The following is a 70,810-nucleotide window of genomic DNA, read 5'->3' as shown; positions in this document are numbered from 1 at the left end:
ATTGAAACCTACTACGACTTAGAATAACACCAAATATAAGGCATGAATCGGCCCTTGCCGAAAAGCCGCTTTCAAGTTATTACCGCAAAGGAAATTTTTTTCCCGCCATATTTTTCCTGCCCATTTTGTACGTTTTTTTTATTTTCCTTGTTTTGCCTTTTTCTTTTATTTTCTGTACTCTTTCACGAAAATGAAGGCCTGCACTGTTTGTGCTAACGCTCAGGCATCTATTTTTTACGGTCTTCTGGCCATTCAGTCACAGAAATTGCTAAACCATTGAACAAGTCTGAACGATAGAAGTGAACAAGTGGTCAAAATTAAAGACTTTAGAAGAGAAACCAAGAAGTGGATGGCCGTTTTTTTGTTTAAACGTGTAAGAAATGTTATCAAAAAAGCTGTAAGTATATGCGTAATAATTCTACAAGACAGAAAGGTAAAAAACAATTCAACTTCACACTCTCAAACTTTCGAGCACAACGGTATGAAGATATATGACCAACTAAAAAAACCTGAAAAGCCCTGAAGAGAAAAAGGCGGCGCACATGCAGACATGGTGCCAGAAGGATTTGGAAACTTTAAAGCAAAACAAAACCGGCCGGCAAACTCAAGTGATGTGACCCCCCTAGAAACCATCTGGATTATCTTTGACGAGACAACATACAAAGATCCAGCCCCCAAAACACTGGACGAGCTAAGACAGTGCCTTAAACGCTTCGCCTGGAAAAATGTGCCTTCAGACACGTTTTGGGAGCTCATACATTCTATACCTCACCACTTATAAAATGTCAGATAACATAAAGGAAGACATTCCGGCTACTTATATTTTAGTTCATTCAATGTTAAAATATAATTAATAACATACTTGGTTTTACAAAAGGTATATTTAATAATCAGTGAAATATAAGCGAAGAAACAATCGGAACGAACTTTTGAAACACCCTGTAGATCTTATGCAAAAGAAACATATCTCTTGCTGGAATCATACCCTTCAACATTCACAGAAACTTAACTTTTATTACAAAATCAAAACGAATTATAGCCCTCCTGCCTACCTAGATCGTACAAGAAAGAACCCTTCTAGGAAAACATTATAGTGAAACTGAGAATAAGCAGTAACAAACTTGAGATTGAGACAGGTAGATACGACAATATGCCACGTGATTAAAGGTAATGCGGTCTCTGCAATTGTAACAGAATTGAAGATGAAACTCACCTTTTATTAGATTTTATTTGATTTTCCAAGTTTTTCTTCGATAAGAGAGATGTTCTTCTTTAAACTAGAACCTAAAATACCGTTTCTACGACTTCAATCACATGAGACTTATTAAGTTAATTATTATCACATCTCCCTTCTATTTTATTAACATTCAATTAATTTCATTTATATCATCTTGCTATGAATTGAGAGACAAACTTGTCTCCGGAATAATTAATCCTACTGATGGTTGAAAATAAGCAGTGATTAACATATTTAAAATTATTTTAAATATTTAATTAAAAAGGAATCAATAATCAAATTCAAGTAGCTTTTGCAATACTGTAATACTTTAGCTATACTTTGTTATAGTCATGCAAATAAAGTTTATTGTTGTTGTTGTAGCATTTAGTTTTTTAAAGTAGCAAAACTATGAAGCAAGAAAAATCCTACTTTTTTAATATCGAAAGAACAGTTGCTTGGTGTCCTTAGAAGATATGTTCAAGAAGAGTCTCACAACAATATTTATATTGAGCAAGATTCGCAAAGGCTGCCCAAAATGAGAACATAGCTGGGAAACCATCGACAGACCTAACGCGAAGAGTCTTTTCTCTGCATTTTGACAATTGCCGTAAGATTCCCATTTAGGAAATACTGTTCTGAGTATGCCTAAAGATTCAGCCCAAAGTGTTACCTCAGTGAACACTCCAGAAGATTCCACACTAAAGCGTCAACTGCCAGATTCTACTTCTGACACACCGGACTCGAGCCCTAAAAGAACCAAAGAAGACTAGTAAGTTATTACTTTGTGTAAAGATAATCAGTCCAAAGTTTTTACTGAAGCTGTCTCACAGTGGAAGCTTGAATCTGATGTCAAGAAAAAGAGACAAGATGATAATTATTTAAAACTGTGGAAGACAATACCGCCAGACTAGAATGCAGTGCAGTGGAACCTGTCAATGCAATCAACCATGAAAATGAAAATTTGGCAAAAAAATTTGGTCATATTTGATGTGCTGGTTGTATTGACATGTTAGCACGATTATTCAGATACGTAAATGAGTGAATGTTTTCCATTTTTTTGCAAAAAAAATGTGATCAAAGTGAGATGGATCCACTGTACTACAGTCGACTATCTCTTAATGGACACCTCTATAAGACAGACACCTCTGTAAAAGGGACACCAAGAGTTGATTCCTGCCTTTCTTTGCTCCCTCTATTTGACTTTCTACAAGATGGACATCTCTCTAAGACGGACAGCTAGTGCCAGTCTCAAAGGTGTCCATCTTAGAGAGAGTCAACTGTACATGTATCACTGTACTACATACCTATCAGAGTATAATCTAGGCATTAGAAATAAACCTTCATGTACATGTATTATCGTTATGTTGACAATAGAGGAACATGTCTACTAGCAGGATTATTGTCTTATTACCCATATGTTAAAAATCAAGAGATCCATATCCTGGGTCCTTGGAAGATACTACAGGGATAAATTATTTAAAGGGATAATTTTTGTTCAATTTTATGGCAGATTTTAAGAAAGGCAGTTTCCTCTCTGACAACAGGGTTCCAAAATGAAGCCGAGCCATCGTGTAATTCTGTTCATAGCAGGACTGTCATTAACAGGCAGGGGCCGGGGATTTCCCCCGGCTACTGTGAATGTGGCCCTCAGCTACTTTCAGAGGAAAACAGAAGAAAAGTAGCACTTAAAGAGAATCCCGCCTACTTGTTGTATTTCCCCTGCAACTTGAAATCTTAGTGACATCCCTGTCATAGTCAAACTTGAAGAACAGGGTGACAGGAGGGTGTACTTACATGTAGTTTGAATTCAAAGTTAACATCTGAGTACAGCTTTACAATGTAGTTATTATTCAAGGCGATTGCTTATTTGAGGGTAGAATCCAGGTGTAGCATAAATGTTATGTTCCAGTGATAATTATCACATGCAATTTAGTGTCCAGGATCTTTTGCTACAACATGTACATAATGACCATAACAAGCAGTTCAGGTTCCTGTCTTTTAAAGTCTCTTTTTATTAATTATTATTATTATCTACTTTTAACAGCTCCCAAAATTTATTAATGTATGATGAGTACAGTACATCATAGCAGCTTGTTGAAAGGAAGTCTCGTGTTAATTGAACATTTTGGCCGTAAAAGTTTTACGTTCCGGGGTCCTTAAACTGTCACACACAAAGTTGCCACAACATATTTTGTTCTCTCTGAGGAGTATGAAAACCCAAGCAAAGTGAATTTAGGTGCACAAGAATGTGAATGGTGTGTCCATCAATCATATTCCCGCCTTTTTTCTCTCCTTCCTTTTGAAAGCTAGTCACATATGCAATGAAAAAAGTGACAAAGCCTTTTAACTTTTTACAGCAGAACAAATGTAACCCTCATGAGAAAGCAAAGTCATTTCATCCCAGGACAGGCGTGCTTCAGATAAACTCTCAAGCCAATGTTTTAGCATCATACAGTTGTGTAGTTTAACGTTAGTTTAGCCATATATAATATTATTTTCTTGCCTACTGTTTTCCGTTGTTGCCTCACTAGCATAGCTTTTCAAAAATATAGACACCGAGTGTCAAGTAAATACGAAAATTTGAGCTTAGTTCAATGGATTCATTTGATAATTTGGTGTTTTAATAGTTCGAAATTCCATAAATGACCGATCTTATTAAGTTTCTACAACTTCTGAACTTAAAAAGTGTACATGTATCTTCCATGATACTTGCTATACAAAAAGAAAAACGTCAAAGTGGTGACCCATTGTTAATGTGAGCAAATAATGGTAACAAAGATTCACCTGACAGTGACACCATGTTGGAATACTCAATTTAATGACAGTGAAGCTTGGTGGTGTGGTTATAGGGTTGCCTATTCCCTGTACGGCGTTTTCCCAGTCCCTCTCGGCCAATTCCACGTATCCGAGGCGAACGGGCGGGAAACATCTTCGCTTGGAGTACGTGACCCGAAACGCTTTGGCCGCGCGGAATAATGAGACCTAGGGACTAGGCAAGGTAGAGAGGACATCACTGTTTACAAACATTGTTTTTGTCATTTAAATTTGTAACGAGTGAAACAAAAGAATGTTTTCTTTTCAAGAACCAATGTCTTTCTGGTTGGCACATTAAATGATTATGTCAATAAAATAATTAACAATTATTTCTCGAACCCGAATGGGCTCTGAGTCGGCCGAATGGGCTACTTGGTAAAAAATATCGAGACAAAACAACTTTAGCTAGTTAAAGCTAGACTTTAATCCTTTTTTGCCGCCAAAAAGCCGGCGCTTATCGCTACTAGTGGGCTATAACATATAGCCTAGTAGTAGCTCAACCAATCAGAACGCAGCATTGATAATAGAACACAAGTTGGATGTTACTAATAATGATGATAGACCTTCCTCACATTACCCCAAGTCTTTTTTTCAGAGCAATTACCTGGTGCCTGTTGTTTCAAATGAAAATACGTTTACATTCACACACTAATTAAACTCATTTAATATCTTGTGAACGGTTGTGCACCAGGCCTGGCATGGATAAAGAGGCTCGGAGCCACTCGGAATAGTATTATTGTGATTGTTCTGGTGAAGATTATGACAAAATGGTAGTGTTCGTGTATTTTAGTGTTGCTGGGGCTTGTTGTTATGATGGCAGTGACTGTAAAAATGTGTTGGAAGTAATTGGGAGCTTAATCAACGACCAAGGCGTCTGCAACAAGAAAAGCAGAAAAGCAACAGGTTTGAATTTGCGAAACGACACTTGCACGTGAATCACGCATTTTTGATGTCGTAATAATGCACGACTACAACGTAAAACTTCCTAAATTCACGATTTATGGAGGACTTGAACACAAGAAAAGTTTGAAACAACGCGAATTTACTTTTCAAGTGACGCCTTTTCGACCGCTCTTTCCGTCTTTGTTGCTTGAGCTCCCGTATTGTATACTGTAGTCCGATCTTGGTGTCTTCAGTTCTGTAGGTCTGCGGTTCTAGTATATAGCGCGAACAGGCCTGGGTACGAGGCTGGGTTTTCACAAGAGAGGTGGTTTTTAATAGAGTTTTCGAGGTTTTCACGGACAAACTGAATTCCTCCGGACCCTGTGGAACAGGCTAAACGTTTTTACTTTCTCAATGATTTATTGATTAAGGTTTAGTTGACACACCGGGTAGCTTTTCGTGTCGACACTCTCTTCTCCGTAGAGGCACCCCTTGGTCTTGCAATAAAAAGTAAAAGTAAGCGCGCGGTGGACGATGGGAACAGGGAAAGATCTCTCTCTCTCTCTCTCTCTTTCCTGATTTCCATCATACACAGCGCTCTTTCTTATCTCCCTTCCCTCCCGACGACACCAAAAAAGGCATCTGCGGAGCAGAGCTAAAGGTGCAGTCACGAAAAGCAATCTGGTATAGTAGGCAGTGACTCTCCACTTTGAAGATCATTGCTCCGTTACAGAAATGGCGCGGCAATCACCGTTCTTATGTGTCAAGAGAGACCCTATCTGGTATGGTTTTCGTGCCAACGTAAACACTTTACAGCGTATGGCATGGTGGTGTGAACATAACCTAAAGCTAATTCCGAGAAATACCGAAACTGTTTTGATTGGTTGATAACAAAAGAGAACCACATGTCAGTGTTCAGAATTCACTAACTCAAGACATTTGCATAATATTGGCGTGCCTTTGATTTATCAAGTCTGAATTACGCGTTAAAGATGCCGCTACTGAATTCCTTCGTGATTTGGAACAACAAAGGAGGGGTTGGTAAAACCACGCTAACATTTCACATGTCTACAGAATACGCAATACGCCATCCCAAGTAACAAATTTTGGTTATAGATCTTTGCCCGCAAGCGAACGTGTCAATGGCGTTGTTGGCATTATTTGGAACAAAGGAGCTTACAAGAGTCCCTGCAGAAAAATCTATCAGCTCTTACCTACACCAGGTAACAAATTTGAAACCTCTGTCAGTTACAAATCCTGAAGATTTCCTGATAAGAGTTAGTGATTTCAACCGCAGTATACCGTCAAATGTTTTTCTGCTCGGAGGCGACGCTGTAAATCTTGAATTGATGGCTCCTTCTCTAGAGCAGAAAAGACAGAAGGAGATCTCAAAAGAGTCGATTTTCTGCTACAGTCCCTGGGAATACATCACGTCTTGTGTACGTTATTTCATCGAGGGTTTTGAAAATATGAAAGGGGTAGCGACAGATCCTCACAGTGATTGGGTTGTGTTTATCGACACTAACCCTTCGTTCTCCATTTTCACTGAAATGGCCATTGTCGCAGCGCAGCGGTTAATAATTCCAACCAACGCAGATGACTTTTCACGAGAAGCTATCAAAGCTACCCTCTCCCTACTCTACGGATACACCTCAGATGAAAAACCGGGGAAGTTTTTTGATGAAACAGTAACCTTCAGTTATAAAGCTGAAATGTTCAATGTCCGCCTACCAAAGATCTGTTTGATCATTCAGAATCGACTCACACGGTATAATGGATGCCCAGCCAAAGCATATTCCTTAATGGCCGAAAGTTAAGTATTTCAGAAGTTGTTTTTTCTGTTTACAAAAGTCATAAACAGTTTTTTGAGCAGAAAGGTCTCCCTGAAGGTGAAGACAAAGAATACTGTGCCGTCATTTACGATTTCCACACGGTTGGAGTAGTGGCTCTTCACGAGGGCCGTCCACTTGAAGATTTTGGCGGCATGGAAATAACAGTCTTCGACCAACCAGTTTCATTAAAACGGAGCCAAATAGACAAATACAAAGAGTGCTTACGAAATCTTGTTACTAGACTGTGTCCTCAGACATGTGATTGTAAACCAGCACCAGTTTTAGTCAACTGTGTTAAACAGGGGTCTCTTCCAATGCGCACATATCCAACACTTGTCCTCCAGGCCCCTCCACTTCCTCAGTATCAAGCTAATAGTGGGATGGCCATGGGAGTTCTGCCTCCTCCTCCTTCATCATGGGGACCTTCACCAGCTCCTAATCTCGTCCCAGTCGTTCACACAATTTCATTTCAACCAACTTATAATAACGGCATGGGCGGATTTTATTAGCTGTAACTCTTTACAGTAATACTGTCATTAAGGTGGTTTTAACTATTGAGTCTCTGAACGAAATCCTCAAGTGTGACCTTGAAAATGAAAGGGATTGAGCATAATGTAATGAAATTAAATAATTTATTTTAATTTAATTTAATAATGTAAATTAAGAAAAAAATTAAGATTTTAGTTACTAACAATAAAAATACATATCATCATCAATATCAAACTGAAGGATAAGGAATTTAATTGAAAAAGAACAAATATGTATATATATACAGTGTATATAATGTACAATCTAAATCCTTAGTCCCTGATGACGATGACGACATTTGACTACACCTACCAGAATTAATTTCGTTTTTGCTTACTTATTTAAATTGTCGATCCTGCTGAGGTTTAAACGGCAATAGCAAACTGAAGGATTCTGGTAGTTGTAGTAAATTGACGTCATCGTGCAATTGTCCTTTCTTTTGTGTGTTACGCACCGTGACAGTTTTGTATGTTAAAATGTTCCAAACTTTCGGGCATCTGATCGGAAAGACTTCAATCTATAGTTTGTGGTAGACGCTGGACATTTAGTTTTATTCCCCTAAAGTTTCTTCATGTTGATTGTTTTATTCTTAAATTCTTTACCGCTTTGTAAACAATCTATTTTTACCCTTATAAATTGCTTTTCATAAGCGGAAACTAGTTAAAGGATTTTTCGGCAAAGTGCTCTGGTGACCCAGTTCCTTAATGATGTTTTGCAGATCTTAGTAAGCTGAAAATTTGGAAAGCAAAAGATTCATTCGAATTACATTCAGTGGTGTAAATTTTATCCCTGATTGCTTGTATGCGTAAGTGATCTTTTTACACCTTAGTGGGCTGAGGACAATTCAGTCAACCAGAATGTCGGCAACTTGTGTGTTATTTTTAAGAGCTATCGATGTTTTATAACATTTTTTTTTTTGCATCATGGGTCGTTGATGAGTGCGTAAAACTGGCCGGAGGTAGCCAAATCTCACTCACGCACTTTCTTTCTTTCTCATAAGTACTATGATGAGTCGTTGTTAAGTAATTATTCCAATCGCGGTTAAATTTTGCTCCAAAAAAAGTTGACTGTGTTAAATGTTCCAGCAGTTTCATTTCTGAATAGCGTTTTATATCGCAGAGTCTTAAATGGCACTTCCAGGGATGTTTTACTCGTTTTGAAACAAGTGTGTCGTTAATGACATATTAAATAAGTTAAGCCTGCTCAAGTCCAATAAACGTCTATTGGACAGCAGTCTATTGGCTCCTGATTCGGACCACTGAAAACATAAACCACTTGAAAAGGGATTTGTTCATGCCCTATAATAGTTCGATTTATGGCAGCTGGCATCTAAGGATGACTAGCCTAGCCGCAGTATTACAGCATGGTTTAATCGATGGCCTATAAATTAAATGTGCTGGCTCAATGTCTCCAGCTTCTGGAAATGAACTCTGTTTTCTTGTAAAGATTACGCAGATTAATATTGAAATAGTAGTTGACATTCTGGTTGGCTGGTTTAGAGACCACAGATCTAGAAAGAACAGAATTATGTTCACTGAAAGTAAGTGCAGAGATCTGTGCATACTTTAATTGTATCTCCGGAATTAGTTTCCACGCGCTCTTATTTGTTCACACTTGTAATATCTGACCTTCTATATTTTATATTTAAATTTATCCGTTTTGTGATTTTAATCTTACTGATGAAGAAAGATGATGATGATGATGATGATGATTAAATTTCAACCTCAAGAAACATAGTGGTAGTAACTCAGAGCTCTGACTATAGGGTCTGTTTCAAACGCCGTGCTCCTGCTGTGTGTAGGTGCGGCCAGACTGTGGTACAACTCTAGCATGACTACGTATATACAGGTATTATTTAATTCAGTTGAACAGATAGATAGCTAGATAGATACCAGTTTCCAAAACATGAAAAATCAGTTTTGCTAAGTGATTAAAATAATGTACTTTAAGTTATTAATCATGTTCACACTTTAATAGCACGACTTGGTTTCAAATGTCTTTCTATATAGCCTTGCCGAACTCAATTCATAAATTATAAATTTTATAATTTATGATTTACTCCGGCACGGCAATAGCAAGACGTTTGAAACCGAGTCGTGCTATTGAAGTGTGAGCACTCTGCCCTCCTACACGGAAGCTTAAAGTAAGAAAAGGTCACATTAAGTATAAAAAATTGACTTGAAATGAGACAGTTCAGTTTACTTAAGGATCTAGTTTTTTCTAGGAATATCAGCTCAAAGGTCAATTGCCCCATTTTCTGAGAAAAAGCGGAAGGGCCCGCTAGGTAAGATCAGAGTAGTCTCCCTCGCACGTCTTCTATTAGTTTGGATCCACGAAGAGGGCAATGCCTATTATCTTTTGTAGTTGGGCTGTAATTGTATCTACCCATTTCTATCATTAGTTCGTGATTGCTTACTCGGAGTTTCAAAAAGCCCTTCTCCCAGCTGCTTCTCCCGTTAAAGAAGAGTGTCAGTAGAGTATTTGTATGTCAAAATTCGCAAAGGCTCATGCCCATTATGAGATCATAGCTAGGAATTCATCCACGATTGGCACAAACAATTTTATTTTCACGTGATACAGCATTCCCTTGGTGGGTAAGGGACTGGTAACAAATTTCTTTCCAGTTTTCCAAGAAAGCCGGAAGAAGACTCCTTTAAACAAAAGACAAGTGATTCAGGTCTATTGCTGGTTTGCACGTGACGTCACGGTGGCTTTGTTGGGGGTCAAGAACAAACTAGCATTTCTCCCGTCTGGGAACTTAACTCTATTTTCATGTAGATTCCCCGAGAAAAAAATTTATTGTATTGACCCCTAACAGGGCCGCCTTGTCGCGTGGTTGCAAACCAAGTGTATTTTCATCTTGTCTTCGTCGCAAATTGTGAAGAAAGCATAAGCTATAAATTCTTGGAAAATTCAGCAAATAGGCAAGACTGTAAGTAGCATCATTTTAAGGACCGCTTTAGTTTATAATTTACTGGGCTAAATAACATACACTTCATACTATAACCTTAGTATTGCTCCCATCTTGTTTAGCATATTTAGTTTATTTAGTGGCGTCGCAAGTGCAGGCACACCAAAAGCACAAGCTTAACGCAAGAGACCAGCAGTCCCAACTGATAAGCATGCTGAGGCCAGTTCCACGGCTGTATTGTCGATCATAAGCGTCAGGACAATAGAAATCGTCGAGAATTGGGTCGATATTCGAAAATTTTGCTCCCGAAAAGTTTCCCACTTTTAGCTTTAAAATATTTGTATGTCCAATCCCCGAAAACAGAAAACCGTGTTCAGTATATCTTCAATTTTTATCAGTTTGCCAGGTCCATTTCTCGACATTTCCGCCCTGGTATTGTAATTGTTATCGGTATGCAACGGTTATTCTGGGCGCGATCCATTCAACCAAAATTTCCGGAAAGTTCGGTCCAAAACTCAATGGATCGGTTCGGTCCAACCGCAAATTTTTCGAAAAACCTGGTCCATCTTTTGAGGCGGACTTTTCCCGGTCGGACCGGTCTGAATTTTGGTTGAATGGATTGCGCCCAGACGTGTCGACAAATTAAGGTATTAGAACTGCTATAACGTCAAAAATGATCATGCTTATAAAATCGCTTATTTGAAATGTACGCTTAACCTGAACTCAAATTAGAAGAATGAAGCATTTTCGTTAAATAGAATCCGATAAAATGAAGGCCAATGTGAAAATATTAAACTAAGGGGTATCTTCTTGGAGAGCCTATACTCTATAAACAGTAATTTTACGAATATGTCTTGCAAGGCACTATTTTAATATATCATGTCTATGTGCAATGTAAACATCATAAATCTTAGTGTCTCTTATATTGAAAATATCCTAAATTGTTATAAAGCCGAACTCTAATTTAGCCTTCTTCTGAATACTAGTAGCGTCGAAGCCACGGGTCCACGTAATATAATTTTCTATGTTAATGTTTAATATATTGTCGTTGTTCCTTTCTCCCTTACTTAACTTTTATCTTATTTTATTTTATTTGTTGTTTTGATCATTATTTTGGTAGTGAAATCTTCATGTCGAAGATAAAGTCAACAAAGTTGTAATGATCACATGGCTGAAAATTGACACGATACTTCCCGTTTTTGAGAGAAAAAAGTTGCAATTTTCACAACCCGACACACGATAAAGCGTTATGAGTTCCAAGTAAGCTAGGGCAAATTAGAGCAAAATTTGCTTACATTCTGCTTCCGCAATTTTGATATTTCTAAATCATTTCTATGGCAACTAGACGGCTGTACACAGGCTACAAAATATTAAATAACCTTGTTGTCGCAGACCATTGCGTGAAATAGAATCCTAGACCTAAACTGTAGACAACCACCTGCAGCTTGTGGACACGAAAACCCATTGTGCTACACGATAAAAATATTTACACGTTTCAAGATTCATTCCTTTTAATTTGTTATCTTCCTTCATCCTATTACCAAAAAGGGAATTAGTTCGTTTGCAGTTTGCAACCTCGAAAAGTTTAAGGATTTCTAGGATCATGTGTATCTATTGACGGACCCTGACAGGTTTTTTTCCATCGAGTACTTACTTACTTAGATAAAAAAGTCGATAACATTAATGTTATCGACTTTCTTTTTTTAATTGAGTCAGGGTCAAAGTGCTGATGACACGAACTCAAATTGTTTTTTAACTGGGCTGCCTGTAAGGCAGATTGATCCAGATCCAGATCATAAAATGTGTAGTTCTCCGTCAAAAATAACACTATCCCATTATTTTAGTATCCCAGAGGGCGTTGCGTGATCCATAAAATCATAGTAGAGGAGGCTGGTTAGGAAAGCCGGCAAACATCAAAGTTGAAAATAGCTGTAGGTTATGTTGGAAGCTCCCTGACCGTGCAAGATCCTTTGTTTTTTGTTCGCAAATTGTGACTGAATAAACTAATGCGACTGTTTCTATTGATCAGTAAGTTCAAAATCAGATAGGAACGCTATTGAACGTTCTGCACGGTCAGGTCCAAAAAAGCTAACAAAAACATATAACAAAGGGTTTCCCAATCATTCCACTTTTAATAATAACTATGATAAAACTGACTGATTTCTTTAGACATGCCATTTTGGAGGTCTAAATTTCGGATTAGAATAAAGAAGACTCGTCCGACGAAAACAGGAACTTTGAGAATTTCGCACGCAATATCCACATTGGCGAGAGGGCAAATTAGCAGCTATAAGCGGCGAAGCTTCGAGAACGCAAAACTTCATCGGGACTTGAAAGTGCTTGTTGAATTGGCGGAGACGCATAAATTATATTAGGAGAAGCATAACACTCGATCAGGTATAAATTTAATGATACAGATACGAACAAAAGCAAAAACTCTGGGCCACATTGAGAACAACTGTAAGCTAGAATGCTAACTCACCAAGCCTTGTACTATAGTTAGTAACTTGTCTTAGTACTCTATTTCTGTCAAGTTTGTATTTGAAGCTCTGGGTGAAGCTTTAATTGCGTTCTCGAAGCTTCGCCGCTTATTTGAATCGATGATCAAAGACAATAGGAGGTCTTTCATTGCACTCTTATTTTATGCACTCATGTGAACTGGATCTGGATCGATCTGTCTCCTCCAATTCAACAAGCACTTTCAAGTTGGTATTTAAAGCTCCCGGTGAAGCTTTGCGTTCTCGAAGCTTCGCCGCTTATTTGCCCTCTCGCCAATGTGAACTTCTCAAAGTTTGTGAACTTCTCACTTGCGTGTGAACTTCTCAAAGTTCCTGTTTTCGTCGGACGAGTCTTCTTTATTCTAATCCGAAATTTAGACCTCCAGAATGGCATGTGTTGCATTAAACAGAAAGAAATCAATCTTGTCATGGCTTCGCCGCGACTGAAATCCTCGCTAAAGGATATCAAAATTGTTTTTCTCTTTCTGCAAACAGTTCATCTTTACCAGTAAAAAATACCATTAGACTTTTGTCTGCACAAAGTTTGCTTTCCCAAACTGAACAGCCATGATATCCTTCCAGGCTACCGAGGCCAGGGTATAGTAACTCCGCGTGAACAATACGGATACAAGCTCCGGATGTGGGCCAGCTCTATCGCTATTTAGCCCATGCAAACAGATGTTAATTAACGACACGTTTCTCTTTTCCTGCAAACGGTTCATCCTAACGAGTAATGAAAACGTTCATAACTTTCTTTCATATCTGAATCTAGGGAAAGCCAGAAATATGAAACTCTTGATTTATTTGAGCCTGCGATACAAATTAGAATTCACAACTTAGGCCCGGTTCAGACGCCGCTCCACTCATGTGCCGAACCTAACTGATGAATTAAGTACGGCAAAAGAGCGGCGTCTGAATCAATTTGGTACGGCAGTTTTAGTTTGGTGCGACAAAAGCGTTAAGTTCGACAGAGTTTGTCGAACTTAACTTAGGTTCGACAGACGGTACGCCGTCTGAATCAGATGTCGCGCCAGTGTCGCTCCAAAGTCGAACTTATTCAGTTAGTCGGCACATGAAAAGTACGGCGTCTGAACCAGGCCTTAGGTGTGAAAATTAGCACCTCGGATATCAATTTTCAATTTCTGAAAGCTCAGCTCTCGCTTAATAGACCTGTGTAATATTTATTTTGCATATTCTTCTTAAAGGTTAAAAGTTATCTCCAAACCGGATTTATTTTCCACAGCGAGATCTTTTGATATGTCAGGTGTAGCTGAGTCCCCCGTATCCAAGTATGGCAGAAGCAGCGAGTTCGGGATCGTGTTGGATTTCATTCAGTCAATGATAAGCAACGACACTCTTCGACAAAACTTTGACATTCCGCATTTAGTCATTGTTGGTCGACAAAATATGGCAAAAACAACGCTTATCAATCGTCTGATCGGGCGATATCTTCTGCCCATGCGAAGAAACGAAACAGCAAACACCCTTCAGGCGCGAACTACATACCCCATCATACTAAATCTGCGCAATGGACCGAAGACAATCGTTGAAGTAAAGTGTGATGCATACCCTGATATTAAAGGGGAGGTAGAAAACCCCACGGATGATGTGGTGGAGAATTTTCTTAAACAAGTTGCTGGTCATCTTCCCAAGGAGGAGGGAACTCCTATATCCAAGACTCCAGTTAATGTGACCCTTCAAGGTATGATACATGGTCAATAGCTCGTTATGTTGACATTCATTAAAGTGGACATAAGGGGGTGATTTAGTGACCTGTACACTTCACCATATGTCTCAAGGTTCAGTATTTCATTGCTTGGGTGCGTTTCTACTTTGAGGAGGAGGAAGGGCGGGAATGCGAAACCGGAGTCGTGATCTCTGATCATGTGGATTCCTCATCACCAAAAACCGTAAGATCCGAAAAGTATCACTTGCAATGACAATTTTATGTCCTCTAGCTTCTCGTAATAGGAAAACATACAGCGCCACCAGATGGTGACCATGTATGGGAAGTAGAAGTGCGTGTACAGTTACTGTTTCATAGTCATAGAAATGTGATGGTGAAATGGTGAATTTAAAGCTTGGTGAATACTTGAGGAAGATTATTTTTCAGTCAATGACACAAAGGGTTTGGCAGAAACAATCCGAGTACCCCCAATAGGAGTCCGATCAACCTATACGGCACTTACACATTTCCCGTAATGTAAATTATTTGCCCCCCAAAATTTTACATAACCTTTGTTTTTCATTTCTCCTGGGTATTACTGCCGTCCCAAGAGAAATTGAAAATAATGATTATGGAAAATTCGGGGGGGGGGCAAATAAGGTGCATTATGGCAGATGTGCAAGTGGCCTACGGCCTTTTGGTTACTAGTCCAGATGCGCTACAAACCTCGTTCCCAGGATTGTCTCCTACCGGTCCTTACAGAGCGAGAGAGACGGGTAGGAGAGATTCCTGGGAACGAGGTTGATGCGCTATCACTAAGCAACAGGAGACTCGAGAAAGCTTCGGCCATTCACGTCCATTTGCGTTTAAGTTGTGTGTGCAGGAATCGCTCAGTTATGATACAAACGCTTTCAATCTGACTTCCTCAGGTCCCGACCTCACCACTCTGACGTTAGTTGATCTTCCCGGTGCTCACTTCGCGAATGATGACCCACGGATGAACCAGGCAACCCAAACCCTGGTGTTAGACTACATTCAGAAGAACACCAAGAGTATCATCGTCATAGTGTCCGAAGTAGGGGACCCCACGGGAGACAGTGCTATTAACCTAGTCATGCAAAAGGCCGCTGACTTTAGGAGCCGTACTATCTGTGTACTGACCAAACCGGACAGGCTGAGAGATTCCGATGACATGGGTCTTAAGGTCGCCCTAAATAAGTCAAGTTTCACCCTGGAGGATGGTCGCTTTATTTTGTTAAGAGGTACGCACAACATTTTTACGAGGAGCCATAATCGTCGGTGGTAGGACACCGTAACTGGATACCTTTTTCCAGTGACAGGGTTGGTTCCATTGAAAAAGCCAAATGTACTATTTTAGGCAAAAATTATGCCATCTCGTATGACACGTCACTTTTAATTATTTATTTATTGTTTTTTGTCACCAGGAGAGGAGAGGAGTGTTTGACTGGAGTGTCTTACAATTTAAAGAGGCAGTTGATTTTATAATTTGAACATTAAATTTTTAAAGCTTCGATTAAACCCCCAATTATTATACATGTAGATGTCAACTAAATTCTTTTGTTAGGCACAAATGCATGTTTGGTAAAGGGTTTTACCTATGACAGGGGAATGTGTTTAAACTTTCTCCACAAATTGTGAACCAACAGGAAAGGATGGGACAGATGAAAGAGAGAAGGACTGGGACGCTGAAATGACCCGTTTGAAAGAGAGGGAGTGGTTCGATCATCATCCTCAATACAAAAGTATCCCTCAACTGTGTGGAATTGACCGACTTATGGACACCATGATCTCACTTCTAGCCGAAAAAATGATCAGAGAGATTCCAATTCTAATACGCCAAATGAGAGAACGAAAGACGCAGGTAAACGATGAAGGGCTTTTAAAGACCTTCCCTTTTAACTTTTGCATGACATGTGACCAACACTGCTTGTTTTCAATTTTTCATTTTCCTTTTTTCAAATTCATCACCAACCTTTAAAAGAAACTGAAAAAAAAAATAAACGAGGCAATGACTTGAACTCGTTAGGTTGAAAATGCTGCATCAGCTTAAAACCGGACTCGAAAAACAAGGGGTTTGATACCCGTTAGGAAATCAGATTTCTTCCTTTTCTTTCATGCTTCTGTCACCGTAAGAAAGCAACTTTGTATATATGTCACTGAAACATAGGAACAGAACAAAACATGTAACCATTCCGAGGTGGAATCACTAAGTTTATTCAGGGTTTAATACAACCTGCACTTTTGTTGGCTCGTGATGTAAACTTGTTCTCAATGAGGTGGTTGATGTGTAAATGTCGGGTGTATTAGGTCCAGTTCAAATGTCGAACTTTTCATGTGCCGAACCTAATCCCTTCAATTAAGTACATGAAGAGATCGACGTTTAAATCAATTTTAAGTCCGTCATGTCCAATTTGGGTCGACCCACGAATTAAGATCGAGTGGCCCGCGCCACATGGGAATTTCGACTGTGGAGCGACAAACGTCAAACTTCTCGTGTGCCGAACCCAATGCATAAATTACTAAAATTTATTTTCTAGACCATTGAACATCGTGAAAATTAGTTGAGTCCGACTAATAAAGTTCTACTTTTAAATCAGCCGTCGAACTTGTATCATTTGGGTCGACCTAAATGGGCATTAAAAGGTTATTAAGTTCGGAACATGAAAAGATCGAGGTTTGACCTGGGCCTTAGTGTCTTAATGAGACTGAAACCAGCCCATACTCACATGCGTTTAGGAACCATATTCTAGCCAAGATCTACCCTATGGTCTATTCCTGTGTCAGGTTTCCATACCCTACCCCAGAACAATGTACTAAAAGGACCATAACCTTCCCAGCGATAGGCAGCCATATAGCTGAAATGTGACAGTATGGTACGCCGCCCTCGCCAAACCAAGCGTTGTGTTTATAGCGGGAACCTTTGCGCATTCTTCGTACTGTCATTTTATTATATTTCCGCCATGAGAAAAATGTAATTACAGTGACAGTGCAAAGAGTAAAACATCTCACTGCGCTTTCCAGGTGGAATCAGAACTCAAACGTCTGGCCCATAGCGAGGTGCCGGAGTCAAGGGAGGGGAAAGGAGCGCTTGTAATGAAAGTTAAACAAACCCTCATTGGCCAGCTGAAGACGCTTCTTTTTAACAACACGTCCGATATTGGAGGAGGAGAGCAAGTGCGAACATTGTTCAACAAATTCCACGAAGATGTTTTCAAGGTGGGCGAAAAAAAAATCGTTAATTTAGGGCCTGTTTACATGGAGTGGGGGACCCCGGTCTAGTGGGGTTGGTTTCTTTTGTTTTCATGCTCTGGGGGACACAAAACAAAAGAAACTTACCCCACTAGACCGGGGTCCCCCACTCCATGTAAACAGGGTCTTAGACGTGTAGGGCATAGAAGATACTACGTCATAAAACGAACACTTCAACATGAGGTGTTAAGAGAATTCTCTCACGTTTTTGTGCGACTGACTACGCTACACTTACGAAGATGTCTTTGCTAATGCAAAAGGAGCCTTTAAACAAGAGAAAAGACAGAAATTAAATTTGAGCGAACCATAATTACTGGTTTTGTGGAGCTTTTCTTTCCAACAACATTGCCGAAGTTTGAAAAAAGGTGGTCGACATTGTCAACTTTTCAATCACTTTGATACTAACACTGCCACTCTAAGAAGGTCTAGATGACGTTAACTGACAGCTAACAAATGGCCAAACTTTTAACTGGCAACTATCAAAATACATAGCCAAGTTTTAACTGACAACTAGCAAATTATCTAGAATTTAGCTGACAAAGTGAGGGTCTTTTACAACCTAAACCCCTTCCAAACCCTTCTTATGTCTAAAAAGTGGATTTGATTTTAATTTCCCCCTAGCACCTTTTCGATTAAAGATGAAGAATGATGAGGCTGGAGACCCCCCCCCCCCCCCCCCCCTGTATACTGTTTCCCCTACTTCCTCTCGATCCACCCCTCACCCGTGGCCCAATGAGGACCAGGGCAAGGTGGAGACCGCTTAGTACATTGCAGTTCCCAAGCGTTTTCATACTTTACTTGCCTTCGCTACAAGAAAGTACTTTGCCTTCTGATCTGGTTTATTGTTAATTTAACATTTAATATACCCGTTAGCTTACATTCTTCTGTTCCATATATTGTTGATGTTGGTCTTGTTGCTTAAACAAGTTATTGGTGTTATTGCTTGTTTTTTTGTTGGTTTCCTTTTTAAAAATGACCTCTTTACTATCTAGGTAGACCCTCTGATCATGCGTCGTGACGATGAGATAAGAAAACAACAAAGGAAACTCGAGGGCGTGGCAGCTCCTCTGGGTGACAGCAGTGAAAACAGCCAGCTGCTACAGAAATTACTCTATGAGTCGTACCAAGGATGGCGGACAGTACCCTACCAAGTCCCAGGTATTAACTTTTCGTTTGTCGTGTCTTTCGAGAAATAATATCTCGTACGCGCATCAAAGACTACTAAAACCGGAACAAGCGACAGTTGAACACTGTTGTCGTGTTTTCACCTCCAACGCAGGTAAACTGGTGTCGCTAAAGGTTCTATAACTGAAACCCTGACGTCCTTACCCTTGAATCGCACTCAAAAGTAGTAAATGTATCAACCCAGACACTCACAATCAGAAACATAACGTGCTTTACCAAATCCTAAAGTTTGGTGTTTTTTTGGTCAGTAATGAACGAACCGCCTTTTAAAATCTCCAAACTTCACTAAGACTCATATTGACCCCCGGTCCGGAAAAGTGCCCGCCAACCCTTATATTTCTTTGCAAATTTTCAAGTTTTTGAAGCGCTGTACCTTGCTCAATATTGAAGATTTGTAAAGCTCAGTATACTCTTTCTGAATATGTGGAATGTCCTTTGTTTGGAGTTCCATAATACACGGACTTGTACCCTTTCTCCCTCGGTTTGAAAACAGAGAATAGTAGACTTTTTTCGACCCGTGACTGATTGAAAAATAAAACCGATTTGTTTTTATACACCGCGTAAAATTTTAGCCTTTGTAACAGCGTTTTCCACTCAGTGTGAGCAACTTAGTCTACTAAAGTTCGAGATATTTGAGATAAAGGGAGCGTCGACGTAACTCTGGCTTTGATTGTTTATGCAAACCGCTCCAATTGCATCTCTTTATAGGAGGGACGGCTACGACCGTTCAAATAGCTGAACAAGTGCAAAGTCCAGTAGATCAACTTATTCCCATATCTGAAGCTCTTGTCAACAACGTGGAACAAACTCTACGGGCAATAGTGCAAGATGCAATCGAAAAAAGTTTGTCCAATTTCCCAACTCTCAAACAAGCGGTCGAAGCGAAGGTGGTGAGCAAGATTTTCGATAGGAAACGGGAGCAGACCATTCAGTTCATTCAGCAGTTCCTTGCGATGCAGAAGAAAAGTACTGATTTGGTGTTTGCTGCTGTCCCGTTTCCGGCTGAGCTAAGTGCATGGGAAACTACACCAGCCCACAATAACAAGACTCACCCTTGCATGACGTCTGGGACAATGTCCCACTTGAAGGACCTCGCGAAAAAGCTCTACCCCAGTGCACTGATGGAAGAGATTGAATGCCGAAATTCACGAGGAAATTATAAGGTGAGCTCTCCGTAGTTCAAAAACATACATGCATTCAAATGAGACGGGTAATCTAAGCCTTTTCCATCTTTTGAGTCTGTGTACAAAACCCTTGTGTGGTCAATCAATTCAATTCAACTTAATCCTCTTTTGAAGTACTTTACCTTTGCACATTTTCGTAACTGTTTCTAACGTTTGACTCTGCAAATTAAAGCTTTTTAGAAGCAATGCTCCCACATAGTACTATATGAGTTACGCTGCATTAACTGGTTCTAACTTTCATGTCTTTGGATGAAATCCTATCGAGTTACCATCCTATTCAAACCTCTCAAGGAGTCCTATGATGTGGTTCAAAGTATGATATTGTTTACGGAACAACAGTCGGTATTTTTCTTCAATTTTGATTTGAGGCTCTTTTGAGCAAGCAACGGGTAAAGTGAGTATGCCTGGCCCTTGGAGAGTCAGTTGAGCTAAGATGAATAGGCCATTTTACAGTTATGGACGGAAGCGAGGCTGACGGTGACCTTGTTTTGGTACAAACCTTCATGCTCTATTATGTAAATCAAGTTATTCTTATGCTAACTAGTACTTTTCAGGGACAATTTCCATAACAAAGCAAAAGAGGTTTGTATCAAAATAAGGTCACCGTCAGCCTCACATTCACTCGAAGGCTAGGGTACTAAGTCCACAACTGTAAAATGGTCTATTCAGGAGTGTATTTCCATTCCTCAGGAGGTCGAAGATATAAAGAGAGTCAAAAAGAATGTAGTCCGCTGTTTCAACGTGATCAAAATGAACGTGTGCGATACAGTCCCCCGCTGCATTCTTCATTTTTTCATCACCCAGCTGGTGGATGACCTTGAGCACGCCTTGGAACAAGAAGACTTGGTCGAGTTTCTGAAAGAAAAGAAGGATATCCTGGAAAGGCGTAAAGTGTGTCGTGCCCAGTTCTTCGCTCTGGAGAAAGCGCTGCCTCACACTGATGAAGTGTTAAAGAAATTACTGCGCATGCGGGGCGGATCTGGCGCACGTGAGAAGTTGCAGTTTTAAACGTCAACTCCGGTAAACAAAGCGACAAAAGTCCTCAGTAGAAATATAAAGATTAAGTAAGGCTATACTAATCTCGTGCCCAGATCGGAAAGGGTAAAAAAAATCTGGAGTAGAAGTTGGTGCGTACTGCTTTGAGCTTTTAGCGTGCGCTATGATAATTAAATTTAAACTAACTAGCTGTCGCTTTGAATTTGATGTTACAAAGAAAAACTAGCTACAACAAATTAGTTGGTTCATACTTAAGATATGCGTATAACCACGTTTTGTTCGATAAAACTTCACGGCTCTATCAAACACGTCTAAAATTCAGGATTTATTTCGTCTTTCATCGCCTGTCACATTCCTAACAGGCGATCACACCAGATCTCGTCTTCGGCTTCGTAAACAAGAGATCTGGGTACGAGATTAACAGCCGATACTAAGTAGAGTATAGCAGTACACGCACAAAAACCCACTCAGAAACAACGAAAGGAAAGATAAGATTTATCCCTTCCGTTTTTACTTTCTGAATCGATAGATAGTTCACTCGAATATTTTAAAGTAAATGAAAAATCTTATGAGCAAATTAAAATTAATAGTTCAGGCAGGTATGAGGTGTCAGCCCAGTATGGCGTTGATGATGTTCAGTAAAATTGTAAGTGTATAGTATAGTTAGTCTTGACTCTGCAAGTCCAAGAAGTGACCATAATCAATTTCCTCTTAACAATAAGAAGAGATTGTCAAGAAGAAATGGTTAAGAGAATTAATAAAATGAACACTTAAGAGAAAAAAAGCCTTTGATTCTTAAACTTTTCTCTCAAGTAGTTCTTCAAGGAAATGTATGAAGATCAGTCTGGAGAATCTGTATGAGGATATTGAGACTTTTAGTAAAATCGAACTCGTGGTCTATTATCAATGCTGCGTTCTGATTGGTTGAGCTACTACTAGGCTATATGTTATAGCCAACCAGTAGCGAAAAGCGCCTGCTTTGGAAACCAAAACAATGGCTGATGAATCGCGTTTTGCTAACTTAAGTTGTTTTGTCTTGATATTTTTGACCAACTAGTTGGATTTTACTAAAAACATTATTCGTCTCGTCCACACGGTCTCTGAGTCAATAGCCCATTCGGTCTTCGGCCTCATGGGCTATTGACTCAGAGCCCATTCGGGCTCGAGGAATAATTGTTAAAAAGTCTGTTAAAAGAAACTGAGGTACTGCGTGCGTGGTGTAGTGAAACACAAAAACCTTATCGTGATGAACTGCGTTGACAAGACTGTGAATTTGCTACCGTAAAGAGACTGAAAAGCTAACATTTTTAATGTTAGCCCTTCATCAGAGCAATTCAAGGAATTGTGGGTAATATGTCGTTTATATATAGAAGGGTTAGAGTGCTGATCAGAGTCACGATTTTTTGGTTAACCTTCAAAACCTAAAAACATATTAGGATTCGAAGAAAACCTCAAGATAATAGTTCAGTCCTGTTTAAATATACTCCATTATACGCACTACTCTATTTTGCCGAAAAATCCCCAACACTGATCTCGCTTCGTTTCTCTTCGTGACAATTGCATGACTTTTTCCTTTTAAACTTTCTAGAACAAAAGAACGAGTGAAGATGACTGAGAATGATACTGAATTAAATTTCAGCTCAGATCTGGATCCCTTTAATAACAAATTCTTGTGCTCTACAAGAAAAAGCTACAGTTTGTAAAGCCCGGGCCGTTTATCGATTAAAATGAAAACACTCGAGAGTGCGATCAACTTTTTCTCAATATTTATTTGTTCAACAAATTTGATTTTGCAGTAGATTTTCTTTCTATCTTTCTTTACATCTGGAGCAAGACCACCATAAATCCAGGAAAAATCCCTTCTTTAATTCCGAAAGACAAAAAATTTCTCCTTTAAAAAAGTTAAGTCCACGAGAAGCAAAGTTTAAGTCCAAACCTTGGATTACCCAGGGTATTCGTAAATCTTTTAAAACCAAAAATACGCTATTTAAGCATTATATAACAAGTACGTCTCAAAGTAATCACTCTCGCTATAAAATTTACAAGAAGAAAAAAGAGAGAATGATAATGCAAAAGCCACATGGAAGGGTATTAAGCAGCTTATTAGCTCTAAGCTTGGTAAATTTTCCTTCCCAAATAGATTAACAGTCGATGGTAGCACCTTAACCGATGCCAAAGATATAGCTAATGCCTTCAACAAATATTTTGCCTCAGTTGGGCCAATGCTGGTCAATGGTATTCAACCTGGCAATAGAACCTTTGTGGAATATTTAACAAATTCACAATGCAACAGTTTTTATTTGTCACCAGTATCACCAACAGAAGTTGAGAATATTATTTCTAGCTTAAATGTAAGTAAAGCACTGGGGCCACATAGCATTTCAGTGAAAATCTCAAATTAGTGAAGAGCATCTTGTGTTATCCATTATTTTAAATATTTAATTGTTCTTTTTCTTTGGGCTTAGTGCCAGATAAGTTAAAAATTGGGAGAGTGATAACTCTATACAAAACTGGTAACCAGGCTTTAGTTTCCACTTATAGACCAATTACTCTGTTATCTGTTTTTCATAAAATAATGGAGAAGCTAATGTTTGACAGATAAGTCAATTTTCTTGAGAAACATAATATGATAGATGATAGTCAATTTGGTTTTCGTAGTGGACGCTCAACTACTCAGGCTTCTATGCTTTTCACTGATAAAATCCAAAGAGCCATTGAAAGTAAATTATACTCTTGCGGAATATTTTTGGACTTAAGTAAAGCCTTTGATACGGTAGATCACAGCATTCTCTTAGCTAAACTGGAACATTATGGAATTTTGGGTTTGCCAAATGAGTGGTTCCGCTCATACTTAACTAACAGACAGCAATTTATTTCTGTAAACAATTTAGATTCAGATCCACTGCAAATAACATGTGGGGTATCACAAGGCTCTGTGCTTGGCCCAGTATTATTCCTGATTTATATTAATGACTTCACCAATTGTTCATCTATTTTTGATTTCCATTTATTTGCTGATGATTTTAATCTATTTTATACCCATAGTGATTTACAGCATCTTGAGCAAAATGTTAATTGAGAACTCAGTGAAATTAGCCTATGGCTTCTTGCCAACAAACTATATTCTGCTAAAACACATTTTGTAATATTTCATCCTCATCAAAAAAAGATCAACAATTCCTTGAATATTGAAATAGATGGTACATCATGGTAAACCAATTAATCAACAAAAAAGTGTTAAGTACCTTGGCATTCTCATAGACTCTAATCTCAATTGGAAAGAACAAATCCAACAAATTTCAAAAAAATATCTAGGGGTATTGATGTCCTATGTAAGATTAGACATTTTGTTGATACGAAAACACTAAGTTCAATTGTACCATGCCATTATTCTTCCTTTTTTCTCCTATGGCTGTATAGTTTGGAGCAACACTTATGACCATAACATTAAACCACTTCAAATAATACAAAGACAAGCAATCCGTTTAATTACTTTCTCCAATTTCGATGCACATACAAGTCCTTTGTTTGTAAACTTCAAGATCATATTAAGCTTCAAACTCTCTTTTTTATGCACCAATTTAATACTGGTAAACTAGCAAAGATCTTTGATTCTTTTTTTTGTTAAAACATCTTGTAAACATAATGTAAATACTCGTTTTGCATCTAGATCTACTTTCTATCTTCCAAAAATTCGAACAAATTATGGCAAATTTAATATTCGATTTAATGGACCTAAATTATGGAACGAACTCGATGAAAGATTCAAGTGTCGTACTTCCAATCAATTTAAAAAAGAACTATAACTTCTCATTCCGTTAGTCTCTATTAATCTTTACTGATATTTTGATGGTTTATATTTATTTGTTTTGTTCTATTCTGTATATTTACTTTTGTACCAAGTTTATGATATTTATTTGTACCAATGTATTTGTTGTGCCTCTTTCCTGGCTTTCACATTCAGTTTAATTATCATAATTACGGTTCCCTAGTGGTTTAGCTTTTAGTTATTTTGGATGTCCCACTACTGTATGTACTGTTTATTTATTTATTTATAATTGTATTCTTGTAAATTCTTCTAGTTGTCTACAGAAGTAGAGATAAACTGTTCTTGTTGTTGTTGTTAGACTCAAACCTGGACGAAAGGGTCTGTAAATCATCAGCGTACAGCCGCAATGAGACATTTGGAACACAGAAATTCAAGTCATTGATAAAAAGGTTGAACAGCAACGGCCCCAATAGTGAGCCTTGAGGCCAGATTTCACTGTTTTGAAGTTAGAGCATACGCCTTCTAATCTGATACATTGTTGATGACCTAGTAGGTAGGTGAACATCAGTTCCAAGGCATGTTGAGAGAAGCCATAAGCCTTCAACTTCGCGAGCAAAAGGCGGTGGTTTATGGCGTCAAACGCTTTGCTCAAGTCCGCCGCTACAGCTTCCTTGTTATCAATACTGTTCCTCCAATCTTCAGTCATTTTTTGCAATGTCGTGCAGCAAGAATGAGTTTTCATAAATCCAGATAAGTTTGAGGACAAAACGTTATGAAATGCATTCCAAGTTTGGTCGTAAATAACTTTCTCAAACCCCTTCGATAGCGAAGTTATTGTGGAGACAGGGCGGTAGTTTGCTTTGTCTGTGCCAATCCCCCGTTTAAAGACAGGAGTAAGGCGCGCTTGCTTCCATTCAGACGGCAATGAGCGATTCAGAATACAGAATTTGATCAACTTAGTCACCTTTTCGGCAAGAACTGGGGATCCCAAACGCAAGATTCGTGGTGAAATACCGTCTACACCAACTGCCTTTCTCGGTAAGGTTAAGGTACACATATATCAATTTTCACGAACGCAAAATTAATGACCATCATCCGCGTCAGAAGCTGAATAAAGCTTGTTACTGTGAAAAGTAAGGAAAACATAGCGAGGAGGACGCAGGGACAAAATCTGTGAAGAAAAACAATGTGTTTACATATAATAAAAAAAAATCGAGAGAGAAATTAAAGCATTATGGAGACTCTGTGTCCTAAAATGTTCTGAAAAAGCGACCTAAAATCACAATTAATAATAAATCAGGATTTTAATTACTTCCCCCTAGGTTCCAGGCCTCAGCAAATAAAAGTCCCTTTGGGGCTCTTAAAAGTTTTCCTAGAAAACGTGACCAAAGTTCGTTTAAGCGTGATTGATATTCTTAGAAAGACAGGAACATTTTCTGATTGGTTATCGTGTTTAGCGCGGCTCGGCTTGGGATCGAAAGTGCAACTTTGAATGTATTGGCTAGAGACACTTGCTTAAGGCGGACTTGTTTTGTATGCTCTCTTTCTTTACCGTTTACGATGGCTCTTCTAAAATCTTATGTAATCTGGAACAACAAAGGAGGGGTTGGCAAAACTACGCTAACTTTTCACATGGCTACGCATTACGCACTGACTCGGCCGCCTTTAGCTTTGTCTCCTGAAACCGTTTTGGTGATAGATCTCTGCCCTCAAGCAAATGTTTCAATGGCGTTGATAGGAAAAGAAAATGTCGATTATTTGACTTCGCAACGTAGAACAATAAGCTTCTATCTTCATTGCGTGTCCAGTTCGTATGATCTTTCAACTGTAGACCTACTGGCATTCTTGACCCAGGTGAACGACTTCAACAATAAAATACCATCAAATGTTTACCTTCTCTGTGGAGACATTCATCTTGAAACAGTCGCTCGTTCATTGGAACAAAAGAGGATTGCGAACCTTCCAGATGACAGTACTTGGGTCTTCATTATCTCCTCTGTCCGCTATTTTATAGAGGGACATGATAATCGAGGGACATTGTGCTTTACCCCAGGGGTAGCATGCCAACCAGGAGACAACAGAGGATGGGTCGTTTTCACCGATACTAACCCTTCTTTCTCGGTATACACCGAAGTCGCCCTGCTCGCAGCACAGAGGCTTATAATCCCAGTAAATGCCGACGACTTTTCTAGGGAAGCCCTGAAATCGCTGCTTCATTTAATATACGGAATCGCTGAAGCTGAATTGCCGCCTGAATTTAAACTTTACGGCCACACACTGTCTTTCAGCTACAAATGTAAGACGAACGGCCTCCAACTACCCCTGATATATCTTCTCATACACAACTGAGCTACAAGATATAACTTGCGTTCAGCCGAAGCATTTTCTCAGCTATTTACAAGCAGTTACGATGCTCTACAATGTGCATTCAACAACAACATTGAGTGTTTTGCGCCAAAGCCGCCAGGGCCATTAGGGCTGCATGTGAATCAGTATTATGTGGATATTTCTGATTTCCACACAGATGGAATAGTGGCTCTCCACCATGGATGCCCACTTGGAAATCTTACAAGTCACTTTCCACTTAGCCGCGTACCATTTTTATATGGAACAGTCGCACTGAGTAGCCCGCAGATAGATATTCACTAACAATGCCTTAACAATCTTATTGCTATGCTTTAAATCGAAAGAACATCTTTGGGCGGCCATAGACATGTACGTATAAGTCAGTCAGCAATAAGCAGTGAGAATATAACCTGCGATCAGACTAATTCAACCTTTGGGGAATCAAATTTCACCTCTTCGTCAGGTTGCCTTCCTCTCACCATATCAGCCATGTTATACAGTGTAAGCTCTCCTAACGGACACTTTAGTAAGCGAACAGCTCTACTTACGGCCACCTTCACAGCACCATGTTTTTCTTAGCCTGCTACGCAGGCTAATATACCCGCATGTCCTGATCATACTCTTCGGCCGAGTTGAGTGGCTTATCAGTAATATAAGGTTTTTCTACCCAAATGTCCAGGGATGGCTTAAACTTTAGGCGAGTTGTAATTGAACGTAATTGAATTGTAAAGAACTTGAGCTGAGAACAAGGAATAAACGAAGAAAGTATAGTGAGGAGGAGGATTGTATTTACAGTGGAACCTCTATTTGATGAAGTCCTCTGTATAACGAACGATTTTCTTCTACCCGAGTAATAGTAAAAATTATGGAAAAGTACTTGGATATGATATTAATAAAACCTCCTTAAATCGAACATATTTTGCTAGTCCTTTGGGCCTTCCGCATCGACGTTCCGCTGTATATGAGTGTCGATAGAACTGGCTAGTCTCAGTAAGATCCGATTATCACAGTCTTTGCGTTAGTATTCGTACGTTGACCAACTCACGAACAATGAAGATGACGACAAGGTCACATGATCACGTCTGTAGATAAAAGGTATGTTCCTAGACCTTTTCAGCACTCTGATATCCATCTAAATTCTTCTCATTTTTTTTTTTCAGCTCAGAGCTCTTAAGCGTTTTCCTTAACGACTTTGTTCTGCAATTAGGGGGTGTTTACATGACACCGGGGCGACTTATTTTATCAACGTGAAGTGTACCTTCAAATAACGAGATATGATATGACCCAGTCATAATGAAAACGCGATCCGAATAAAAAAGTCATCCCGGTATGAAACTCGCGCCGGGGCGAGTTTTCTCATGAACACCCCCTTAGATAACGGATAAACTGAAGTAGCATGCTGCCATGATTTGCATGACCTCCAAATACAGATAGACAGCAGCCTGACAGAAGTCACTGTTATTTTAAACTACTTAAGCTTATTTTGTTTCAGTGGATTATAGTGCAAGCTCACCACTGACACGCTATAGTGCTAGCCGTAGTTAACCGCATGCAAAAAGGAAGCTAAGCAATAAGCAAATTGAATAATGTTGCTCTTCACTTTTTCTTTATTGATGCATTTTAAGAGACGTTTTCCAGTGATTTAATAACCCATTTACACAATTTCTAACATATTAAGTCTCTTTTCAGTTAGCCTGAAATGTCTTCTTAAAAAAATAAAGTTCGAATTTCACGATCAAAGTTGGTGTAGATCTTATTTTTATACTGTACAGTTTTCCTCTTGAACACTACTACCAGAGTAGTCAGAGTACAAAAAAGGTGAAACGGCGTTCTGCCCTGTGTATCGTAATTGTTATTGACCACTCCACAAACTCAAAGGAGAATGGGTACAAGCTTTCAGCGCAATGGTTTTTGGAATCGTTTGGGTGGAGAAGCCTTACTTATTTAACAGTTAATGAATGAGGCTGAGTATCTTATGAAGAATTATGGAGATAGAGGAGGGTGTTACACCCTCCGAGATCTCCATAATTCTTTATATGATACGAAAGCCGAATTCAATAATTGTTTTATTATTTATTCAAAATAATTCCTAGTTTAAAAGCATAGCTAGAACATGCTTACCTCCATCGATCCATCGATGTTCAGTTCATCTTCGATAGTGTACGTTTAGGTTTGTCCAGCTCCGTAAATGTTCTCCAAATAACAGATGTCGCCCTCCGAGTTGTCTTCTTGCTGTTTTTGCTATGTTTTTAACTATTACTTCGCCTCGTTCCAGCTGTAGTTCTTACTCTTGAAACGAGTGAAGTATCGGCCATTTTTGTTTTCACAACCAAAACAACTCAACCTCGTCCCCAGGTCTTCTCGGTTAACAGTTCATTAACCTGTAGAAGGCTGCATTTTTGACGTCATTTCCTCGTTAAACACAAATTCTTCCAAATTTAGTCATCAATAACTGGTTAAGGTGAATTAAACGTGTGCTTTTAGCCAATCAGAATCGGGGAAATGTTTTGAATGAATAATAAGATTGGCTAATGGTTGCCTTGAGTACCATCGACCAATCATAACTAACGATTGTCCACCCAAACTATCCCAGGAATAGTTGCGCCGAAAGCGGGCCAAAAGCTTGTACCCATTCCCTTTACTGATAGTGGAGTGGAGAATTACTCTTTATGATATAAGAGCCTGGATACTGACATATCGTGATTACTACCGCAGACACCAGTTCTGTCGAAAATGTTTTCAGTTTAGATCGCTGCCGCCTGATACTATGATATTTCACGCTTGAGAAGTGGAGAAAAAACCGGCACATTCGTTAGAATCCAGCACTTGGGCCAATCTCAGCGTTAGTTGAATTATATATAACAGCATACAAAAGCTGGCTTCTCATTGAACCCTGAGAAACGTATGCCGCAAAATTAACTCGGAACTGAGAGTGTCAGTCTTCACAGAAGGCTGTTGTGTATTTAAGCGTTACGTAATCCAAAAGTACTTGTGTATGCTTCAGTAAAGCAACAGATAACTCGTTGGATCTTTATCGATAACTTAAGCAATAAGCGGAGTTATATAGGACGCTTGAAATCAATATTTTTTCATATGGGACTTTGCCCAGCTACTGATAATGATCCCAGATACGATTCAAGAACGGTTCAAGTGACTTCAAAACCCGCCGTGCTTTTAAAATGGAACTGACTGAATTGCAGTTAATCCTGAATGTCCTGGGATGTCGAGTGGACTATGCAGTTAATCAAAGTTAAATAACGATTCAGACCCACGCATGTGTGTTTTGTTTAAGAAAGAAAAGTTAAGGCATAAAACTTTTACTTGACTTAATCGTTTTAAGGTCTGGTGTCCTAGGTTGCAGTTATGTTATTCTGGGCATTCAAAGGTCAACCCTGTGTTTCCGAGAAAAAGCGGAAGGGCGTCAGAAAGAGCTAAACTGTTCCATACAGTTAGTTTTCAATTAAGTCGCTTCCTCCTTAAACTTTTATATATTGACATACGCATTATTTCTTATTCAATTGTGGCAAAACCATGATTCGAGAGAAATTCGGACTATATATTTCAGATCATTAAAAGAACAGCTGCTGCTTTAAGTAATGCTAAAGACGGATCATTTTAAAATAGTCGCACCTTTTATCTAATAGCTTTTACTTACATTAAATAATTTATATTTCAAAATCCATAAAGGCTGCTCATCACACGAACGTAGGATTTCTTCACAGACCCAAAATTTCAGGGACTTCGTGTACATAATAGCCTCGGTTAAGCACAGTCTGAAAGTGCTAAATGGATGAACACTAAAATGGCATTTAAGGGGAGGAATGCATGAATAATTAAATGGATTGCATCATCATTTAAATTTTATGTTTTTAAGGCGCACCGATCTTTTATTTCTTAATTCTCGCTTCCATTCCCATTTCTTCGTTATATCATTTCAGAAACACCATACCATCAACTGAAGTTCGAAAAAAAAAACTACCCATTTTGTGGATCTCACCCTCCCCTGAATTCCTTCTGCAAAAAACTCTTGTGTTCCTGCTATGACAACCGTGTGCTATCGATCTACTACACTAGCTAGTTCGCCAAAAAAAAAAAACAACCTGACAAACGGGTTTAGATTCATGTAAATCTAAAACCATAGATTGCTCAAAACGCAATCTATAATTAGTTTGGTTTGCTGCAAAGGAATTTTTTAACGCCGAAAAACCGGTTGATTTAAAAGAAACGCTACCGTTACATATATGGCTAAGCTATTTTGAATAACAACTTACGTCTTGTTACGTAAAAGTCATTTCACCTTTTGCTCAGACAATTCAAAACTGAACATGCGACACAACGATCCCTTGGCTGATAAGGACCTGGTACCAACAAGTGCCTTTCGGGTTTTCCAAGAAAGCTGAAAAAAGATTCTCAGTAAACAAAAGGTAAGTGTATCAGGTTTAAATTTCCATTTTAATTCGTCTTCCCCGCAAACTGCGAAGAAAGGCATACGATACAAATTCTTGGAAAATTCAGCGAGCAGGTGAAATTGTGAGTAGTGAGTAATACGGTGCACTGTGATCTGTAGTTAGCTAAATTATACGCTGCATTGTACACAATTTCAGCGGCTCACGTCAATATAGCTTACTAATAACAGCATATTTAGTGTTTATTTTGCCCTTGTGACACAAATGCCGGCGATGCAAACTCAACACGAAAAATCCTAACATACATCACGCTTCTGTGATACTACAGCAGTTCCGCAGTAAAGCCAATGCAGTTAATCCCAGTGGGGCCAGCGAGAATCACTGATCAAGAGCGGTTGCCGAGAGATTGAAAGCGTAAATCGTGGCCCTTTCGCTTTGTCCGGTTAATAATCCGTGAGATGTTTCAAAGCACGACATTGTGTTTGTTCACGAAAACAACTTGACTGTTTAGCAGAAGTATATTTTATTTCTTCTATCTATCAATTCCCTTTATTAGGTAGTTTTATAATTACTAAGGTGATAACCTGCTCCATTTTCGCCCTGATGCATATTGCCATGAGCAAATATTCAGCCAGCCATTTGCCGTTATCAAATTATGATATTTTATGGTGTCTGTGGTGCTATCCTGATAGTACTATATACCGAATAAATTTTGATAAAATCAATTACAATTCGGTCAGATTATAATATCGGCATGTCTAGGCTCAGTCACGAAAGCCGATTAGCCTTAAGTGTATCCAGGTTCACCAAAGTTTTGAACTTTTACTTAGAGACTATTTCTGTTGATCCAAACTGACAATTCAGCAGCTGTCTATGGTAAAGCAAACTCAATCGTGGGCTTCAATTTAATTAGCTTTCCTTGTCGTGAAACTGGACCAAATGGATTAAGATAGGATCAAAACGATACCTGCATTGCTGAGCAGTAAATCAGTAATAATAATACCAATAACAATAATAATAACATTTTTTTTACTTATATAGAGCTATATCAAAACAAAGCCCCAGGTTGGAAACAGGCCAGAAAAAAGTTCAAGGTTTAATTTCAAAAAAAAAAAATAACAGATTAGATGATCGGGATAGTTCCATTAAGTGAAATAGATAACTCTTCGCCGAGGCTTTTATTTGGAGGGGCGATTTAACGGAGGGTTTTTTGCGTTACGAGTTTGGGGGGCTTATATTTGGAGGGGCTTATACATGGAGGGGTTTATCTTCGGAATTTTACGGTATTAGCTCTAGATATATATGGGCGCTAATGAAATTTTCCCAGATAGCACTCAATCGTGATTAAGTCGGCTTGAGTCCTTCGATCACTGAAAGACCGTACGTGATCATTGATAGGAAGACCTAAACCGTAGAGAAAACGGTGGACTATCTCTGTTTGATTATAGCTTTTCTTGAGTCGTATTCTAAGGACAAAAATGCACTTATGGGCCCTTTAACAGCATCTAATAAGTAGGAGACAATAGCGGAGTCCAAATATGCTGCCTCCTGTACCTAGCATTACCGGACTCTGCCCTTTTTTTCTTGGCTTCCTCTTTTAAGCCGTTTTTCGTTCGGAGCTCCACTATTATAATTATAAGTGGAATAAACAGTATAATACTATAAACAACAGTGGCCAGAGAAAAATGGCTCCTACATTCCGCTGCCTGTTTATTGTTAAAGATCTCTAAGCAAACTATAAACTGCTCACTCACATACATCAAAACTTCGTGTACAGATCGCCTTGTAACCTGCGAACTGTGTTTATTTATTTTCCAGAGCACTGTTTAATTTTGATATGTCAAGCGAGATTGAGTCACCAGTTTCCAAATATGGCAGAAGCAGTGAGTTCGGTAGTGTATTGGATTTTATACAATCCATGATAAGCAACGACACCCTTCGAAAATCATTTGATATTCCACATTTAGTCATGGTCGGTCGACAAAACATGGCAAAGACAACGCTTATCAACCGTCTGATCGGGCGATATCTTCTGCCCATGCGACGAAACGAAACAGCCAACACTCTTCAAGCGCGGACTACATACCCCATCATACTGAATCTGCGCAACGGCCCCAAGACAATCGTGGAAGTAAGATGTGATACGTGCCAGGGTATTGGAGGAGAGGTGGAAAACCCCACGGATGATCAAGTGGAGGATTTCCTTAAACGGGTTGCTGGTCATCTTCCCAAAGAAGAAGGAACTCCTATATCCAAGACTCCAGTTAATGTGACCCTTCAAGGTATGATACTGTTCGCATACAGCTGTTTCGAGAAAGGTTGTCGAAAAAAATGTGCACGCGACAATCCCGAAAGGTAATATGGGACATGATCAATACACTGTTCCTGACACTGTAGCTGTGGAGCCTACTTTTGTTGGTTTCCTCTAGCACTCGCAAACACACGTCCTCGGCCTCTCGTGCCATTCTTGCAAATTTCTTTGAAGAACAGTTAACTCAAAACCACCCACAATACCCTTCGAGATTGACGCGTGCACTTTTACCGACAACTTTTTTCGAAATCGCTGTATATCTAGTCCCTTAAGGTCTCAATATACCGCCCGGTCTATAGGTTTCGATTCTAGTGGTGCAGCAGTTCGTCTCGGAAATTCTTTGACCGAACAGGAATGGGAAGACCCTGTATCGGGACGAAGCAAATTCTCTTCGATAATCGAAAGTTGGCTACGTTTACTTGAAATCCGGTGAACCACAGATCTCCTTACTTCAAGTTCCATGATAAGTCCCTAGTTGTCTCCCGCCTTTCTTTTAGCACACTTTGCGGGGACAAAATTTCACGTTTTTCCAGTGATAAGAATGCAAGTTGGCTGAACAGCTTCAAAAAATATTTGTTTTCTTGCTTATTGTTTTAGTTCGACAAAACCAACCCTTATCAGGGGATGAAAAAAAAAGTCTCAGGCACATTGCAATCACGATACAACCAAAGGCCAAGGGACTGACAAATATGTTTGTTTTAACGAGCAAGCTTGTCTTCAGAACGTTTCCCTTAGAAAATATGGGAGGGGCGCTACCTACTCTTTCCTCTTCCTCTCCCTCTCTTCGTTCTTATTTTTTCTCTCTCTCCAACTTCGCACCATGCTCCACTATCTGAACGGCTGGAACAGTCTAGCCAACCCACCAAGCTTGTCAGGAAATCCGTCTAGGACACCTCGAGCAGTTCTAAGCATCCTGCACTCACTTGCATGACGCGAATTGACTCGAGACGAGGGTGACTCACCCCTCTTCTTGTCCTCTGCCTCAGGTCCCAAACTCACCACCTTGACTTTAGTCGATCTTCCCGGCGCTCACTTCGCCAACGACGACCCTCGGATGAACCAGGCAACCCAATCTCTTGTGTTAGACTACATTGAGAAGAACACAAAGAGTATTATCGTTATAGTTTCCGAAGTAGGGGACCCCACAGGAGACAGTGCTATTAACCTGGTCATGCGAAAGGCTAAAGATTTCAGGCAGCGGACCATATGTGTACTGACTAAACCAGACAGGCTGAGAGAATCAGATGACATGGGCGTAAAAGTAGCATTAAACAAGTCAAGTTTCACCCTGGAGGACGGTCGCTTCATTGTGTTAAGAGGTACAATAGGAGTTGTTGCTTTAATCTTCTTTGCACATCACCAGGAGCCCATAATCTGCAGAGAGCAACTTTCATCTACTCGTGTTATGGTGTTTTCACCATTCAGTTTATTTTTAGGAATATTTTGGCGCGAATTTAGAATATCTTTCAAGTGCCACAAACAAGTCAGAAACTATAAAAACCTAAAAGAGGTACTAATGAACTTTTAATGATGTTTAGTTTTCCTCTTTGGTTTGTTGTGATTTGTTTGCACACTTGGGCGAAGCAAAGCTTCCATTTTCGCCAAAATAAGTTCTTTTAAATGTACCTAAAAATAAACTGGTCCATGAAAAATGCTGTGACATAGACCTAGTACTGAGGAGTAGCTCGCTCCAGCTTATAGGCTTTTTTCATAACGTTTTAAGTCTGAGTTTCAGGTGCTTCTGAGGGAATAGGAATAGACATGCGAAGAGGGGAGAATCACCTCTCCCATAACCCCAAATGTGGCTCCGATACTCAGGCTATATCGTTTGCAGCGATTTTTACGGCTGAGAACATTCCAAAAGGAAAGAGAAATTAGTAGGAGCCCGAGCTCCTGGTGTTGGACGGTGGTACACAATGTCTTTTCTCTAGATTCAATCAAAGTCCTTTTTAAAATTCGGAATAATTAGGGTTTTTTTTTGTCTCTTACAAATTATTTGTTTTTTAAGAGTTTTAATTATGAAAGAGGAGAGAACTAAAGCTTTTCTCCACTCATTCTGCCAACAAACAGGAAAAGATGGCACAGACGCAAACGAAAAGGACTGGGACGCAGAGATGACCCGTGTCAAGGAAAAGGAGTGGTTCGCGCGTCATCCACAATACAAAAACATTCTTAAACTGTGTGGAATTGACCGGCTCATGGATACCATGATCTCACTTCTGGCCCAAAAAATGATAACTGAAATTCCAGTCTTAGTGCGTGAAATGAGGGAACGAAAGGCAAAGGTAGGAGATGAAAACAATGACGTCTAAATGTTTATATTGAAGGAAGGATGCCCCTGGTAGAAGGATCACCCGCCTAACCGAGCCACCCTTGGCGAGCCAGTTTATCATGCATTTCCTCCTGAAAACGTGGCAAAGCGTTTACAATCAGAGCATGCGCCAGCGTTGTTTTAAACAATCAGCGCATGCGCGAGAGCTGTTGACTCGGGCAAAGGGATCAATTTGTTTCTTATAAACGCTCGCTAAAGTTGAGACGGCCGCGGCAGAGTGGGTGGCCTTTCTCCACCCGGTAAGGGGTCTAACTTTACCCAACAATCTCAGCGACACATATAAGCCACTTCCGAGTACCTCAAAAATCAAATTAGGTCACCTGTTGAACCCCGTGTATATATATCGTGTATATGGAACTTTTGTGCTTTGTTCACTGGGTCGTTGCTTTTCAATTGTGCTTTATTTTCAATTTAAGCGATACACCAGTGCGTAACACAGGGGCGTAGCTAAAGGGGGACCTGGGGTGCCCGTGACCCCCCCCCCCCCCCCCCCTTGGTAGACCTTCTTTTGAGCAAACAACCTACAATATTCAGGTGGCGAAAACCCCATGACAATATCTTGGCCGTAAAAGCCATTGTTGAAAAGCCCACTTTTTTAAAATTTGTTTTTCTGTAAAGTATTTTCGTCAACGGCTCTTGTCTTTAGTCAATATGGGCCTTCATGCCGCGATAATACGACTGAGCCGCCTGATACACGAGGGAGAGCAGCGGTATAAACCATATATAGTCGGCGATCCCCGGGTGGTGTTCCTGTCTGTGACCCCCCCCCCCCCCCCCCCGCCCCTTTGAAAAATCCTGGCTACGCCCCTGTAACACACGCGATAATAACATCTCACTGCTATATCTAGGTGGAATCGGAACTCAAACTTTTGGCCCATAGCGAAGTACCTGAGTCGAGTGAAGGCAAAGGAGCGCTTGTAATGAAACTCAAGCAAAATCTCATCACTCAGCTGAAGACGCTTCTCTTTAACAACACATCCGACATTGGAGGAGGAGAGCAAGTGCGAACATTGTTCAACAAATTCCATGACACTGTATACAAGGTAGGCGAAAGGATAGTGCCAATTAATTCTTTAATTATTCATTAATTATTGATTTCTTGGGTGTTGTTGGGTCGTTTGGTGCTGCCCACAAACCTCGTGACCAGCGGTACAACATTGACAAGGGGAAAAAAGGTGTTTATGTTTTTTTTATGCTCCATGTTCCTTTAGATAGTATTATTGAGTCAGTTATTGCTGTTGGTGGAGTCTTGCTTTGGGTGAGCTCTGTTTGCTGGGATACTCAATAATGACAATTCCAGTTTGGGATAAATTTGGCCACAAGAGTGGCCGTTTATTACATTTAAGCATATCAAGCTAGGAGAGTCCAGATACACAAGAAGATTTATCCCAGCAAAGGGGAGGGCACACCCGCCATCCGGGAGATGAAAGTGGAGCAAAACGGGAGGGAAGGGAGGGAAAAATGTTTTCCAACTTTCTTGTTGCAGTGAGCAGAGAGGCCTTGTGCCTCGCTTTCATGTCTTAATGTCCCGGATATAATGTCCCGGATGGCAGGAACGCCCCCTCCCCAGTAACTGGAGAAATGACACATTAATCAGTCACATTAAGCATAAAACCATTTATTTCTTTCAGAAATAAATTTCCTATTAGAAAAGGAAAAATATTTTCTGTTATGTCGTTTTGGCCGAAGTGTCTTAACTAATTGTCGCCATTTATAGCAAGGACAAATGAAAGGGCGGTGTCAGGAGTTTCGTTTAACTTGCTGCCCTAAGGTTCGAAAGAAAAGTTATATTATTGTTTTTTGAGAGAAACCTTTTTTTCAAATCTAGGTAGATCCCCTGGTCAAGCGAAATGATGATGAGATACGAAAACAACAAAGGAAACTCGAGGGCGTGGCAGCTCCTCTTGGTGACAGCAGTGAAAACAGCCAGCTGCTGCAAAAACTACTTTATGAGTCGTACCAAGGAAGAAGTACTGTGCCAGTTGCGAGTAGCACAGGATTCCCAGGTATTAGCGTAAACTTCCGGAAAGACACTCCGAAATTAAAGATCGATACCCCTGATAGACGCGACCCAGGAACTGACTATTTGCCCTTGTCGTTGTTATGGCTCAGAAGTTTCAAAAGAAGGAAATAAAAGAAATCTCCTATACCAATCACCGACAGATATATAGATGATGGTTTGGACCCAAAGAATATAGAGGGGCAATAAGCATGAATAGTCTCTTGAGACAGCCGGGCGATTTTCATACATGCTTAAAAAGAAAATTCAGAAAGAAAGTTAAAGAAAGCGCATATTAACGGTTTTGGGGAAGGGGGACGGACACTGGAAGTCATTTTATCTCAGTACAGCGGTCAAACGTTTGAGGCTTTCTTTAGTTTTATCAGTTGTCTTAAGATAATGAGCTAATTTTCTTCATAAACTCTAAGCGCCCAAGTGAAATTATGTTAGCAAATGGCGCCAACAGTAACCTCGTAACACCAGTTTCAGTTTTCAAACGCTTATAACTTTCTAAGTAATTGTTCTCAACAATAAATGAATTAACAGTACGCTATTAAACGGCTTTACGCACAGTAAAGGTAACAACCCTGCATTTGAAGTATTTTTCTTAGCCTTAAGAACTGAAATAAAAAGAACTGGCTGGCTTACAAAGTGCTATCCATACCCTCTACTACTTTTATAGACCTTTTATAGACCTCATTCATCTTTAAATGACACTTATCTCCTTGTGTTCACACTAGGAACAACTTCCATGACTATTGATGAACTAGTCCAAAGTCCCGTGGATCAACTAATTCCCATATCCACCAGTCTAGTAAACAACGTAGAGAAAACTCTACGCACAATAGTGCAAGATGCAATCAATAAAAGTTTGTGCAGTTTCCCAACTCTTAAGCAAGCGGTCGAGGCCAAGGTAGTGAGCAAGATTTTCGACACAAAAAGAGAGCAAACCATTCAGTTCATTCAGCAGTTTCTCGAGATGCAGAAGAAGAGCATTGATGATGTGTTTGCTCCAGTTCCATTTCCGGATGAGCTGAACTCGTGGGAAACCACGCTCGCTTACAATAGCAGGACTCGTGACTCATTCCGTCATCCTTGCAACACGTCCAAGACAACGTCCCACCTGAAGGACCTGGCGCAAAAGCTCTATCCCAAAGAACTGATGGAAGAGATTGAAGGCCAAAATTCACGAGGAAGTTATAAGGTTAGCTCAGTAGTTTCAGAACACACATGCATGGAAATTAGGCTGGGAATCTAAACTGGCTTTGTAGTCATTTCATCTTTTGAGAGTGAGCAATACCCTTAAGAGCGACCATTCAATTAAAACCTCTTTTTAAGTATTTTTACACCGCACTTTCCTTGATTGTGAACTGTTTCAGTATAACTTTTGAATCTGTGGATTAGAAACTATAGTTTGACCATTCAGATTTGAAAGAACTACCGCATGCATGGAGCTATTAATTATGCTATATTAACTGGTTCTAACTTTCAAGTCTTTGGATAAAATTCTGTCGTGTGACCATTCAAATTAGACCTCTCAACGAGTTCTTTCACATACTCCTACTTATTTTACAATATTTTACATGACGAAAGTCAGTGTTCTCCTTCAATTTTGATTTCAGGCCCTTAGGAGAGTCTGTTAAGATGAATTAAACAGGTGTATCTAATTTCTTTTCCTCAGGAGCTCGAAGATATAAAGAAGGTAAAAAAGAACGTTGTACGCTGCTTCAACGTGATCAAAATGAACGTCTGCGATACAGTTCCCCGCTGCATTCTTCATTTTTTCATCACTCAACTGGTGGATGACCTCGAGCATGCCCTGGAACAAGAAGACTTGGTCGAGTTCTTGAAAGAAAAGCAGGATATCCTGGAAAGGCGTAAAGTGTGTCGTGCCCAGTTCTCCGCTCTGAAGCAAGCGCTGCCTCACACTGACGAAGTGTTAAAGAAATTACTGCGCATGCGGGGCGGATCTGGCGCACGTCAGCAGTTGCAGTTTTAAATGTCAACTCTGCAAGACATAGCGACAAAAGTCATCAATAGAAATATTAAGATTAAATTAGGCTGTATATTAAAAAAAATAAAGTAGTACGTGCACAAAAACGCGCACTCAGGAACAACGAAAGGCAAGATGAGAGTTATCAGGTTTTTTTTTACTTACCGAATGAATAGATAGTTCACCAAAATATTTTAAACTGGCAATGAAGATCCTATCAGTGAAATGAAAAAATAGTTTTTTCAGCAGCATCTAGTATTTTGCATTTTGTGGGAATCGCTCCTTCTCTGCCAGGCATGAGATGTCAGCCCAGTATGGTTGGTGTTCATGATGTTAACTAAAATTATAAGTGTAATGTCGTTAGTTTTACTCTGTAAGTCCTAGAAGTGATCAAAATCAATATTCTCCAACAATATCAATGCAATGTAGAGAATCAGGGGAAAAGGTCAAGATGATTAATAAAATAAACACAGAAGGGGGAAAAATGTTTTGACTTTTTAAAACAATTCTATCAACTAGTTCTTAAACTATAAATCTGTGGAAATCGGAAATTGAGAGTGGATATTGTCACCAAACCAGTTAAAAGAAACTGTGGTACTCAAGAGTCTAAGTCATTCTGGGAATTCAAAGGTCGACTGGTCATTATTTTCGGAGAAAAAGCGGAAGGGCGTTACAAAGAGCTAACCTGTTCCAGGCAGTTAGTTTTCAATTGATCATGAGTCGCTTGTTCTTGATGGATCAAGACTATAAAATCGTTATATAGCTGATTCAATAAAGGCTGCTTTGGACATTGAGAATTACGCACTGGTAAGCTATTGTTTAGTGGTGACTCAAGCAAAGCATTGCCTTGGGTTTCATATGCCCAGTTGTCAATTGCCAATCGCTAGAGCAATCTAAATTGAATTAAGTAGAGTGGGCTATAGGTCGAGGGAACATGGGTTTCGTCTTAATGAAGGGCACGTTTTGTTTTGTTTTGTTTTTTTACACAATAAAGTTGGATTACCCACCCACCAAGCTTCCTTTGAATTTCCCAGAATATGACCCTAAGACATTTAGGAAAACAGCCGCTAACGTACAACTAATGCCAAATATTGAGACATTGCAGTTAGCGCATAATCGTGCATGCCTAGTAGTCTACTACCTATTTCTCACTGATAAAGTAAAAACACTCGTTTTCGAGGCCCGAATTATCATTTACATTCCCCCTAGCTTCTTTCTTACATCAATTCATTCTTAAAACACCATAACGGTAACAAGAACTATCCAATCTGTGGAACTCAGCTTACATTTGAGTTTCCCAGCCAGCATGTGCTAACGATCTACTGCGCTGGTTAGCGCCACAACCCCAAACCGGATTTAGATTCGTGTGAATGTCAAGAAAAAACACCCGTTGAATTTAAAAGAAAAGGTGCCGTTTCAGTGTAGAGACCCGCTCAAACTAAGCCACACTGAATGTGAAGAAACCTAAGTTTTGAGCAGTAAAAGTCAATGTGACATTTGTCACAGCAATAAGGAATTCAAACGATTCACCCCTTGGATGCTAAGGATCTGGTGCCAAAATGTGCCTCTCAGGTTTTCCAAGAAAGCTGCTTAAAGATTCCCAGTAATAAGAGATACGTGTGTCTGGTATAAATTTCCATTTCGCGTCATCGTCCTCGCAAACTGTGAAGAAAGGCATACGATACACTGAAATTCTTGGAAAATTCAACGCGCAGGTGAAACTGTGAGTAGTGGTACGATGGCCATTTTAAGAACCGCTGTAATCTATTATTGATAGTTTAGCTAAATTAAGTTTTCACTAAACACTATCTCAGCGGCTCACATCAATAATGCTTAAACTAAGACATAGTGCTTATTTTTCCCTAGTGATATGGGTGCAAATGCAGACGATGCAAGCTCAATATGAGAGATTCGAAAATATAAAGCATCTTCTGTGATGCTAAAGATTAAACCCAATGCATTTAGTCTGGGGCCAGCTAGAATTATCCGTGCGGTTGCCGAGAGATAATGAATCTTCTGTAGCTCGCGGCCCTTTCGATTTGTCCGGCTGATAATCCGAGATGTTTCGAAGAACTACCGTGATTTGGTTATTAATAGTTTTAGTAGGGTAACACCCTCCTACATTACGTCATTTCCGCCTTGATGATATTACCATGAGCAAATATTAAGCCAGCCATTTACGTTATCAAGTTATGATAGTTTATCAGTGGTATCTGTGGTGCTACACCGATACCAACAAATTTAGATAAAATCGATTATAATGCGCTCAGGTTATGATTGCGGCCTGTCTGGGCCCAGTTACGAAAGCCGATTAGCCTTATCCATGCAGGGTGACCAAAGTTTTGAACATTTTCTCAGAGACCTAGTTCTGTTATTAAATCCAAACTGACAGTTCAGAACGGTCTATGAGAAAGCAAAAGCAATCGTGGGTTCAAATGGACACGAAACTGGGTCGTGTTGATTTATGACTGCATTGAAATTTCAAATATAATTACAGATTTGATAATGGATAGTTCCATTAAATTGTTAAATAGACAATAAATAGACCGTTTAGAAAACTCTGGGTGGTTGCAGCTTTTCTTACGTAGTAAAATACACTTATGAGGCCTCGATCAGATCGAATAGTGCAGGATGACAGAGGGTGTTCCAAATCTCCCACCTCCCGAACCTTGAATTCCCAACTCCCGCCCCTTTTTCTTAGCTTCCTCTCCTTAGTCCTTTCTCCTTACGAAACATAAAGCATCGTTGTGTAATTTCCACCTATTTCTCCGCTTCCCGCCCTTTAGAACTCCCTTCTTCTGCTCTTTTCTCTCCCGCCTCCCCTACTCCTCCCTCCCTATATTTTTGCCGTGCTTCCACCCCCTGTCCCTCTCAACCCTGGAAGTGTGCAATAAGCAAATGGGATAAACTGGTCATTCTCATTCATCAAAACTTCATGTATTGATCGCCTATTTACCTGCGAACTGTGTTATTTTATTCTCTACAGCCCTTTAATTTTGATATGTCAAGCGAGATTGAGTCACCTGTGTCCAAATATGGCAGAAGCAGTGAGTTCGGTGGTGTATTGGATTTTATACAATCCATGATAAGCAACGACACCCTTCGAAAGTCATTTGATATTCCTCATTTAGTCATGGTCGGTCGACAAAACATGGCAAAGACAACGCTTATCAACCGTCTGATCGGGCGATATCTTCTGCCCATGCGACGAAACGAAACAGCCAACACTCTTCAAGCGCGGACTACATACCCCATCATACTGAATCTCCGAAATGGTCCCAAGACAATCGTGGAAGTACGATGTGATACGTGCGAGGGTATTGGAGGAGAGGTGGAAAACCCCACGGATGATCAAGTGGAGGATTTCCTTAAACAAGTTGCTGGTCATCTTCCCAAAGAAGAAGGAACTCCTATATCCAAGACTCCAGTTAATGTGACCCTTCAAGGTATGATAATGTTTGATGATGGAAAGAAGGTTACCTTCAATTCGGTCATTAGAACTACACGTTTGATCTTTAAGGTGCCTTGTCCTCGTTTTGTTAGAACACTTTACTCGGTCAGAGATTTTCTGAGCATTGTCTCTGGTACTAGACAAAATACAAGCTGTTCAAACAAATATTTTTTTTTTCTTGCTTAATATTTCAGTTAGACAAAATTAATCTTCGCCAGGGGCCGGAAAAAAATCTCTAGTACTATTCTGGTACCGTGAGGTACCACCCCGCTTACTCTTTTAATCTGTCTGCCTCAGGTCCCAAACTCACCACTTTGACTTTAGTCGATCTTCCCGGGGCTCACTTCGCCAACGACGATCCTCGGATGAACCAGGCAACCCAATCTCTTGTGTTAGACTACATTGAGAAGAACACCAAAAGCATTATCGTCATAGTTTCCGAAGTAGGGGACCCCACAGGAGACAGTGCTATTAACCTGGTCATGCGAAAGGCTAAAGATTTCAGGCAGCGGACCATATGTGTACTGACTAAACCAGACAGGTTGAGAGAAACAGATGACATGGGCGTAAAAGTAGCATTAAACAAGTCAAGTTTTACCCTGGAGGACGGTCGCTTCATTGTGTTAAGAGGTGCAATAAGAGTTGTTACTTTAAATTTCTTTGCATATCACCAGGAGCCCATGACCTGCAGCGAGTAGTCAAGGCGTTTTCACCAATCAGTCTATTTTTAGAAATATTTTGGCGCTAATTTAGAGTATCTTTCAAGTCACGCAAACCAGTCAGAAACTATACAAACCTAAAAAAGGTATTAATGAACTTTTAATGACGTTTAGTTTTCCTCTTTGGTATGTTATAATTTGAATGCGCACTTAGGTGAAGCAAAACTTCCATTTTTGCAAGAAAAAGTTCTTTTAAATGTACCTAAAAGTAAACTGGTCCATAAAAAGCGCTGTGACATCCAGTATGGGAGTAGCTCGCTCTGGCTTATTTGCTTCTGACATCGTCTTTTTCTTGATTCAATCAATTTTCGAACAGTTAGATTAACTATTTTGTTCTGGAAAAATAGCTATTTTTTAAGAGTTTTGATTTTATGAAAACTAAAGGAGAGCCCTAACACTGTTCTCCACTCATTCTGTCAACAAACAGGAAAAGATGGCACAGACGCGAACGAAAAGGACTGGGACGCAGAAATGACCCGTGTCAAGGAAAAGGAGTGGTTCGCGCGTCATCCTCAATACAAAAGTATTCTTCAACTGTGTGGAATTGACAAGCTCATGGATACCATGATCTCACTTCTGGCCCAAAAAATGATCACCGAAATTCCAGTCTTAGTGCGCGAAATGAGGGAACGAAAGGCAGAGGTAGGAGATGAGAAAAATGGCTTCTCCCTTTTAACTTTATCTAACAATCAGAACAATCTGAGTATCTGAATATAGTAGCCCAAAAATAACTTACGTCGCCCGTTCAACCCCAGATGTCGCCTGTATAGAACCTTTAAACTTTGTTCGCAGGGTCATTTTATATGTGTTATATTTTCCTTTTTAAGCCCCGATTCACTTACACCCGCTAATTAAACATCTTATTGCTGTTTCTAGGTGGAATCAGAACTCAAAGGTCTGGCTCATAGAGAAGTACCCGAGTCGAGTGAAGGCAAAGGAGCGCTTGTAATGAAAGTTAAACAAGCCCTCATAGGCCAACTAAAGACGCTACTTTTTAACAACACGTCCGACATTGGAGGAGGAGAGCAAGTGCGAACATTGTTTAACAAATTCCACGACGCTGTTTTCAAGGTGGGCGAAAAGATAGTGCCAATTAAATCTTTCATTATTGATTACTTACGATACATATGAGACCTGCCCCGCACTACAAAGAACTATCCGCGACAAAACTGTTGAGGCACTGTCATACAAAGAGGTGTTTTGAGGTACCCTAATAACGACAGCCCCCTTTCCCTCCCCCCTTGTCAATATTGGGTCACCTGGTGCTGCCCACAAACCTCATAACCAACAGTATTAAACTGACAAGGGGGAGGGGGAAGGGGTACCCCTGTCAGGTGTTTTGGATCATTTTGATCAGAAAGAGTAAAAACATGGTATTGATATGTCTCAACTAATTTTGTTACCAATGGTAGCAGGAAAATTGACGGTGTCAAGAGATTCGTTTAACTTATAGCCCTAAGATTTCGAAGGAAAGTTATGTTTGTTTAATTTTTAAAAGAAACGTTTTTTTTCCAAATCTAGGTAGACCCCCTGGTCAAGCGAAGTGATGATGAGATACGAAAACAGCAAAGGAAACTTGAGGGCGTGGCAGCTCCTCTTGGTGACAGCAGCGAAAACAGCCTGCTGCTGCAAAAACTACTTTATGAGTCATACAAAGGAAGAAGTACTGTGCCAGTTGCGAGTAGCACAGGATTTCCAGGTATTAGCGTAAACTTCAGAAAGACTCTTCGAAGTCTTAAACTGATCGACACCCCTGTGTTACTGCCGTTACGTTACGACTCGAAGAACACACGCGTGACGTCACGCACGCTTTGGTATTCCACACCCTAATGCGTTGTGAGAGCAAATAAAAAGGAAACCATGTGCTCAATCGAAAGAAATGTCTTACGGTAAAATCGTTTTCGGAGCATAGTTTTATACGGTTTATCGTGTTTTGTAGCCGTTATCAGAGGACACAAACGTAAGTTCTAGTTCGCTTTTCTCTTCACTAGGTATTTGTAGTATTTATTGTTATTTACCTTTTGTCTTAGTTTTCGGAACCGTACAAACCGTCCTCGTCGTTCAAGTAAAGTGGGCGCAAAGTAACAGTCTTGGGATATGGGGACGGACACTAGAAGTCATTTTATCTCAGTGTTGCGGTCAAAAGTTTGAGGCTTTTTTTGTTGTTGTTTTATCATTTGTCTCAAGATAATAAGCTAATTTTCTTTAAAAACTCTAAGCGCCCAAGTGAAATTTTAGGGACGTTACGATCCGACAACAGCGACGTCCACGAAAATGTCGCTGAAAAAATAGACTTCCCATTATTTCACTTTTTTTCGCGAAAGGGGCCCAGTTGCTTAAAAGACTGGAGGGAATTTGGGTTGGAACTGAAGAGAAGGGACTTCGCCCGAGTTCTGACAGAGATGGTAGAATTTATCGCCTTGCCGTTCCCGTTCCCAAGTAAACTTAGGCCACGTCCACACGTATCCGTTTTTGTTTGAAAACGAAGATTTTTTCCTCCGTTTTCAAAAAAATACGTGTCCATACATAGCGTATTCGAATCGTTTTGGCCCGTCCATAAGAAAACGCTAAACAATGGAAATACGAGAGCATCCCTCACAGAGCATGCGTTATAATAGTAGTAAATGATGTATTACATCATCGTATTCGAAAACCTACGTTTTCGTCCGTCCACACGTACACGTGAAAACCGCGTTTTCGAAACGTTCCGTTTTCATTGATCGTTTTCATCAGATACGTGTGGACGGAAGCCGTATCCGTAAAGAAAAAGTTGCGTTTTTAACTCAAAACGGACACGTGTGGAGGGGGCCTTAGAATTTGGTCATTTCACGTCGTAGTTTTGAAGGAACTGCAAAGAAATGTACAAAAATGCGTGATGCACGTGCAGACTTGTTGTTTTGCTCATCAAACCTATTGCTTTTTTGACGTTCCCGTTGCCGTCGCCGTCGTTGTTTCGTAAGGTCCCTTTTGTTAGCAAATGGCGCCAACAGTAACCTCGTAACACCAATTTCAGTTTTCAAACGCTTATAACTTTCTAAGTAAATTTTCTTAACAACAAGTGAATTTATGAACGTTAAAGGTGACAACTCTGCCTTTGCATGAAGTAGGTCTTAAGAACTGACTTTAAAAAGCGCTATTCATTCCCTCTGATTGAACTACTTTTATAGACCTCATTCAGTTCTAAATGACACTTATCTTCTTGTGTTCACAGGAACAACGTCCAAGACTATCGATGAACTAGTCCAAAGTCCAGTAGATCAACTGATTCCCATATCGACCCGTCTGGTCAACAATGTGGAGAAAACTCTAAGCACAATAGTGCAAGATGCAATCAATAAAAGTTTGTCTAATTTCCCAACTCTCAAGCAAGTGGTCGAGGCCAAGGTAGTGAGCAAAATTTTTGACACAAAACGAGAGCAGACCATTCAGTTCATTCAGCAGTTTCTCGAGATGCAGAAGAAGAGCATTGATGTGGTGTTCGCTGCAGTTCCGTTTCCCGATGACCTAAGCTCATGGGAAGCTATTCTCGCCCTCAATGGCAAAACCCACCCTTGCATGACGTCAAGGACAATGTCCCACATGAAGTATCTCGCGAGAAAGCTTTATCCAAGTGAACTGATGGAAGAGGTTGAAGGCCGAAATTCACGTGGAAATTATAAGGTGAGCCCTCAGTAGTTCAAAAACATACCTGCATTCAAATGAGACGAGTAATATGAGCCGCCTTTTCCATTTTCATGAGCTTGTGTAGAAAACCCTTGTGTGACCTTTCAATTCAGTTCAATTCAAATTAAACCTCTTCTGAAGTACTTTCTTCGTGTCTTTTGTTCTTTTTCATAGACTGTTAACTGTTTCTAATGGTGTAATCTGTGTATAAGAACTTATAGTTTGACCATGCAAATCAGTAAAGCTTTTTAGAAGCAGTGCTCCAACATATAGTACTATGAAATCCTATCGTGTGACAATTCAAATCAAAATTCAAGTCTCAAGGAGTTGTAGTTCTGTTTATTTTTTAAAAAGTTGGCGTTTTTCTTCAATTTTAATTTAAGGGAATGAGCTAGAAAAGTTACAGGAGGTATGTCTGGCCCTTGAAAAGTCAGTTGAGCTAAGATGAATACAACAGATAAGGGACTGGTCATTATTTATCGGGAGGGGGGGGCTGGTGCAAATAGGGGGTGGGCCACCATTTTTTATGCATGGCTTAAAGGGGGGGCCATTAAAAAATATGCAAACGTTTTGCCAGCAAAAATGTTAAAAGCTGCATCTGGATGCCATCAACAAATACAGCCTATTAAAATAGCTTTATACAATACCTTTCATTAACACTTACAAATCAGTATCTTACAACATTGATCTTATTTCTACTGTAAACATAACCAGCACCATCATCATCATTGTTGTCCTCAACATTTAATAATCATCATCATTGTCATCATCACCATTACCATTGTTGTCATCATCACCATTGTCATCATTGTCTGCATCATCATCATTAACTCTCAGCGTATGGTGTCAGCCTAGAGAGCCTAGAGTTACTAACAAATTATGTGAAGAACAGAACACAATGTGTCAGGCTTGGCAACACTCGCTCGACCACCGGGAAGCTAATGTCAGGTGTCCCACAAGGATCTGTTCTCGGCCCGCATTTATTCAATATTTTCATAAATGATCTGTTCTACAACATTAAGAAGGCTAAAATATCGGCTTATGCAGATGATAAACAACTTTATTTCAGCAACGCAAACGCAAGAATTGTACAGAAAACCCTAAATTCTGAATTAGCTGTGGTTTCGAGTTGGATCACGGACAATGGCCTTCTGCTAAATCCTAAGAAATGTGAATCGCTAATTTTCAGAAGAACAAATCCCAAACACAACCAAACGGAGGAAGAGAAAATTAATTTCTCGGTCGATGGAACATTGATAGAGCCCTCCATCACCTGCAAATTACTGGGAGTGCACATAGACGAACGGCTAAATTTCAACAACCACGTAGCTTCAATATGCAAAAAGACAAGCAAGCAGATCGCAGTTATTAGTCGCTTTAGAAAATTGTTAAGCATCCAAACTAAACTCACGCTATATAAGGCTTATATTTTACCTCATTTCACCTATTGTTCCACAGAAAAACGGCATCAGACAAACTTGAAAAACTGAACAAGCGGGCTCTAAGATTAATTTTTAATGACAATGCTAATACTTATGCTACTCTACTGGAAACTGCAAACATGCCTTCTCTGCACGACAGGAGAGTCCAGGACATGTGTATTCTTATCTATAAAGTCATTCATGGAATAACACCTACTCCACTTCGCAATCTGCTGACGCTTAGAAGTAAATCACGTAATTTACGGGGCGAATTGATTCTTGTACAACCCAGAGTTATCACCACCAAGTATGGACTAAACACCTTTAGGTACTACGGACCAAAAATCTGGAACTCTCTAAATGATGAACTAAGAACTTCTCCGACCCTTAAAAAATTTGTAACACGCATCAGAAAGATCACCTTTGACGCATGTAACTGCTCTTTATGTAACTGTTAGACTATCGTCAATATTGTACCTTTTAGAATCATTATCTGTAAACAATATCGTATCATGATGTAAATAGTTTAAATTCAATTCATTTCTTTTTGTTTGTTTTTAACCTCGACTCATTAGCTATTTAAGCTAGGAGCCTAATAAGCTCCAGACCCTCGAGTATAAATAAAGTTTTCAGTTTTCAGTTTTCATCATCAATATCATTGTTGTCTTTATCATCATCACCATCATTATCATAATTATCATCATCATTATTACTGTCATCATCATGAGCATTATCTGGTTCTAGGTTAGCGTTTTCTTTTCTTGGAAAATTGTCTGCACATTCACTAATCAAGTTTACAGCTTCAGTAGATAGTTGTCTTTCTTCAGACATAAGTTGTAGATATTTTACTTGACACAATGATAATGTAGATAGAACTTCCAATTTTAGGTTTTGGATTTGAATTACTTCAGATGCAGAAGCATTCGAAATAAACTCTCGCACTTTCTGTATGTTTGCAGCTTTTCTCGAAACTTTCCTTCTTTAGGCTTTCTTTCGGTTCTCTTTCTGAGAACGCTTTTTGGTTTTTGCATTCACATGGGGGGGATATTGGAACATATTTGATGTCTTCTCTAACTTTTCCTTAAGGCTTTCTTCTATTTCTATCACCCTTTCTTTAACTTTTATAAGTTTGCCCATAAGTTTTTCATCAAATGTTTTTGGGTGGTTGTGCCCTGGAAGCAGTTTCCCTGCTTTGGAGAAATGAGTACAAAGAAGCGGAAGAGGAAGAGGAAGAGGAGTCGACTGAAGAAGAAAAAATGATTGAGAGCACCGAGAACTTTAATGTCAATACGACAATTGTCTACACATGGTCTGGGCGAAGAGCAACTCAAATCCAAATTTAAGGCAGCTTTAAATAGAATGTCTATCAGTTGGACATGGTGACCTGATAAATACATACTTTTTGTTTCATGCATGCCGGAGGACAAGGGGGGATGGGGGGGTCAGCAAAAATCATTTTAAAGTAAAAAGGGGGGGTCAGCAAAAATCAAGCATGGCATATTTTACATTGCACAATAAATAATGACCAGTCTCTAACAGGTGTATTTCTGTTCCTCAGGAGCTCGAAGATGTAAAGAGGGTCAAAAGGAATGTTGTTCGCTGCTTCAACGTGATCAAAATGAACGTCTGCGATACAGTTCCCCGCTGCATTCTTCATTTTTTCATCACACAACTCGTGGATGACCTTGAGCACGCCTTGGAACAAGAAGACTTGGTCCAGTTCTTAGAAGAAAAGCAGGATATCCTGGAAAGGCGTAAAGTGTGTCGTGCCCAATTCTCCGCTCTGGAGCAAGCGCTGCCTCGCACTGACGAAGTGTTGAAGAAATTACTGCACATGCGAAACGGATCTGGTGCACGTGAGAAGCTGCAGTTTTAACTGTCAATTCTGGTAGCCATAGCGACAAGAGTCTTCAATAGAAGAATTAAATTTTAATTAGGCCATATATTAAGAAGTTGAAAACAATACAGAGACAAACACTCCCACAAACAAAGAAAGGGAAAAAATTTAAAGTTATCATTTATCGTTATTCTGACTAATGTGGTTCACTCGTATATTTAAGAGTGGATAAAACCTTAATTTTTAATGAATCAAACGAAATAGAAATATTTTTAGCGCCATTTCATGTGCAACTTTTTGTTAGAAACGGTTCAGTACACGCAGTTAGGCATGAAATGAGGTCAGTCCAGTATAACGTTCATGGTATTCAGGAAGATTCATAGACCAGCTAAACGCTTTTCCGCCATAGCGATTGTAAGAGTCATGAGTTGTGAGTGGTTTAAATATCGAAAGGCGGGGCTACGCTATCGGTGAAGATTTAAAGTGTGCGCTCCAGTATTCCTTTAAAAACCTAACAACACATTGCGATCAGAGAAAAAAGATAAGGGTTTGAGAATTTTGTTTAATAGTACTCCACTACTCTACTCTGTTGAAAAATGATCAAAATTGCAGATCACGGTTCGAATCAGGAAAGATTGGTTTCGTATCTCATCCATCGAGGAGAGAATGCGTGATTTAAATAAAAATAAGGGCTTCATACGGAGGGGCATGGCCTCTGCAATTCAGGAGACTATTTCTCAGACTTTCTTGATTAGTCTTTTACATAATTCGGCTTCTGACAGCCCAATTGGAGAGGTCGAGTAGCACAAAAAATAACCTTCGCCTCTCTTTCTGTAGCAAAATAAACAGGAAGCAAGCAAATCACGAAAATGACACAGCAAGTTTTACTTACCTGCTCTTCTTTACTTTTCACGAGCGACTTGGACTGTCCTTGAGACTGAATAATCAGGCTACTCTCAAACGCGATCACCCGAGGTCAAATTGGCTTCGTTAAGTGGAGGAGAAATTCCTCAGATGGGCTTTTTCCCTGGTCAGTGAAACGCACTAATGTATACGTTTCCGGTGTTTCGACCGTGAAATTCTCACAGCAACAAGTTTTAATCTACTGGTAATGCGTCAACGGCGATCCATTCTTTGCGGTGGTATCGAAAAACCGTGCGAGGAAACTTGTTTTAAGGATTATAAAAGGCTAAATATTTCCATATATAATGGATACCTAGAGTAAATATGAACTGCATTTCCTCCATCAGCAATGCTTGGTACTCTCTTTCCATGGTTTGTTGAAAAGAAAGGGCTTTTGTTATGAGGAAAGCTGTCTTGTGTGTACCAGTGCTTTTTATAGTACTTTTTCTAGTTACTGTCTGAGTCTCCCGGGGTGTCTGAATATACGCAATTCAGTTTGAGAATCGCTGCGCTTTGCATTTGGCTATTCGCTATTAATCGGAAAACTTCTTTCAAATTTGGTCAACACTAGCTTCCAATTTAGAACAATAAGCTCCTGGATTTAGGCCAATCACAAATGAAGAAATATTTTGAAAAAATAATAATTAAGTTGAAGGGTGAAGAGCATTGATTGGCATCACCGGCTCCACGCAATTTTATGCACTCGGTCCTGACTTGACTTTAAGGCAGGAGCGAATCAGTGTCAAAGAGAAAACAAGTGTTACTCGGTTGCTAACCCGAATTCAGAGTACCCGCAGACTGACCAACTAAAGTTAACTTGTTTTAAGCCAACCAGAACGTACCTCTCGGCACAGAAGTAAGTAAATCTGTAGTTTTGAATAAGTAAAACCTCCAATTGAAAAGTTTCCTAGGCCACAAACGAGAGTTATATTGTCCTGTTTCTGATCGACTAGTTTGCAATTAAAAATCATCTCATATATATGCCAATTGAGGCGGTTTTGACTAAGCGCACAACTAAATTCAGAATAAAAAAAAGGTTTTGTGGGAATTAAAGACTTTTAAAGAGCTACCCAGTTTTGCTTAACCAAAAAAAGGAAAAAAATAATGTTTTATAAGCAATAAGTAAACTCTGAAGTTCCTTTACGTTGCATGTTATTAAAGTTGAAAAGAAAAACGACATGTTGAATTTAAGAATCCCTTGTATAAAACTTCTGTAAATATCAACTAGGTTCCTTGAAAAAAATACTTTCTTCCATTGATATGAATTTTTTAAATTCACTTTGGTTCAAATTAATGTAAAGTGGAGACAATTATGACTCTATTTTTGGTAAGTTTTTCTTGGAATTCAAATGTCAATAGTCTTATTAATATATCCTGAGAAACTAGAGGCGGAAGAGAGCCAGGAAAGGCAACACCTGCCCCGCAATCGTTTTCACTAAGGTGGCCCCCTTCTGCTTATCAATGAAGCAAAGCTTTGAGACCTTTATGCATCATTTCGCTTGTAGTGGAAACAACAAAATTCGAGAAAAATCCTGTTTTTGTTTTATTCTTTTGTTTTTTGGTTTTGAATTAACAGTTGCTTTGAAACATGTTAATGGTAATGCTGAAGAGGTTCGTGGGAACGTAGGATTTCATCCACAGATCGATTCAAAGTTTAGAACAAATATTTTGCCTCCCTAATCGCCTCTAAGCTCAGTCCTAAATAGAGCAAATGGAAATAAATGTCAAATAGAATTTTAAAGGAAATCAGACAAGTTCATAAAAAGCATATTAATTTCCCTGAATGACCAAAGTCATCAGTCAAAGCAACGAATCTCTAACTTTTTTAGCTCCCTCTTTCCCCAGTGTCCCATTCCCCTTTATATTTATACCTTGTTGTAGAAACATCCTGGCTAATGGCTAAAAACGTTCGTCGGAAAATTAAAAAGAATCAATTCGATTTGAGGATCTCTTCAGTTTGTGTAGTAGAATACACAAGTTTCATGTGTGAATCTAAAACGTTCCATCTTCGGACGTGTACTGCTCGAAATGTTACCCAAAGCCCCCCTGCAAACAGACGCAACATTGTTAGCCAACAACTCCCAACATTGTTGGATGTCACATGTTCAGTCCGTTTGCGCATTCTGTTTTATGTTGTTGCTGTTTGCTGGGAGTTGTTGAGCAAAGTTTGAAACCGGTCAAAGTTTTAGCTACGTGCAAATGGACGCAACAACTCCGTTTGCACGCGGTTTAGGATTGATCTGTTCGTTAATGGAAGTTGGGTGCAAAAGGAATTTTTTAACTCAAAGCTATGTTTAAAACAGGGTTGAAATGCTACCGTGTCAGTTTTTTTGTTTCTGTTATTGTTTTTGTTTGTTTGATTGATTTTTTAGCACCGTGACATGCTAACTCATTCTTCTCTATAAAAACGAAGTGTTATTACTACAATACACCGTAAAAGTCAGTTTAATGCCATCTCTATCTACATATCAAACGGTGACCCAGCTGCCCTTTGCTACCAAGGGACTGGTACCCAATACTCCTTCCATTTTCCAAGAAAGATGTAAAAAGATCCCTAGAATTTAAAAGACAATTGTTTCAAGTTTGCAGGTGAATTTTCTTCTCGTCGTCCCTGTAAACGTTGAAGAAAGGCATACACCAATTCTTGGAAAATTCAGTGAGCAGGTAAAAACAGTGAGTCGGTATCATTTAAATTAGAAATATATAAGGCCATTAACCTCAGTATCCGACTGCATTTTGTGTTATAAGTTGTCCTTGGCGACGAAAATGCAGGCAAATCACACTAACACAAGTTCATAATCATGATTTGTGCTATTGATTAATGCTGGAAAAAGCATTTCTTTTAATTTTTTTAGCGACTTTTTTTAGCTATTTTTTGAAGTTTTAATTTGGCGTCTTTTATCGCCTTTTTTGTGACTTTTTTTGGCGACATTCTTAGCTATTATTACACCGATTTTTCTTAGCAACGCATTTTGCTATGCTTTTTGACTTTTTCTCGAGGGCTTAAGTTGTCCAAGTGAGTTTAACTGGTCATTAAGTGGAAATTCGTGCCCAAACAGCTCCAGCGGCTATAGTCGGTGGCTTGGAATATAGCCGGGAAACACAAGAAGAACCGATAGAGCACACTGATGACATGACCAAACAGGTAGCCCGCAAAAAATTTCAATTCTACACTATAACTAGCCCTCACAAACCTACTTTAATCGGTAGCCCAATAGTAGTACCAGTAGCAGTGACGGACTCTACTTTTTTCTTGATCGGCTGTTGCAATCGAAAGCACATAGACTAATGATAAAGATTCTCGGAATGGTGTTTGTTATAACTAGGACCGGATAACTGCAGGTGGCGGATGGCAAATGGAAAAATGCGGACAGAAAAATAGGATACTTAAAAAGTCATACTTCAAAAGAAAAAATGAAAAAGATTTTAGTCTAAAATGAGGCAATGAAAAGTATATATGCTTCCATGAAATAGATGAAGTCAATAGAATCTTTAACATCAGACACCTGCCTCTGTGCTGTCGGAAAGTGAAAACTTTTATTGGTTGCTATCCTTCTTTCCTACAGGCGCAAAATCTTAAGGCTTCAAATTCGCTATTCTTCTCGATTCTTATTTTCAATGTCTCCCAAAATGATCTGAAAATACACTCCGGCCAGTGTAATCTTATATCATTCCCAAATACTAGTTCTCATTGGCGGTATATCCATTATATAAACGACAGCCTTTCAACGCAAAGTCCGATTTGTACACAATCTTTAATTTCAACCGAGTCTAGGTCTGATTAACAGAAAAAATCTAAGAGCAAACATCCGGCTCTATAGCAAAAGGTTTTTTAATTCCTATTTTAATCTTAAAGGCTTGATTCGCATAAACATAAGTGTTCTTCAATGTTTGATAGTTTAGGGTGTAGAAGAGCGGAATTTTTTTTGCAGGCTAGGTGTTTGCAATAGCGCTTTTTTTAATTTAGTCATCGATGTGTTATATCGGCCCTCCCAGTGTTTCTTATATTCTAAGCCATAGTAACCTAGAGTTGCTTTCAACCACGTATTTCTTCTCACCAGTTATAGTCGTATGTGCAACATGAGACTACAAAAAAATTCGCTAAAATAAAGGAAGAAAAAGAAATGCCTTTTCCGCATGCACTAACTTGTGAGCTACTGTAGCGGGGCAGCACCTGGTTACATTATAAAACCGGGGCATAATCCAGGGCTAGTGAGAATAATCGAGAGTTGTCGATGGAATCGCCCGAAGTTTTCGTTTTTTCTTGGCCAGGCTAAGTATCCGACATGTTTCAAAGCATAACATTGTATTCGCGGCTTAAACAGCTCGCTCAGCTCGGAGGCAGATAGAGTCGTGGCAAGTCTAACCCTTCCTATTTTTTCGTAGTTTTTTCCGGCGTGATATTTTGTCCATTTCCACCTGCTTGATGGTATTGTCATCAGCATATTATTAAATATCTTATAACATCAAAGAAATTCACGCAAATGATAGGTATTGCTTGTCTGTTATTTAATACAACAGTCACGCCAGCATTGCCAGCAGAAACTCCCCAGGCTGTTGTGTGTGCTAACAGGCAATTTTAGAACCGACTACCTGTGTCAGCTTGTATTATGCTGACTGCCTAATGTCACAATTCAGAACCTCGTATACACATCGCTTTATTTTCCGCAGTTCTTTAGGTATGTCAAGACAAGTAGAGACCCCCGTGGCCAAATATGGCAAAAGTAGTGATTTCGGGAAAGTGTTGGATTTCATTCAATCCATGATAAGCAACGAAACCCTTCGACAAGCCTTTGACATTCCGCATTTAGTCGTGGTAGGTCGGCAAAACATGGCGAAGACAACCCTGATAAACCGCCTGATCGGGCGATATCTTCTGCCCATGCGAAGGGATGAAACAGCCAACACCCTTCAGGCGCGGACCACGTGCCCCATCATACTGAACCTGCGCAATGGACTGGAAACAGCTGTAGAAGTAAAGTGTGATGCATACCCTGATATTGGAGGAAGAGTAGAAAAACCCACGGATGATGTGGTGGAGAAATTCCTTACAGAATTCTCTACCTATCTTCTTAAAGAAGAGGGGACTCTTATATCCAAGACCCCAGTTAAAGTGACCCTTCAAGGTAATATATTGATCCAAAAGTAACTAAAAGTTAAGTTGCGTACATTTACTCCACTGGAAATACGGTGCTGTAGTGATCTCCTCGGTTCACTTTTATCGCAAGTGCTCCGTTAATAGAATTTAAATTATGTTTTCCAGAAACGAAAAAAGAAAGCGCAGTGAACCAAACAATAGGAAGAACGAGGAGGAACAAAGTAAGAGAAGAGAAATGGGTCATGGTCTGAACCGCTTAGTTTTCAAAAATCTGCTTGCAGTTGATTTCATATTTGGCTGCAAAAAGTCTCAGTTACAAAACTTAGTGCCACCGTTGTTGTGCCATCCTAGTGGTTTGTGAAAGGCCTTTAGTGTGGCGTAGATCTGAAATAACCTTTTTAATCTGTCTGCGCCAGGTCCCGACCTCACGACCCTGACTTTGGTTGATCTTCCCGGCGTCCATTTCGCCAACAACGATCCTCGAATGAACCACGCGACACAATCTCTTGTGTTAGACTACATTGAGAAGAACACAAAGAGCATCATAGTGATAGTGTCCGAGGTAGGGGACCTCACAGGAGACAATGCTATTAATCTGGTCATAGAAAAAGCTGCAGACTTTAGGAGCCGTACTATCTGTGTACTTACCAAACCGGACAGGCTAAGACATTCCGATGACATGGGCCTCAAAGTAGCCTTGAATCAGTCAAGTTTTACCCTGGAAGAAAACCGCTTTATTTTGTTGAGAGGTAAGCATAAGATCCCCGGGGGGGTACTTTAGGAATTTCTGGGTGGGGATGTGCCGCTGGGACCTTGGAACCCTTAACCTATACCACAGCTAGTTCAGCTGAATTTTGCTTCCCTATACTAGAGTAAACTCCCCAAATCCCCCTATCCTAGAGTAGCTGTTTCCCTTGTCTAGATAAAATCTTCAACCAACTGATCAGTTTCCTGAAAAATGTTAGCCTATTCTAGACCCAAACGCTCTGATTTTTATACCCCATCCTAGAGTGAACTGCTTGAAAACAATACCCTTCACAGCGGCACATACCTATATAGCCCATATATGGCAGTAACCCCCCCCCCGGATAAGATCATGTTACGTTGTTGGTTGTTCTTGTTTTTTGTTTCTTTGTGGGAGGGGGGTTTGTCGTTGTTGTTTTTCTTTTTTATGCAAAAGGGGAACAGAATACCCTACGAGTAGCCTCCGGCCGGGCACTCGTCGCAGGGTAGGGAAATGATTTACATATACTACTGGGAAGCTAACTGAAGAAGTAGCAGTTTTTTAAATAATTAAAAGTATAATTTCTGTTTATTGTAAAGGTCTCCAGTTAGTATCAACTCAGTGAGCATGGCAACTTTCATTCTCTGAAACGACCCCTTTCAGCTACCTGGTTATTTAAAAACACATCCCTAAAGATCCAAACTTATCGTAAAAACATGTCAGTCATTTTTTATCTAAATTTTTGACTGACAACGAGATTTTCGTGAGCTTTGTGCAAGGGTCTCAATAGGGTTAACCGTACACTTGACAAAAGTCGACCTCACGATCGAGTTTCTTAGCGAGCGGAGCGAGCTTTTTAGGCGGCCGAGCGAGGGACGAAGTCGTGAGAGGTCCCGCGCCATATGAAATCAGACAAAGGACTTTTTTGAAAGTCTAGGTTAACCGTTACGGGCCGTAAAACAGATATTTGAGGTAAAAATGGAAGTTTGTAACCGTTAGTCGTAAAAAAGTTGACGGTGAAAATGTAACCGTTAGTCGTAAAAAAGTTGACGGTAAAAATGTTTTCTAGCCCCAATTTTTCATTATGCTCGTGCATGGCTTATTAACCCTATTTCGGTCGCATTTTTTTTTCTATCCCAGGGGAAACTGGGGGCCTATTTCTCGAAAGGTCCGAAAATGAGCGGCCCGGGAAGCTGTTGTTGATTACACGCAAGATCGAGGTTTCAATGGTTATGCAGATAATATGATAAAACTATCGGTTAATGCGATACAAATTGAAATGGTTTGTTTGCAAGCGCCTTTTGGAATATTTGATTTCGGGCCCAAAAAGTTACCGGGACCTTCGAGAAACGGATCCCTGGAAAACTCCTTGGAAGCTATAAAACCGATGGAAAATTTTAAACTTTTTTCACAAACAAATAGCTTTCTTCGTCAAATATCTACGGAACCCACCGCGGAGAATAAATCGTTTATAGCCGCAGAAAAGGCAAAATATTTACCGTAAATGCCTTCCCCCTATTGAGGCCCTCCTGTGTGGGTGCATTAAAGAGGTTTCACTGTATATTGAAATTAGAGTGTTACTTTTTTTTTTTTTCATAAAACCCGTTGTCTGCTTGAAATTGTGAAACGATTGGGAACAGGAAAAGATGCAACCGACACGAATGAGAAAGACTGGGATGCAAAAACGACTCGTTTAAAGGAGAGAGAGTGGTTCGAGGGTCATCCCCAGTACAAAAGCATCCTTCATTTGTGCGGTATTGACCGACTTATGGACACTATGATCTCACTTCTGGCCGAGAAAATGGGCAGTGAAATTCCAATTTTAGTGAACCAAATGGAAGAGAGAAAGAAGAAGGTAGGGAGACAAAAATACATCTCTGTCGATTATATTCAGTTCCACAACAAGAAACAGTTTAACCTGTTAACAACATACGTCACCGTTTGCGATAGGACATTTGGTACCGAAAAATTGATGAGTCTGCAAATTTTATGCAAATAAGGCTCTGGGTTAAGTCTTGAGATCGCAAGGGCCTTCCCCTACATCTACCTCATTTCACAATGAATATCGAATATATAGGACTGAAATTTTCTGAGGAAGCCAATTTTGTGATATCCTTTCCTTTTCAGAAGTAACCTTTTAGTTGTAACTCACTACTTACAAATAACGTTCAAATGCAAAAATCACCTCCTTTGCAAAGAAAGTTTAAATCGCCTCTTCAAGCGCTTTTATTTCATACAGGGCCGAGTTGTTCAAAGCTGGGTTAAGATAACCCAGGGTTAGTGCGAAATTTGAATTCATATTTGAAAGCTTACAGAGCTTTTCAGTTTTAATTCTTTTTGCTACAAGTTGATGATTGGAAGCTCTAAAATTAACAGGGAAAATTATCCGAGAAAATGCTTTTGAACACAAGAAAAAGAAACCAGGGTTAAATTTAACCCTGGGTTAAGCGATAATCGGCCTTTGAACAACTGGGCCCAGATCTATTTTTGGCTTGTAGGTAGATTCTGAACTGCAAAAGCTGTCCGAAAGCGAAGTACCAGAGTCCAGTAATGAAAAAAGGAGGCTTGAGATGAAAGTTAAACATAATCTTGTCACCCAACTGAGGGACCTTCTCCATAAAAACAGGTCTAAAATTCGAGGAGGAGAACAAGTGAGAGCTTTGTTCAATGAATTCCACAATGATGTTTACAAGGTTAGTGAAAATGATATTTTATGATATTAAGTGGACATAAAGGGTTGTTTTCCTTATATTTAAGCAGCTTTTCTTCTCTGCCAGAATGATCTCCACTACATTTTTTTCGGTCATCAAAAGGCCTCCATTAAATTGGGGTCTTCAGCAAACGTAGTGCTTGGGAATTTTTGGATCTTTTTATAACTTTTTAAAATAAAGAAATACTGAATAATGCTTGAAATAATCGAAAAGGGGACGTTTTAAGTTTTGAATGAGACTTTCATCAACATTCAGTTTGAAGTGAATTATAATACTTCTCGTAGACAAAGGTCAGTTAGTCCCCCATCACACCAAGGGGCCTCAGTCGTGAATCCGTTAGCGGACTTACTCAGGTTTTTTCAACATGACAGTTTACCCTTTTCTTCCTTTTATTCTCAACTCATACTCTTTTCCAAAATGGTAGCCAGATGCCGTCTTAAGGCCACCTTTGAAGGACATTGGAGTCCCAGTAGGCGAATCCTTGTTTACATTTTTTGCCTCATTAACATTTGCTTATTATTAACTGATGAAGCTAATAAAATAACATCTCTGACTATTGAAAGAGCATAATAATTTCAGTGACCTCTATAAATTTGAGCCGGATATACCCAATAGTTTCGGAGAAATTCTCTTTGAAAAATCCCAATTATGTAAGAGCTCATTAACCATTTTTGCCACTCAGCAATTTCGCAGTTTTTGAGTGCTGCTATTTCCTCAGGGGCACCCAACGTCAATTTTCGGAAAATATCTGTTCGGAAGACGATTTGAGATCTAGAATTTTCGGATTATTTGTTGCAAAATTTCTTGCTAGCCTGCCTCTCCTAGGATTTTCGAACATCCAAAAAATGGTATAATTGCCCATTTTTAACGGATTTTTACCCTAAAAAGATCAGCTAGAATTTTCGGGAGCTTTTTTTCTGGCTGAAATTTTCGAAAAGGTAAGTTTTGATCCCTATAATTTTCGGATCACTAGACTTTCAGCTAGGAAATCCGAACTGATGAAAAATTTTTAGGGGATAAAAGTATGCCTATATCTACCGTTTAAATACTAAAATACGTTTAACAATGCTATGTTTAAGTGATTTTGAACTTTATTCTCGTTGGGTGCCCCTGTTTCCTTTATTATTGATTGCAAAGAGCTGACACTTGTACAAACTGCTCAAATTGACCAGCTCTTTCAACTTTTGAATCTAACTGGTATACACGACGACGTTGTCTATGGGTTACCTCGCTAATGAGCAAAAATGTAAAAAATGACGTCACTTTGAATGAACGTCTCTTTAATGAAGATCTGAGTATCACGAATGATGATCCTCGTCTCAAGTACATCTTTACAGCCAGTAAAAACCATAACGGGATGAAAATGTCATTTAGGGCGGACATGCTCTGCCAAGAGAACATAAAAAGCTTTTATGTTCAGGCTTTTATGTTCTCTTGGCTCTGCTAATCCCTTCACTTCTAAAACCTTTCTCTCTTCTAAGCCCTTCTCTGAAAGATTAATCTACCAAAGTAAGAAATTTTTCCCTCGTTAAGCTGTGAGCCAAATGTGGGCGGCAACTGAGACCGGCGAATATAACCGGTGCCCCCTGTTTAAGCGTACCCAATGCACCCAACGTACCAGTTCCGAGGCATTCCGTCAGAAAAAGATAATAATTATGATCAAAGTTTCCGGTGGGGATTTTTAATTCCAAAAGATCGGTAAAGCAGCATAATTACAGTAAGTAAAAAATTGTTTTAATAGGCGATTTGCACGATGGCGTCATTTTACTACTACGACCAGAATCCTTTTCGTTTTTCCTTTCACATTCACATTTTGTAATCCCAGCGAGGTTTGAATAACAAAAGCCTTAATTCGCACAAGAAAGCAAACCCCTGAAGGATTCTGGTCATAGTAGTAAAATGACGTCATCATACAAATAGTCTTTTTCTCGTTGGAGTATGCATGGAGCTGACCCAAGAAAATAGCCACATCCCTGGCTTCATTTGAAATCAAGCAGGTTTTTCACCTGGTCGCCAATTTTTCAGCAGTTTACAAACCACACTGGCTCAATTAAAGTCAGAATAACTAATATGAGGAGAAATTTTCCATGTATTCTTTATTTGCCTCGAATTTCATATTTAGCTTTCAAATATTCGCTTTGACGTTGTTTTAGTAATTCATCCTGAATTTGCATAAAGAGGTTTTAGCTCCGCAAAAAGGCTCGTGCCATTTTATTGTCCTTTGTCGGGTTAAGTTGCTTTGTATCCGCTAAGTAATAATTGTAGAAAAGCCATTAGTGTTCCTTAACATACAAAACTTATTGATCGTTCTCTTTTCAATTATACACATTTTACTTCAATGTTGACTTTAAAAAGAATAATTAGTTTCTGAATAATTGTTATTTATCTTTAGTCTATCTATCGTGATTTTACAACAAGATGGCATCTGTTCATAGTATCGCCTTACGTACAGGTGTACCTCGTTTTAATTGCAATTTAGCTATATTTATTTGCGAATATATCTTTCATTAAAAGCTGTGAGTTAAGTACAGGCAAAAGGTGAATATGTGATAGGATAGGTTTTGCTGTCTTGTAATTTTAAAAATAGATCGGTTTTTGTTTAAGGTGAAAACTTGCAATTAGTCTGCGCTTCTTCCTGTTTAAACAGCCGATAGCTGAACTTGCATTTTCATTCATAAAGACTTTTACTTTCTAAAATAGCAACAGTAACGAAAGATTTCAGGTTCAAAATAAAGTTTGTACAGAAACTCATAAGGGGTTGAAACAACCCCTTACGAGTTTCTGGTTTGTATTAAGTTTTCATTTAACTCTAAGCGATTTCTGTTTATATTTCTGTTGTATTCAAGCTAGTTTAACTTTTCCTCGATTACATTGTCGATTACATCGAGGATTTCAGAGCTGATTACATTGTCGATGTAGTACTTACATCGGCGTTAACATCGCTGATTATTACGCCGTGTCCCGCCTGAATTATTGCCATTTGATCCGCTGAAGAATAAACCAAAGTTTAGTCCTGTTTGAGCTACTGTGGTACCAGTAAGTGGTTTGATCCCGGTCCTACTGAGAAGTGACAGCTCTTCCCCGCAAGCGAGTTGCCCTTTGAGTCTAGTTTCTCCCACCAGTCTTATCGAGAGTTACGCACCGAGTTCCTGTTAGGCCTCCCAAAGTTTAGTTCTGCCTCACTACTGCTTTTCCTTCCGTCACACTATAGCCAAACGGCTTGAAAATCTTCTTCGTATACAGGTAGACCCGCTGGTTCTGCAGGATGATGACGAGATACGTAGGAGGCAAAGGGGTTTGGCGGGCGTATTTGCCCCTCTCGGAGACAGCAGTGAAGACAGCCAGCTGCTTGAGGAGCTACTCTACGAGTCATACACATATGAAAAGAAGACCCAGGGAAACAAGGGTATGAAAACCACAGGGTTTATAGCTCTTGATAGTTATGTCAGTAATAGACTAGTTAACGGGCAAGGTGATTAAATTTCAGACAGTCAGTTCAAAACGTACAACGGTACAGTCGGGTACAGTGAATTAATATGTACGTAGTAGAGTACTTTATTCTTGTCAGCCTCACACACGTTTTTCACAACAGCTCCAATTCAAACGCCAACTTCGCCAAATATTGGCGACTTAAATAACTCATGTAGGTACGTTCGGGCTTGCTGACCGTGAGGGTTACAAACAAACCTCCCTGCTCTGTTGAACATGAAAACAAGGCCTACAAAATATGCTTTACAACACATTTTACTGCGCTTTTCAGAAACATGTGAACTCTAAAGTTCAAAAGCCGCCTTCACAATTACGTTTTTCGCTGCCGTCAATCATAATTACGATCACAAGCAACGATCCTTGAAACACAGAAACACACAAAACGGATCGAAATCCACCAATGACAAATCACAAACCATGACCTTTTGAACACGTTAAAGTAAAGTTTTGTTTCCTAAGAGGTTCGTTAAGATGATTGCAGCAGTGAAAAAAGCAATCGTCAGTTAGCTTTTGAACTTCAGAATTCGCATGTTTGTGAAAAGCGCAGTAAGAAACTTCTTCACAAAACTAATCATACTTGTTTCTTTGTCCTTTCAAATTTGTCCAATATGTTATCCGGATATTTTCTGTGTAACTATTGTATCGTGAGTTTATAACATATTTGTTTGCAGAAGCTGTTCAGATAATCGAGGTTAAGAGTCCTGTTGATCAACTGATTCCAATAACAGAAAATCTTGTCAAAAACGTGGAGAAAACCTTACGAGAAATAGTCCAGGGAGCGATCAATGAAAACTTTTCCAAGTTCCCTACCGCCTTGAAAGTGGTTGAAACGAACGTGGTGAACAAAATTTTCAAAACCAAGCGAAAGCAGACGACTGAATTCATCCAGCACTTTATTGAGATGCAGAAAAAGAGTATTGACAGAGTCTTCGCTCCTGTCCCGTTTCCAGATGAGCTTAAAATCTGGGATTCAACGCTTCTGCAGAATCGTAAACCACATCCCTGTATGGAGTCTCCAATGATGTTTCACTTGAAGTGTCTGGCTGCAAAGCTTTATCCAGAAGGAATGATCAAAGCTATTGAACGTGGAAATAACCAGGGAAACTCCAAGGTCAGTAGTAAATCAAAAGACTACGATGAGTAAACTAACCCTATGGCTTTTTGGCGCTCTTTCCTCTTCAGTTCGTGTTGCTCAGGTCTTTTGTTTCAGATCATGATTACGGACGATAGCATGACATACTCTTTTTACGATACTTGTACTTAAATATTTCCAGATCTCCTAAGTTTGCGTCAAGTGACACGCGCTCAATTTCCTCCAACTGCACGTCTGTCACCCCTAATAAGTCCACGACCCCCTTTTTCTCTTGGACAATTATACCCAATCTACCTCTTCAGAGGGTTGTAGCAAGTCATGGATGGGCAACAACTTCCTAGTCCTTCGATCTATATTCTGCAATTCCATCTTGTTCCAACAACTCCAACTCCATATAGCATCACTTTTCTCAGGTATTAATTGCCAGCATTGTGTTTCTTCCACTCAGCTTGCACTTCACCCCCATTTTTTTTTGTTGTTGTTGTTTTCGTTTTTTGCTTTTTTGCGTCTATGAAAATGTTTATTCGTTAGCTTGTTCTTTGTTCTAAAAATCATTATACTCAAGAAACCCTAAGTACGGCCATCCCCTTCTTTAGTGTTCACTAGGTCCTCCATCAGCCAGATCCACTCCTTCAAATTCAAATTTAACCTTCTCAGCCTTCCCTATTTTCAAAGCCAGCACTCTTAATTTGATACATAATAATTATTATCACCATAATAGCGTAATGAAATCCAAACATGTTTAATTTAGTTGAGACAAAATTTAAATTTGTCTCTGGGAGAGGGCGTTGACAGCTTTTCTTTCTTAGGATCTCGAGGATATGAAAAAAACAAAAAAGAATGTTGTGCGTTACTTCAATGAGATCAAAATGAACGTCTGCGATACAGTCCCTCGCTGCATTCTTCATTTTTTCATCACTCAATTCGTGGATGACTTTGAACACGCCTTGGAACAAGAAGACTTGGTCGAGTTCTTGAAAGAGAAGCAGGAAATTCGAAACAGGCGTATCCAGTTTCGGGCCGAGTCCGCCGCTCTAGAGGAAGCGCTGCCCCGCACTGACGACGTAGTGCAAATGTTGCTGCGCATACAGGACGGATCGGGTGAAAGTGAGATGCCGCAGTTTTAATACTAACTCGGTAACCATGGCAGAGGGTAGAGTACCTTTTTGTTATCTTTGTGTCATGTTTTGTCCGTTTGAAAACAAAGTAGGACATAGCTTTAAGAATAAAATCATTTTTCAATCATCAAGAGGAAGGGCAGAAAATTAATTGAAATTTTAAAAAAAACATATAATCAATAGATCACTGTATTTACACTTCCAATCTAAAAATCGTATCTTTAAATCGGATTATTGTTGCCAACGAACTCCAGATTTTATGATTTGGTGACAAAGCAACTGAAATATCGATTTTAGTTGACAATTAACTTTTCCAAGTGGTTACTTTTCAGCACAAAAAGCAATTAAAGTTGGACACGCAAAGTGAAGTACAAAAAGGGTAGGAGAAGGATGATAAGGTGGCTTAGATACAATATAAATAACCATTAGTAGGACAAGCTGTTGATAGGAATGCCAGTCTAGAGGGATTAATACTGCAACTAAATAAAACTGTGTAATTGCTAGGCATTTGTCGCTCTTTCGTGTTATGTCATACTAATTCCTATTATCATTCGCTACAAATTTTTCTTCCTTTTCATTGGCCGAGAGCCCACCAGGTGACCTGCAAATAACTGCCTACAAATAATGGTCTGCTCATGCGTAATGTCGTCCAACTGTGTCTGGCTGCAAACAGTATTCTGCTCATGCGCAAACTAAACCACGCTTTTCTCCTTCTTGCGATCACTCTTGCGTGAAAGAAGCTGGCATATAGCTTCGCTTCCCGAAGATACTCATTTAAAAAAAAAACTAAATATTGAACTCGGTTCTCGCGAGTGTGATTTGTCATTGTCTCCCAAATGAATTATTTGCTGAAGCCGAAGGCTGGGGCAAATAATTGATCTGCTCGCTACTGACAAATCACGATTTTTCCCTCAACCTAGTCGAATGATTGTTAATTGTTGTACGGGGAAAATGTTCATGCTCGGGTCACGGAATGTCGATTCGGGAAATCAGTCGTTAAATCGACGATCGTAAAATCGGGGTTCTATTTTATATGCGAAAACAACATTAAAAGCTCAGTTCATAAAGCGTCAAACGAAATAAAATCCTCCTCACAAACATTACCCATGTGTAACTTTTTCGTTTTGACACTATTTTCGTAAAGAAATTTGTCAAAACTTTAACTCATAGTACAATCCACTTTGGATGAATGAAAAAAAAAACAATAAATCTGTCTGATATGAAAACTAATTTAAAGTCATAAAAAGCTGACGTTTTGGGCACAAGCCCTTTTGGAAACCCCCGCGTTCAAATTTCCTCACGTTGGCCAATTTACCTTCTGGTAGAATGTTTGACTTTTACGTTAACAATACTCCAACCAAAATATTGACTATACGTATACCTGTAACTTCCTATTTTATCCGTTTTTTGAAACTTGAAGTAGCAAGTTGTTTTATTTTAGTTTTATATTAGCTTAGGGGGCCCATTATGAAACCAGTGAGTCGTCAGTAGTTGATGACCCTCAATAAAAAAGAGTAATTTTTAATAATATTGTTAATAGTAGTATTATTTTGTTTTTGTCATCATTATCAATATTATTATTGTTGTTATTATTATTATTACAAATGGTAGAAAAGTCCTCGCAATTGTTATATTTCCGACAGGAAAACTAATTATTTTTACTCCCAAGTCTTGAGTGAATGTGCAAAATAATTCCTTTCTCGTTGAAAGAGGCAAACGTTATAAATGGTGAGAGAAATTGTCACGTGGACATATCTGATGTTTGTTTACTTGTTTATCTCTCTCATGACAAACTCTTGCGTTCCACTGACTTACCCCACCAACCGCTACGTTTTGTTGTTGTTTACTTATTTATTTATTTTTGTTTGGTTTGGTTTTTCAGAATCTGGCCCGTTAAGAGATTAAAAAAACACCCATGAATGTGATCAAAATTCCTTCAATATTTATTGGTTCAACAAATTTGATTTTGCAAGAGATTTTCTGATAATCTTTCTTTTACTACAATTGCAGCAGGACTGCCATCAATCCAGGAGAAATTCCATCTTAAAGTCCGAAGACAAAAAATTGTCTTCATAGCTACATCGCCTTGGTATAAATATTATCTTCAGCACTCGTACGCTCGTGTAGGAATCCGGTATTAAAGGTGTGATTTTCATAAGTTGGTATTAAGTACTGCATTTAATTCACTCATGGTAAAGAGGTTTCCAGGTCACTTTTGATTCGTTCTATTCACGTTCTATCTGCAACTTCGTCTTGTCTTGAGTCTTAAGATTTCAACTTCAAGTACATAGAGGAAAAAGTGACCATTTATAACAACATTTCTATAAAAGAAGCAGTTCTTTAGTAAGGTGAGATCCGCTGAACTGGATTTTCAGCAGCTTTCAGCTTGTAAGGGGTGGAAGAGAAGTTTCTGTCTCCTATACATTATCTGGATTAACAGTTTGAACTTTCATGATTCCGTATAAAGCCAGATACACCCAATCATTTCATCCCAATACAACGCCACTTTTCCTAGAGGATGGGAGAGGGCCTATCGAAGGACACGATTTTTTCGCATGGGTCCCCTTTCAGGGCAACTTTCATTAGGCTAATTGCATTCTCCTTGATCGCTTGTTATGATATTGTGCACCAAGATCGTGACGCATTTCCGGTACTGCTGACGTCATCGTCGTCATCTGAGTCTTCGCCCTCCGGTTGGTCTTCGTCGTCTTCGCTACTTTCCGTGTCGCTTATATCAGGCAGACTGTAACGACGAAGGTGTTTGGTCGTGACGTAGACATCATCCGTTTCTGTTCTGCAAGAAAAACCGGAAGAGATGAGAGCACATTTGTCGACAAGTGATTAGTTGATTCGTGTTGTACAAGGCCTGGATACGGAGAAGCATCGACGAGCATGGTTTCAGAAATCCTAACAAAAACTAATCTATGGAGGATTTTGAACGGTCTTTTACGTATTTCAACTTCCTCCTGAAGCACCTGTACATAGATAACATTAACCTATCCGTTCCCTAACTCAATAGCAAAGACAGTATCATCATCAATTGAAAACATTAAGGGGGTGATTACATTGCGAATTTCAGCCCGGTGGGGCGAGCTGAAAAATTGCTGCGATTACATGACAAATTTCAACCCGGGCTGAACTAGAAACAACCACACTGCGTAAGCCCACGTTGCCTTTTCAGCCCGGGCTGACATTCTACTTCGATTACATGGACTTTTTGTGGATTTTTCAGCCTGTTTGCCCGGGCTGAAACCTTCTCCATGTAATCGCCACGTTGATTTCAAGCCATGTAATCACCCTCTAACTATCGCTATATGATAATACCACTTTTTCGAACCATGTCCGCCACAGGCAGTCCCAGGAAAGTGAGGGCAAATTTGCTCGTTTTCACTTACCTAGCGAAAAAAAAAACTTAACAGGTTAAACTCACCTTGAACGCTTCTTAACTTTTGAACTTGGTAGCTGATCCCAGAGTTTCAGCTCCAGCCCTCCTGTACACATTCTCTGCACCGTCACCTGGTCACGTGTTGTCTGTGTGCATGACAGACACGTGATACTTCCCGTGCATTCGTCATCTACGGTTGCTAGGTATTCCTCAGAAGGAATGCTGCGGACTAAACCAACACAAACAAGTAAGTCAAGTAAGGAAGTATTTCTCTTCACTTAACCAACGCTCGGTACGTAAACGGAAATCAACATTGTCCTTCTGAACTTGGCTTTCAGATAACGTCCTGTGATTAATGCCAAATGTGTAACAATTCAAATTAGGTTAATTTTTTCAAATGAAGCTCTTACCGTTCAAGTATCCATTACCGCGATCAAGATCGTAGCCCGCGCTCACGAGACATGAACCGGAGGTTGCCATGGCACCAGTAGATCCGAAGTCTGTCACGTGATTTCGAATCTTACGGATTTTTCCTAAACAGCAAAAGGAAAGAAGGCGGTCAATTAGTCTACAAGCAATTTGACCAGAGCTGGGCTGTGCTCCAGTAGCGCCTTGTGCCACCCTAGGGAAAAAGCTGTTGCTAGGCGACTAAGATTTCATCCCTGGTCGGTTGTTGGTTCTCGTCTGTTTATTCGGTATTTATTTATTTATTCCTTCATTCTTTATATATTTATCTATTTACCTGTCTAATGGCCCCTGGAGTTAACCTCTATACAGGAAAACGTAAATTCATAGGTTTACGCTTTTCAGGCTACCTTTTATCTCTTCTGCACGAGGTTGTGCAGAAGAGATAAATCTGTTTTCAAACCACACCACATACTATAGCTCACCTGACGTCAATTCCATGGCTTTTATATTCACTCCATCGTCTCCCCAGTAAACTGTTTCCTGTGTTGTTGCCAGGCAACGCACGCGTCTCGGTTTAACAGTCACATTTCCGGCCGTGTTGTCAGTAGGGGCCTGGTCGGAGCTCATCACCGGCTTGAGAGAATTGTCC

General features: G+C 39.6%; 5 protein-coding genes across 6 annotated transcripts in view; 4 read left to right on the top strand and 1 right to left on the bottom strand.

Annotated features, from left to right (window-relative positions):
- The first annotated feature begins 12,514 nt into the window (after positions 1-12,514).
- On the top strand, positions 12,515-21,579 carry LOC140943588 (uncharacterized). Its single transcript, XM_073392700.1, has 8 exons — positions 12,515-12,583; positions 13,932-14,386; positions 15,280-15,612; positions 16,018-16,232; positions 17,393-17,587; positions 18,613-18,778; positions 19,514-19,968; positions 20,680-21,579. The coding sequence occupies exons 2-8, from the start codon at positions 13,942-13,944 to the stop codon at positions 20,995-20,997; spliced, it is 2,127 nt and encodes a 708-aa protein (XP_073248801.1). The 5' UTR covers positions 12,515-12,583; positions 13,932-13,941; the 3' UTR covers positions 20,998-21,579.
- A 9,913-nt stretch (positions 21,580-31,492) lies between these two features.
- LOC140943574 (uncharacterized) lies at positions 31,493-40,826 on the top strand. 2 transcript variants are annotated; one of them, XM_073392681.1, is made up of 8 exons: positions 31,493-31,630; positions 33,325-33,788; positions 34,804-35,136; positions 35,888-36,102; positions 36,998-37,192; positions 37,978-38,155; positions 38,889-39,352; positions 39,830-40,825. In XM_073392681.1, the coding sequence occupies exons 2-8, from the start codon at positions 33,344-33,346 to the stop codon at positions 40,145-40,147; spliced, it is 2,148 nt and encodes a 715-aa protein (XP_073248782.1). In that variant the 5' UTR covers positions 31,493-31,630; positions 33,325-33,343; the 3' UTR covers positions 40,148-40,825. The 2 variants fall into 2 exon arrangements, with proteins under 2 accessions (XP_073248782.1, XP_073248789.1); XM_073392688.1 differs by having other exon boundaries at positions 31,508-31,622; positions 39,830-40,826.
- Positions 40,827-41,766: 940 nt separating this feature from the next.
- LOC140943565 (uncharacterized) lies at positions 41,767-51,949 on the top strand. Its single transcript, XM_073392669.1, has 8 exons — positions 41,767-41,864; positions 43,128-43,587; positions 43,890-44,222; positions 44,739-44,953; positions 45,188-45,382; positions 45,833-45,974; positions 47,523-47,971; positions 50,954-51,949. The coding sequence occupies exons 2-8, from the start codon at positions 43,143-43,145 to the stop codon at positions 51,269-51,271; spliced, it is 2,097 nt and encodes a 698-aa protein (XP_073248770.1). The 5' UTR covers positions 41,767-41,864; positions 43,128-43,142; the 3' UTR covers positions 51,272-51,949.
- Positions 51,950-56,816: 4,867 nt separating this feature from the next.
- Positions 56,817-66,380, top strand: LOC140934498 (interferon-induced GTP-binding protein Mx1-like). The gene is made up of 7 exons (XM_073384114.1): positions 56,817-57,261; positions 57,650-57,982; positions 59,598-59,812; positions 60,456-60,650; positions 63,912-64,074; positions 64,829-65,268; positions 66,060-66,380. Exons 1-7 carry the CDS (start codon positions 56,817-56,819, stop codon positions 66,375-66,377), a joined length of 2,109 nt encoding a protein of 702 aa, XP_073240215.1. The 3' UTR covers positions 66,378-66,380.
- Positions 66,381-68,290: 1,910 nt separating this feature from the next.
- The window catches only part of LOC140943555 (uncharacterized), a 15,065-nt gene continuing 12,545 nt past the window's right edge, over positions 68,291-70,810 (bottom strand). The window contains exons 7-10 of the mRNA XM_073392659.1: positions 70,644-70,810; positions 70,164-70,286; positions 69,799-69,982; positions 68,291-69,162 (exon numbers count right to left, since the gene is read on the bottom strand). The exon at positions 70,644-70,810 is cut by the window's right edge and continues 62 nt beyond it. Coding sequence (XP_073248760.1) covers positions 68,982-69,162; positions 69,799-69,982; positions 70,164-70,286; positions 70,644-70,810 — 655 coding nt within the window. The 3' untranslated portion in view covers positions 68,291-68,981. The remainder of the gene's footprint in view (positions 69,163-69,798; positions 69,983-70,163; positions 70,287-70,643) is intronic.

The sequence above is a fragment of the Porites lutea genome, chromosome 1 (assembly GCF_958299795.1).
Source record: "Porites lutea chromosome 1, jaPorLute2.1, whole genome shotgun sequence".
Lineage (NCBI taxonomy): Eukaryota > Metazoa > Cnidaria > Anthozoa > Scleractinia > Poritidae > Porites > Porites lutea.
This window is presented reverse-complemented; position numbering and strand designations above follow the sequence as displayed.

Coding starts and splice junctions, on each gene's coding strand:
- LOC140943574 (XM_073392688.1), top strand. CDS start 33,344: ATGTCAAGCGAGATTGAGTCACCAGTTTCCAAATATGGCAGAAGCAGT. Junction 33,789..34,803: donor AGTTAATGTGACCCTTCAAG/GTATGATACTGT, acceptor CCTCTGCCTCAG/GTCCCAAACTCACCACCTTG. Junction 35,137..35,887: donor TCGCTTCATTGTGTTAAGAG/GTACAATAGGAG, acceptor GCCAACAAACAG/GAAAAGATGGCACAGACGCA.
- LOC140943588 (XM_073392700.1), top strand. CDS start 13,942: ATGTCAGGTGTAGCTGAGTCCCCCGTATCCAAGTATGGCAGAAGCAGC. Junction 14,387..15,279: donor AGTTAATGTGACCCTTCAAG/GTATGATACATG, acceptor TGACTTCCTCAG/GTCCCGACCTCACCACTCTG. Junction 19,969..20,679: donor ATTCACGAGGAAATTATAAG/GTGAGCTCTCCG, acceptor TCCATTCCTCAG/GAGGTCGAAGATATAAAGAG.
- LOC140943565 (XM_073392669.1), top strand. CDS start 43,143: ATGTCAAGCGAGATTGAGTCACCTGTGTCCAAATATGGCAGAAGCAGT. Junction 43,588..43,889: donor AGTTAATGTGACCCTTCAAG/GTATGATAATGT, acceptor TGTCTGCCTCAG/GTCCCAAACTCACCACTTTG. Junction 47,972..50,953: donor ATTCACGTGGAAATTATAAG/GTGAGCCCTCAG, acceptor TCTGTTCCTCAG/GAGCTCGAAGATGTAAAGAG.
- LOC140934498 (XM_073384114.1), top strand. CDS start 56,817: ATGTCAAGACAAGTAGAGACCCCCGTGGCCAAATATGGCAAAAGTAGT. Junction 59,813..60,455: donor TGGAAGAGAGAAAGAAGAAG/GTAGGGAGACAA, acceptor TTTGGCTTGTAG/GTAGATTCTGAACTGCAAAA. Junction 60,651..63,911: donor TCCACAATGATGTTTACAAG/GTTAGTGAAAAT, acceptor CTTCGTATACAG/GTAGACCCGCTGGTTCTGCA.